This window comes from Thermobia domestica, chromosome 7, assembly GCF_964235325.1.
Source record: "Thermobia domestica chromosome 7, izTheDome1.hap1.1, whole genome shotgun sequence".
Lineage (NCBI taxonomy): Eukaryota > Metazoa > Arthropoda > Insecta > Zygentoma > Lepismatidae > Thermobia > Thermobia domestica.
This window is the reverse complement of record NC_137460.1, coordinates 268,224,930-268,297,018: the sequence shown is the minus strand read 5'-3', so window position 1 is coordinate 268,297,018 and position 72,089 is coordinate 268,224,930. Positions and strand designations below refer to the sequence as shown.

The window sequence follows — 72,089 nt, the reverse complement described above, 5'->3', positions numbered from 1 at the left end:
ACTAGGTTTGTTTACAGCTAAAAAGAACAAAGGAAGGAAACAAAAGCCTGAGTAAGTACAATAGTTAACTATAAAATTAATTAAATATTCCTTTAATTACCGATTACTTTAGTATAACTCTCTTTAAGCTTAATAAATCACTAACATGTTAACGTGACTTCTGGTTGCAACTCTTCCTATTTTAACCCGTTAGTTAAGAAGAAAGAATGGGCGAATCTGAATTTTGAGAATTCTTTGAACATTGGCGCTTATAAACTTTTTCTACATTTCAAGGTGCACAAAGTAAATGTTGTGTTTATTTATTTCTTTTTAGACGGTCCCTTCCTCGGAGGAGAATCACTATAACATACAGTAAATCTCATAACTTCATAACATGTTTGCTTAGAAACCGTTTTCAGCGCGAATATCGTCTTCGTGTAGTCTAAAAGACTGTTAGCCATTTTTGCTAGAATATTTTCACATAAAGCTTTTTGCTTAACGTCCTGCGATTATCCACCAAGGTGATGATGAGATAGGTGATAATGGTTGCAAAAAGAAAGTGGGGTGGAACGGAAGAATCTTAAGAGTAATCACGCACACAGTGTTTGCCCACCAAAAGCTCACTTGACAGTAGCTGGAATCGACCCATGGACCCAAGGCGTCAGAGGTGAGAACTCTACCGGGTCCAAGATTTGTTTCGTGAAACACTGTGAAGGGAGGGAATCAATTTGTAAAAATAGTCGAGTAGCACAGAGAGTTAAGGCACCAAATGTGATGGGGCGGAAATTATTATCAGTCAACTTTACTTAGTTTTACTATGCATGCAAATTTACTAGCTTATCTGACCTACTTGTAAGCGCGTAACATTCCAGTTTTTGACGTTTCAAATCTGAAAATATTATGTTGATAGGTTTTCGTGATAAATACTTTCAATATAGAAAAGTAATTCACGTGAAATATATTTACGACGTTAGACGGTCCGTTACTTACAACTCATGGTTTATAAAAGGTATAAATAATACAATGTATATATGTACTGTATGCTGTACACTTATAACATGAAAAAAAGTTTGCAATTTTATTAATAGAGGCCATGATGGGTTAGTGGTAAGGCCTTTACCTCTGGCACATGGGGTCCTTGGTTCGATCCCAACTCGCGCCAAGTGAGCTTTGTGGTGGACAAATGTCGTGTGCATGTTTTTTCTCGGGGTTCTCCCGTTTCCACCCACTTTCTTCATTCCACCATTTCACTCATCTCTCATCATCACTGTCTCCTTTAGCCTAGCCAGCATAAACGTGGGATGTAAAACTTAGAGATTTCATTTCATTTCATTTTTGAAGTAGTGACTTCGACTTTATTCAGCGGGGGTGGGGGCGGTGGCTCAGTGGTAGAGTGTTCACCTCCGGTGCTTGGGGACCCTGGTTCGATCTCAGCTCGCGTCGAGTGGACTTTGTGGTGGACAAACACTGTGCTCTTGGTTTCTCTCGGGGGTTAAAAAACAACAGAGAAAACAAGTAATATATCAGTGTCTGCTATCAGTTGCTTGACGTAAAAAGCATTTTTTTTTTATTTCCATTGCCCAATAGTAAAATTGCCCGTAGGGGTTACTAACTGGTGGATCCTTTTCATTGGTAGCATTAGCGGGCGGGTTGTCATTATTTTTGTAATACCCAGAATTCAGTAGCATAGAAGCGACTTAGCTTCGTCTTGGCTTGACATTTGATGTGCAAAATTAGTATAAGAAGGAGAGTGGAAGCGTTTTTGATCGTGGTCACTCACCTAGGATTTCAAGTAAGTTGGTTTTCCTGCACTAGAAGATCTACTATTTTACATTTCAATTAGTTTTGTTTTACTTTCACCTCAGTGCTGCGAGATTCCGTAAGCTCGTTTGCTTTTATTTACGTAAATGTATGAAGGTATGTTTATAGAAGTAGCAGTTTGTGTAGACTACGTTAATCTTTCTTTTCTTTTCTTTTTTTTAAAGTTTAATGTCCCACGATTATGCACTGGGGCTGAGGGAGACTGATTATGAAATGAATGATTATGTTGGAATAACGAAAGTGGGAGGAAACGAGAGAACTCTGTGAAAAAAAGGGCCATGGTGTTTGTTCATCACAAAGCACTTGGGAACAGTGTAGACCTATTTATTCCGTTAAGCCCCAATAGCTCTTCAACTTTGACAGTAATTACGGGGAAGGTTCTAGAATGCTGGTGCGCATATATAAGTAAAGAGAGTTGGTACCCAGGATGGTTACTTTCTTCATCAAAGCTCAATATTCAATTCACATAGTAATGCCAAGTGAGCGATAGCGAGTCAAGATTAGTTAGTAGTCAGGGTGATTATTTTATTACGATTGAGTGGTTCTATTAAAAAGGAAAAAAAAACTGGCATAATTACGTATAAATATATTTTGGTTAGGTTTGCTTAATTTTCGTTCACTGGTAAGAGTGCACTTTGAGCAGAACAAGTGATTTTGGGTATCTTTTAGTTTCTCCCCCAATCCTGCAAATATAAGATCTCCAGTGTTACTTACTAAGGGAAATATAACTGAGCGAGTGACAGCAAGCGAACGGGGTTAGACACCCCGCAGGGCTCGGTTTAGTATTGGTTCCTATGAATGTTCTGTTTAAAGTGCATTTTTACCGGTTCACTTACATAGTAGGTCTGGACCGACGAAGTTTATGGTACTTAACCTTGGAACAAGGATTGAACAGGGAGTAATTCCTCACGTCAGAAGTGACCACACTACCACTGAGCCACCGTGGTCCGAGCTCTCATTTCATAACTTAAATATCATACAATATTGACTGTTGGATTAAGTCATTTGAAATCTTGGAGCATTTTGAAATTACTCAAAGGTGTATATAGGTTGCATAAAATATTTTTTCTTTACGTAAGTAATCGAAAAAAATGTCCTATGTTGGTTGAGGAACGTATCTTCACATAGAGTAGTATAACATGGTCATGTCCGTAGCTAGGATGTAGGCCAGGAGAGAGGGCTTGAGAACCCTTTTTGACCATCTTCAGGCCTTCTTGAAACTTTCAGCTTATTGGTATGTATATATGAAAGTAAAATGAGCTCAAATTAGCTTCCACAAAAAATTAACTCATTCCCTTGCCTTAGTAGTTTGAAATATTAGAAATTAGTAATATAATTTTGAATAGTTAGTGATATGCGATGGTTCTAGCTTATGACGAACTGGTTCCTTGAAATCTCTGGTTAGTTCATATTTGGTCTAGAAAACATAATTTTCAAAATTAAAACATGTTTTCATCGTTTTGGATACATAAATTTGGAATTTAGGTATACATTCCTCCCCTCCCATCTGCGTTAACTTGATATGGAGAGTTGGCGTGTTTGCTATTTGTATTTGTCTTGGCACTTGATTTGGTTACTAAACCATAGTTGAAAGCCATGGGTATGCACGCAAGCCGCCACGAGAGTCTGCAACGGACGTTAAAGCAAATGCCTGACATGGGTTCGAATGCCAGGCAGTTTAATTTCACCTTTCACAGTGAGACTATTGTAGGATTGGACTGGGTTTATATTCTGTGCTTGGTAAAAACGTAAAACAACTGAATTTTAACTTGGACAGATGCTATAGATGTTATGAGACAGAGCATGTTATATATCGATAAGTAATAGTAAAGATATAATGTGGTTACTAACAGCAACGTGAAGACCACATAGTAGTTGGTAACTGTATTTTCATTGTTTTACGAGTGGTGGTTCACGGTATGATAACCAGATTTGATCAATCAAGTACTTGTATTACATTTTATTACGTTACAAGCACTGGCGGATCTAGCCCGGGGCCGGGGGCGCTAGGCCCCCCAGTTTTTTGAGTGACAGATATAATTTAAGGTATTATTAATATTTCTTTCAAAGTTTATAGTAAACTCATGATATACCTACCATAGTCTGGGTTCTGCCCCCCCCCAGTTTTTACCTTCTAGATCAGACTCTGGTTACAAGCGGGACGTAAAACTGAAAGATGTTTTACTTTGTTTCCATGCGTTTTCTTTATAGCTGTGCCCAACCTGGGCTAATGCGCCTGCCTGCATTCCCTAATGTCACGAAGATAATTGGGTCTACTTCTTTAGTTGGTATAGTTTAAGGGCACCGTCATAAAAATCGTTCCGTGATATTGGTGTGTACCAGTGGCGTATTTACGATTTTGTTTCGGGAGGGGCTTTGTTAACTTTCGGGGGGGGGCTTTGCCTGGAAATGTGAAAATTCTGCAAGATATTTCATTTACTTTACTAAGTAAGATTTCGGGGAGGGCTTAAGCCCGGAAGCCACCCCCCTAAATACGCCACTGGTGTGCACAGTTCACGATTTCAGATAAACTGCGTTAAATAGCATACTATATACCCTGTTGGCATTTAGAATAAGATTCCTTCTCAATTCTTTACACTAATTTGATTTCTACTATACATTAAATATATTGTTACTTTGTATTTTAGTAGTCTTCCCCACTGGTCTAGTGATTTCCGTGTGGCCTTGCTAAACGTGGCCCCTCGTCCGATTCTCGGTGGGAGAGTGGAAACAAATTACTTCCATAAACGCGTTCACTTCTATTAATTGTCAGTCTCTTTTGGCCTAAGGTCGTAGCTGTGCGACATGAAAAAAGAAAAATAATTTTTAATTCCCTAGTTTTGGTTTTGTGTAGGTCTACTTGCTGGAGTTAAGACCTTCAACGGAACAGTAAGTTATAGAATTTATAACTAGTTTAATCAGTCGGAAATTATTCCGGTTCCTTGAGATTCATTCGGTTATTAGTTTTTCTTCATAGTATTGTTTCACTATTTCTAGAAGGAATTAGGTATTAACAAAGCAACTAATACGCAAAAACTCGCTATGCTAGGCTTTGATTCACTTGAATTATTTCTCCTATTCCGTTTGTGTTTTGATCCCCAGTTGCGCACATTCTAGTGTTTTGTTTTGAGGCCAGGCCCGTAAGTAGAGGGGGAGGCTAGTGGGCAACTGCCCCCTAAACTTTTCATGGCCCCTCCAGACCTCAATACAGAAAACACAATTTAGATATTTGTAAGAGAAGTTTTGATGACTTGCCCCCCTAATATATTCATGGTCCCTCTAAACATATGTGGCTGGTTTCGGGCCTGCTTGAGACTACGTTTACCCTGTTGTATCCAGGTGGGAAGTGCAGTAACTCGAAGGGTTCAAATGAAGCTTCTTACGAGAGGGTGACTTTTCTAGATATACAATCAAAGCTATTTATATCTCAGTGATGCAATACGAGGGTTGCACTGAAAGTTTCGGGAAAATGATAGAACGCAAGAACATGAAAGTGCATTTTTTTATTGCTTTTGAAAGTACTCCCCATGAATAGCAGTGCATTTTCATGCGATAGAACCAAATCTTGAAACAGGTATGCCACTCCGAGGTTGGTATCTGTAAAACCTGCAGTTTGTATGTCTCGATGGCTTCTTCTGGAGGTGCAAAAGCGCTTCCCACGCAACATGTTCTTTATTGTTGGGAACAAAAAGAAATCACTGGGAACTAAATCAGGGAAATAAGCCGGATGTCATGACTTCGCTTTCCTGGTCCAGAAAATCATTTGTGGCAGCTGCTGTGTGCGAGCTCGTATAGTCGTGTGCAGAATGATACGACGGTTGAACTGTTTGCTCACATTCCGTACTTCTGATAGACATATGGTTGTGTACAATTCTGCATTGACTGTTCTGCAATTCTCCAATGGTACAGTTGCAACATGACCTGATTTACCAAAAACTTATGCAATCGTTTGTTTGGAGGCACAGTGTGCATGAACAACTTTGATTGGTTTAGGTTCTCGCGGAACACCCACACAGCAGATTGTCGCTTTGTTTCCGGTTCGTACGTATATATCCAAGTTTCATTACCTGCTCCAATGTTAAACACCGAATTAGATGATCCAGACTTGAACAGTTTCGTTATAACTTTGCACCACTTTACACGGGCGTCTTTTGTGCGCGACTTAAATTGTGTGGGATCCAACGAGTGCAAAGTTTTTTTACACGTAAATAATAGTGCAATATTATTTGTATTTGGCTCATTACAATGCCTAAGATTTCCTGAATTTCGCGATAAGTCACATGCCAATCAGTGTTCATAATTTCACGAACAGCAGCAACGTTTTTGGGCACAATGACTGTCGATGGACTACCTGCACAATCTCCATCAGTCAGGCTGAGCTGACCACACGTGAATTCCTGAAACCACCTGTAAATTGTCTGAGATGGGGCGTCATCAGGAAAAGTAACAGTTATCTGATGAACACATTGTTGTTGTGTTAACCCTTGCCGAATATCGTAATAAATCATAATACGAAAATGCTCTCTCATCAGGTCAATTTTTGTTCACGATCACCTCACTTCAAACTAGTGCCCTGCAACGACAAAGATTGAGAGTTATAGAGTTTTATACGGTTTATCTTTAGAGTGAACACTATTAAATTACTTGGAGAGGGGAAATCTTCCTCATCCTCCCGTTCATTCGAATCTTCTGGAAGATCATGTGGTGCGTATTCCACGTTAAAGATCTAGAACCAAGTCTCAGATAGCCTCGGACCTGAATTGGATGCTAAACTTTGAACCAACCACGCTTGTGTAATGACTTGTGGTTTATTAATTGCGAAAGATTGGTAATGTAATGTAATTATAATGTACAATATATGTATTTTCTGTTAAATCATGGGTCGCGCTGGCTCAGTGGTAGAGCGCTCACCTCTGGTGCTTGGGGTCCCGGGTTCGATCCCAGCCCCCGCCAAGTGAACTTTGTGGTGGACAAACACCGTGTGCGTCGGTTTTCTCGGGGTTGTTCCGTTTCCTCACACTTTCTTCATTCCACCATTTCATTCATTACTCATCATCACAGTCTCTTTTAGCCTAACCGGCATAACCGTGGAACGTAGAACTCAAAGATTTCATTTCATTTTTTCTGTTAAATCAGTTTTTTATCTTAACGTCCCAGGATTATGCACTTTAGACTAACGGTGACGGATGATTAATGAAAGTGAGTGATTGTGAAAGTGATCGAAGCAGGGATCACGTGCAACATAACATGTGCTACCCATTAGGTCATCTGGGAAGGTTGCGTTTTCTCTGCGATGGCGCTAGTATAATTCATTCCCTTATATTTCATCTAAGGTTAAGAGCATAGTTTTCTCTTTTTTATGCCACAAAGTAGTAGAAGAATTTTCTGAATTTATTATTCAGTTTAGCGTCCGTTCTAGCAGCAAGGCTATATGAAATATGGACCTACAGTTTTAACGTGAAATCTGAATCACATTTGTTCACACCAGAAAACGAACCCCGATCTCCCTCGCCAACAGTATTCTGAGTTTTTAATATTTACGTATTATTTTAGTTTTAAAAGGCAGATTAAAAATACTTTTTTGAATATTGAGATAATGGAGTATAAAGTATGTTTTGTAGGAGATCGTTGAAATGAAATCGTAATCAGTGACGCCATGCTAGAAATTTTAGTAGGTATACACTCTACCCTGAGTGTGAGATCTATTACGTTTCTGAATGTGAGGGATTACGTAATTAAGATGCAACAATCTTGTGTATTTGTTATTTATTTTTCGACTTTGAGATTTTTTCTTTCAGTTTTTAATTTTGATTTTCGTTCCAAAATCTAATTTGTCACCGTGTCCTATTCCCACAACCGATTACAAGTTTTGCTTACTTAAGGTAATGGTTCGCAACCTTCTTGACTAAACTCCAACGACATCACGGTATACTTGTTTTTAGGTTAATTTCCGATAAGTCAAGTCTCCCCAAACCAAGGTAGGCCTACTAAGTGAACTAAACCAAACGAAACTTGAACTAACCTAACCTATTCGTAATTCATTGTCAGAAACACGGCACGGAGTTAACGGAATAAAGGCATATTTTGTATTAATAATATAGACTATATTAGTGAAGACCTATAAGTTTCTATAAAGTACCGACTATGTAGTACTAAAATCTTGAGTGCTGATGCTTCTGGAGGCGTTAACTGGTAATATCTCCAAATAGATTTTAACTAACTAAATGCTTCGTGATGTCTAAAATTTCGGGACACACTAGTTAAAACCACTGACTTAACGAACTATGCCAATTAAGGGAGTTGACATGTACAGTAGACTCCTGAGTATCCGGCTCACGACTATTCGACTTCGGTACTATCCAGCCTAGTTTTCTTGTATCGTAATTAAATGAGGAAGGCAAGGCGTTGCATTGGCAACATTGCCAAGGCATTGGAAGCAGGCGTTTGCTACGATCCTCCTACGTGTCATGTGCAAAATAAAAGTTGACAGGAAAAGAGCAGCGTTCTGCTCCTTGTTCTTGTTTCGTCAATGTGCAATGGACATCAATACAGTACGCTTCCGTTATTCCTGCTTATAACTGTACGGTACTGTATACGTCAATTGTTCTTGAGGTATGCTTAATGTAGGCTGTACTCCGGCCTATCCGGCTTTTTTGTTATCCGGCCTGCCCTTCCGCCACATTAGCCCGGATATTCTAGAGTCTACTGTATTCCGTTTGCAATACGTGTGTAGATGAAGCTGAGGGGGGGCATGCGAGATATGACTATAAAAATTTTCTCAGCATAAAGCACCACTTAATGTCTTAAATCTTAATAATTAGTAACCTCTCACTAATAGTAGGTATGTTGGGATGAGGATTAGCTTAGTTACTCTTCGATCATTGTAGGGAGCAAAGGCAGAAAATTAGCTCGTGGAGTTTGCGCCTACGGCACAGGAGTGTGCACTTTCCGAAATCTTAATGGATGAGTCAAGTAATTTCGTCACTTCCACTCTCAACCTAATTGCATGGATATAAAATTCACATTTTTGGTTCCGAACAATGCCTACGCTAGATAAAGCTTAGGTCGATGTATGTTTCACTTTTCATGTAACTAAGATTCTCCCTTATCTTTAATTGCTCTTTGAATTTTCCTTTTCAACAACTTAATCATATATTCCGATCCTTTCTGATTATAATATTTATAAATCAAATGAAATACACCTATTTGTAAGTCCTATATTAGCCCACGACTTCGAAACCCAGCGAAAACAAATGAACAGCGAATATTGGTGGTTCGGTAAGGGAATATGAATTGCTAATTACATTAAGATTGTACATGATCTACAGTAAATCAGTGCCATTACTTGTTTTAGCACTACAATATATATATATATATATATATATATATATATATATATATATATATATATATATATATATATATATATATATATATATATATATATATAGTATAAAATGGTTTCTACGTACACTGCAAAGTAGTAATTACTCTTAACTATTTTAATGATGGTATCATACAAAATTTAAGATATAATGTACAAAATGTAACTAAATTTAACCTTGTGTGTGTAATTTACATTATTGCTATTTCTTTTACTTTTATGTTTAGCCTATATATAAAGATCTGTCCACTTCAGATGCATTGTAATAGTGTTAAATGAATGTAAAAAAGGAAGAAAATACAATACCATGCTTCTTGCTTAACTTGCCCATTGTTGCGCCCTAAAGTGAAAATATACATGTTGTAATTCACGCTCAATTTCATTCCAACATATCTAATTTATAGTTAGCCAGGCGATTCGCCTGTCAAGCTTACCAGTACCCTGTTTGAAAATAGAAATTTTCTTATAGGAGTATTAAGGCGTTCGAAAAGTGACAGAACTCGTTGGTGCGTGGGAAGAATGGCTGGATCCAGAGATTGTGTGCGTCAATGAAAAGTTGAGCCACCACCCATCGTGACCCATTGTCATTAACTCTGCCTCATAATCCACAGTCTCGTCTCCATTGACTTTACTAAGATTACACTTGTAATAAAACAAAACTTTGAAATTCACTGATCGAAGTTTGAATTTCTACGAGTTTGAGTTTGGTCAATCGTTGAAGTATCGTTCTGTTATAATACCGATGGACCTGACCTTTGATATAAAATTGTCAAGTGTTGGTCATACGGTGAATTTCAATTTATCATATACAATTATTTCTTTGTTGAATTAGATACTTTTCAGTGAAAAATAGAATGAAAGTTGAGTCTTAAATCAAGGTAAAGTAGACCAACGTAAAGGAAAATACGAAACAGAGTAAAATTTTCCATATAATTAAGCATGCCGTACAAATTTAAAATTTCCATGTAATTAAGCTTAAAGTAAATATTTTGTCTTGTTTTCTTAATTTTATGGTTAGATTGCCTAGTTTCTGAACGGTCAATATTATAAACGTAAGCTTCAGCAATTATTATAATAGAAAGCAATGGATATAGATTGCGGAGCGCTGCAGTTCTTGTTTTTCAATAATTGTTTCTCTATTTCTCAACTAATATCGATCGTTTTCAATTATTTTTACATATCAACCAAGGGGCCGCGGTGGCTCAGTGGTAGAGCGTTCACCTCTGGTGCTTGGGGTCCCGGGTTCGATCCCAGCCCCCGCCCAGTGAACTTTGTGGTGGACAAACACCGTGTGCGTGGGTTTTCTCGGGGTTCTGCCGTTTCCTCCCACTTTCTTCATTCCACCATTTCATTCATTTCTCATAATCACCGTCTCCTTTAGCCTAACCGGCATAACCGTGGGACGTAAAACTTACACACAAACATAGTCAACGTCTTGCGAATGAAGTCAGAAAAATAAACACACTGCTGAACAAGACTGCACTTATTTAATATAAAAACACATTTACACGTGACGTTTCGATCTTCTAGCCAAGATCCTCATCAGACATACACTCCATCAGAGTGTATGTCTGATGAGGATCTTGGCTAGAAGATCGAAACGTCACGTGTAAATGTGTTTTTATATTAAATAAGTGCAGTCTTGTTCAGCAGTGTGTTTATTTTTCTGACGTAAAACTTAAAATTTCATTTTCACATATCAACCAACTACCAGTTTCCCACATATAGTAGCCGATCCCCATTAAAGATAATTTCAAAAGATGCTAGGACACGCTCTGTTTAATAGTTAATATACTGAATTTCAGCTCTCAGTAAGTTTAACGGCTCCTGAGATGTTCAATTTGTATATAATTCATATATTACAGGTGATTAAAAATATATTTATTCCAACAGTCAGTTCTTCTAAAATTACACAGCTTGTCTCGAATGCCAAGTAGCAAGTCCTAGTGCCATTATTACAATTACAAATATCCAAACGTGGCTGAAGTTCCTTTTCACTTATACTCATCTCAGGTAATAAATAGAAACTAATGAAAAAGGAAGAAAATGGTGGGTCACTGTGGGTGGTGGGTCACAGTGGGTCACGTCCTGATGACCCACGACCTACTAATGTACTCACAAATCTTCACCCACTTGACCGACGCACTAACCCACTCCATCTATGGCTCGATCCAGCTTCGTGTAAAGATGGCGTTTAATAGACCATTTCCGTTGTTCAAAATGGACTGTAAATCACTATGCGGATATACATCTGAGGCTTTGAAACCTCACATAGCACTATCTACTGGTTTAATGGTTATTGCGCGCGCGTATGTACACTTGGTGACAGCTTTGATTCTCGCTGGCAGAGTATACATAAAATGGTGATTCGGGTTCTATCACTCCTAGGTTCATGTCTCATATACCCTTGCTACTGAAGAAGATACTAAACTTCAACAAGTGAAGTGTCCTTCTCAAAGGGACCAATTAGGTTTACTTCGAAACATCGAACCATATTATGTGTTTTCGACTTTACTATTGATAGAACTATTTTGTATAATATACAGGATGTATCAAAAGTTTACCATTCTTTTTAAAATCTATAAGGATATAATTTCATTGAATGTGGAATGGGCGATACACATTAAGTCCAGGGGGACACTTTTAGAAGTATGTCATGCGGACGGCTATGCCGATTTCAAAAGTGTTATTATTAACAATAGGTGGATAATGTGATACAGTACATGACCATGAGTTAGAATTGTGTATGGAGTGTCAAGTATGCAATCAAATTTCACAACTTAATTTGGTGAAAAGTTATTGGCATTTGAAAGGTATGTTTACCTGTTCCACATGTCTACGCTGAGCAATTGCTGGGACACGAAGCAGGATATCGAGTATAATTTGCGATACATTGTTCTAGATGACAGATTGCAAATATCTACAGCATAAACCATAGACTTAACATATCCCCAAAGGTAGAAATCAAATGGCGTTAGGTATGGTAATTGGGCAGGCCATTCAACTGGCCTACGTTGACCAATTCATGTTCTAGGGAATTCAAGTAGCGAATATAAGATGGCGATCGTCTGCATGATATACAGGGCGAGACATAATCCGGTAACACCCTGTAGCACACGAACGGTTGGCGTTCACACTTGGTTCATGGTATACGTTGTTCGGGTGGGTAATGGACCATATTGCATGACATGGTTGCCCTGGTGGCCATCTTGTAAGCCGCCATCTTGGATCCAATTTTGGATTTTTAAATGGGAAGGGGGCATGTGGGGTATCATTTGATACGAGCTCGATCTCAGGAAAACAGTGGTGTAGTTTATTTTCACCTACCGTTCTTGAAGTTATTGCGTCACAAAGGGGAAAATTTGGCATTACAACATGTGTTCTATGTGCTGTCCTTCTTGAGCAAGGCACTGCAAGACGCATCTGCCAATCCTCATCGACTCGCAACAGCATGTCCGGGTCGACGGTTTCACAACATTGCAGAAGTCGCTGCATCACATAGTGGATATCACGGATGGGTTCTTGATAAACCAGGTTCTTCAGATGTCCCCAAAGGAAGTCTAGCGGCGCAAGATCTGGAGATCGTGGTGACCACTCTATCGGCTCCCGTCGCCCTATCCAATGTCCTGAAAATTATCTATCGAGCAATTGGCGTGAACATAACGCATAGCGAGGTGTAGCCCCGTCTTGTTGGGAAAAGGACGAGAAATCAATCCTCCTTCAAGAGAGCAGGGAAAACATCACTCTCGAGCAGATCACGATATTTCTCACTAGTCAGGGTGTCGTGGATGAAGTACAGTCCAGTAATGCGCGTCCCCCAGATTCCAGATCACACAATAGCCTTTTCCCCACCAATCTCTTTGCTGTCTTGGTGCCAATCTGGGCCACTCTAGTATCCATGCTTTTGTTTATTGACCTCTCCTTGAACGAAAAATAATGCATCACTGAAAAGAACACGTTGTGGGAACATGGGGTCCTCATCATACCTTTCTGTGGCCCATTCAGCAAGCGGCATCCGTCTGTCTGGATCCCTCTGTTAACCGCTGCTGGAGTTGTTGCTTGTATGGGTGCCACTTGTTGACACGCAGCACCCGTAGCACTGATCACTGATTCCTGTTATGGATGCCACACGACGATCCTTGTCGATCACAGAGCCCGTCTCATGGAACTTAAACAACTTGAATACTGTTACGTATGAGATGTTCTCCCCTTTCGGTGGGATGCATTAAACTCAGTCACATTCACCCTGGCAGATCGTCCACAACTCTTATCCACGATCTCGATTCGTTCTGGAATTGTTAGCGACATCCTCCATCACCTGGAACAACAGATAAAAACATGCTGTAATGCCAAATTTTCATCCTTTGTGATGCAATAACTTCTTAACCAATAACGGTAAGTGAAAATGGACTGCACCACTGTTTCGCTGAGATTGAGATTGTCAATACCCATGTCCCCTTTCCCATTTAAAAATCCAGTTGGATCCAAGATAGCGGCTTTCAAGATGGCCGCCAGGGCAACATGTCGTCCACCCGAACAATACCATGAATCAAGTGTGAACGCCAAGTCGTTCGTGTGCTAATACTTATACCTCACCCTGTACTCTCAAGTGTCTCACTGGGTCTAGAGTGTATCGCCCAACTCGCATTCAATAAACCTTCAACCGTGTAGGTTAGTGGTAGAGTGCTTCTGATACACCCTGTATATACTTTTAAAATGTATAGATGGATTTCCCTAATTCCATAGTTACACCCCTATTCCCCTATATACACTTTTACTGAACTCCTTATTTTATGACATATTTGATGTCACTATTACTGTAGTATAATGTAGTTCGTTTAAATTTACCATTTAATACAAGCAGATTCTGAGTTACGGGATTTTCGATGCAACTTTGTCTGTAACTAATGAATTCTATTTGATGCAATTTAATATTTAATACAAATTCTTTTATCTTCATGATTAACTTAGTGGGTTTGTATTATACTGCAACTGATTGTTATAATCCCATTATTGCTTGAGAAGAAAGAGATGGACAAATCTTCCTGTGGAGAAATAAAAGCTCTATTGGAAAGCTGGGGATTACAATCGTTACTTTCCACGTTTCAAGGTACGCAAATTAGATATTTTGTGTTTATTAATTAATATCATTATGTATTACTAATGTGTTTAAAATCAATCTCTCGTCTCATGATTTTGTACACAACGAAAATTAGCACAGAATATTAGGAAACATAGCTATGTCATTTGGGTAAGGAATACCATTGTAGAACTAACTTCCTGCTGGTAAGACAAAGTGGGTGCAGAATAATAATACAGCTACCAATATAAAAGTTGTTCATACACCTTTGCACAAAATCGAATGTTATTACTTTCGAACATTGTGCTTTACATGCGACAGTCCATTCCTGGGAGTTTTAGTACAGAACTGCCTTACCATCCTAGCTAAGAAAGTGGGGAAATTCTGTATGAAATTCGTTTCGTATATTCTAGAAAACTGATAGCTACTTCTACCAGAATATTTGCCCGAGAATATTATGTTTTTAACAATTTGTAGGGAGTTTAATATCCTGCGATTAGGATCGATGTTAAAGAATGAATGGTGAGATGGATAATAGGGGAATAATGGACAGGAAACGGGAGTTACCTCAAGGAAAACAACGCAGCCTTTCTTTGACCACTATAAAGGCTTATTTATAATTCACTAGCTTATCTTACCTATTTAGTGGTAGTGCTTTCACCTCTGTTGCGAGTGATTCTGGTTCTATCCCACGTCATGAGTTTGTTGTGGACAATATTGTCCGTGGAGTTCCTCGAAGTTTTCATTAATTGTGAACTTCAGCCTACATAGAATAGCAGTACGTAAAACAATTTTCTTTTTGTTTCCATGAATTTTCTCTAGTTATAAAATAAGTTCATAGATCTGTATGCTGCTTCCATGCTTTCGTGCTCAGCCGCCTACACTTCGAACATGTGGACAAAGCAAGCCTAATTTGTAATTGGGATGGTTTTGGAGGGATGTGAAATAAGTAGTTCCATGATATGTGTGAATTTCATTAGTGTAAATAATTAGTAAATAGACTAGCAGTTACTTTAAGTAAATGTACTGTCCTGTGTATTCTTAAGTTGTTTTGGGTGCCGCGGGAGCTGTAGTAGAGCGCTCTCTGGCGCTTAGATTCCTGGCTTGATCCCAGCTCACGTCAAGTGTGCTTTGTGTTGGACAAACATCATTTGAGTAGGTTTTCTCAGTTTCCTCCCACTTTCTGTTTCACTATTACATTTGTTGTCAGCGTCAGTCTTCTTTAGCCTACCTGGTATAACTGTGAGACATAAAACTGATAATCTTACGTTTTATTGGTCTCTTTCGTGAACTTGCTCTTGTTAAGATATTAACATTGATTAGTTATGGTGTTAATAAATGATAGTTGAAGCAGTCTGAAATCCCAATGGTTCTTTGTGTTCTATTATTTTGAGTGGTGTTTCTTTATAACTTTGTTCCAGATGTCTCGAAGAAATATACAACTAACAAATCAGAAACGGCCAGAAAACTCCTTGCCCACCTTTACTTAATATATTTGTATTATTTCTTGTGCTACACTGAAAAATTGATCTTCAGATAGCGCATACTTACAGTACGGCTGGTTTCGATTGGTATTGTAGAGTTAACCCGCTTGTGTATAACTTCCTCATCACTACACGATTAGTGCCCGCGCCTTAGCTGTAGAGGACCTGAGTTCAATTGTCGGTGGAAGGTCTTATGGTTAGGATCTGACGTTAAGCAGTTAAGTTCATCTCATATGCCCTATGTGCTGAAAGGGATGCTAAACTGCAAACTAACCTACCTTGTGTAATGAGATTTTTTTTATTGCGGTTGATTATTGACGTAATATTAATGTATGATACGTGTTTTCTGTGGTGGTGGCGTAAGCATAAACCACTCACGTACACCTCATTTGTCATTGCTTCAGAGCATTTTCAGTGCGCATGTGTAGCATGAGGGTTTTCCGGATTTATGTAGAGTATTGTGAGTTTTTGATTTTTGTTTCATTTTTAACGTGTAAATTAGAAATAGAGATGGTACCTCATATATTTGTTTTAAGTTTGTTGAAAGTGTGGTGTGAAGAATTTCAGGATTCCCATGTTACGTCATAGAGCGTTAGTTTCGTTTACTCCGACTTGGATTAACCTTTTTTCTACCTTTCCGCTTTTAATATTTGGCTATTTACTTTCTGAAATAAAATGCATCATTGTATTCTATTAACATAAATGTTCATACATTTTACTTTAAGGACTACGCCAATGAAGGAAGCTAAACAATCAAATCGTTGCATGCAGACACCCTAATAAAAGTGATACGCTTTATATGAGTTCCGGGACAATTGTTGTGCACAAAACGCTGTATTCGTAGGAATGTCAAATAGTAAATTTGGGGCATGGTGACTCAATAGTACTCTCTTGGAAAGGTTTCTGGTTTAATTCTTTGCCATGCAAGTTTGTGATGGATACAAACAGTATCAGTGGCTTTTCTCAAGATCTTGTTTCCTTCCACATTGCTTCCACAACCTATTCCATTATCGCTTACTTTCATTATCTGTAAATTTTAGCCCAAAGCACATAAATGTGGAACGTGAAACTACATTCCATTTCTGAAGTATATCTGCGCCGAAAAGTTTGTCGCATATAAAACAATTCTGAAGGTGCTTCTGTCGTCCTAAGTAAAATCTGTACGGATGAGTGGTGAGTCAAATACAAGAACACATTATCAATTTGTTGTCAGCTTTGTGCAAAAGATAGGATGCATGTATTTATTGGTTTTAGGGGGGTTATCCTGAATGTTCGACAAATATGGAAAGAAGAAACTGAAAAAAATATAATAAAAAGAAAAGGCGCAAAAGTAAGGGAAAGATATTAACTTAACATTATTTACTCCACATAATCCGAATTGAAACGTGGGGCTAGCTTAGAAACGTGGCACTTTTAGGACAGATGGCGATGTATCTCTACAGATAATGCATGCTTTACGTAATTCGGCAAAAACAATCCACTAATGTGTGCTATGTGGTAATTACAATTTAGTGTTGCATCTAATTTGCGTTAGAGCAGGAAGAAAAATAGTGTTTTACGTCCCGCAGTTCTGTCGCGTAATCTAAAGGAGACAGCAAGAAAGACTATAATGGTGGTATGACGAAACATCTTGAAGGAAACTGGAGAACCCTGCAAAAAGCCCCACACACGCAGTTTATCCACCAAAATTCCTATTTGGCGCGATCTTAAATAGAATCAGAAACCCTACGCTCCAAAGACAAATCCTCTATCATCTAGCCACCCCGACTTTCGAGGGAAAAGCGAACAGAAGGCACTAGTGGGAGTGCGTTCGAGGGAAGCAGGCTCGTTAGTGAAGGTGACTCTGCGCATAAAGTAATATTTCTTTCTTTTAACGTTTGCTAACTCGATTATTTTGTTCATGCTTGAAAGTGGTGTTAATGTCGGCGTAAGGATACCACCTTAAGTTTTCAATGCAAATTAACCCCCGGCGAAGTGCATGGAAAAATTAAAGTAGTAAAAATTTAAGCTAAAAGACAATGACTGATCCTCTCGCCTGCAAAGTCCTAGCCAGGTTTTAGAATATTTAAAACAATGTAACTGGTTGTCATAATTTATAGCAAATTGTCTGTTCACTGAGCCACCCCCCGTTCTGGTCTAGTGGCCAGTGCGTTTCCCTTTAGTGTACGTGGGCAACGTAGAATCGATTTTTGTTGGGAAAGCAAATAATTTGATTTCACTATAATTCACTTCTTGATCATTCACTACTTTGACTTTACAATTAATCATCCGCCTCCTTTAGTCTAAAGAGCACAATCTTGGAACGTTATACTAAAAACTAATTTTCTGCTCATTGGTACCTTGCTTCCAGTTTTCTATTCTTCAATTATATTGGTTATTTTTGTGATTAAATGAACAGGATTAATTTTGCTGCTTGTGAGTATATTACTAAATATGTTATGCACTATTAACTTGTAGGTAATATCTAAAGATAAATTAAAAATTGTTTTGAACTTGCAGGAAACAAACTGAATGTTCAAAAAAGTGAAATAGCGATAACAGTATAGAAAGAAGATAATATGATATATATATAATATCGGGTGTTCTAATAAATATATATATATATATATAATGTGTGTGTGTACTTTAGTTGGTTTTGATTGTATGCATGACTAAATATAAATTTCATTTCATTTTTCTAAAATAGAAAATCTCGTTGATGTATCCGCTTTGCGGCTGTTAACAGAAAGTGATTTGAATCAGTTGATACCCCTTGTTGGATTGAGAGCTAAGTTTCGGGAGAAGTGGAAGGCATGGGTTAATCCATCGAATGCTACTGATAACTCTTCGGTGGAAAGTGTATGTATTTTGAATAAGTGATTGAAAAACGTTAGCAATTTTACTTGAAGAGGACCTAACACATTAAATAACATAATTTCTTAACAACCATTTAGACTTAGTTTAAGCTTTCTCAAACGTTTGCATAGTGGAGCCATTCAAATAGTTTAACAACCGGATCTATGATCAGTATACTAAATTGACGTAATATTATTACTATATAATGATCATTTCAGTGATACTAACAATAGTAATTAGGATTAAATCTTATACCATCTTTAGATTTATATTTTGTATATTGTAAAGTGCGTTGCAAAACGACACCATCCCTACAAGATATCGTCATATTATGTGATCATAAAGGAAACTGAAAATGGGAGGTATAATAAATGACACTTTTGTATTTGTTACACGAAAACAGGTATTGGCCTGTTAGATACGTATAGGCGACAGGGCGAAACGAAAATGAATAATAGCCCAAGAGAAATGTTGCAAAATGATACGAACGCAGACATGTTTAGCATATCACGTAGCTAGGTCGCTGCTACGGAAAATAGAGGGCGTTGGACGAGAAGGCGAGAGCAAACGAGTGATAGAAGTTAAGGTAGTGAGTGTACTACGACGAGGACGCCTGTGTGAGGTGGCGAGTAAGAAGCGTAATGGGCCGTAACAAAGTATTGTCTGAGTGTGAAAAGGGGCAAATAGTGGCATATAAAGAAGGTATGTTAATGAAATTGCATGTCGAAGTGGACGGACTGCTTGTGTCGTGAACAATTTTCTTAAACTTGGGATGCGGTATGGAGTAAGGAACTCATCAGGAAGGCCGCATACACTAACTCCACAACAGGAAAGACAGGTTGTTCGAAAGCTAAGTTGTGGTGGAATCTCTTAGACAGTTGGCAAGAGACCATAACATTCATGTACATAAATCTGCCTTATCAAGAGCTGTGAAATGCTGCAATCATCTCTGATATAAGAAACATAAGCGTCAGTCACGACCCACGGCGCATCACAAGGAGCAACTGGTGGTCTGGACCAAAACACATGAGACTTGAAAGCAGAATTGGCGTCGTGTCATCTTCAGTGACAAAAATAAATGCAATTTGGGTTGTTCCGATGGCTGACTGTACTATTGCGGAAGGAGGAACAAATGTTCTCTAAGCGACAGTACGGATGATTCTGTAATATGGGAGGACTTTGGTTATTATGGCACAACAAACTTCGCATATTCTAAAATTCTGACATCAACCACGTATCAAACAGTACTTGCAGACAATTTGTTGCCATTTGTCGCGCGAATTGCTGGTCCCGAGTGGATCTTCCAACAGGACAATGCTACTGTCCACGTTGCTGGAACCACCAGGGATTGATTTCGGGAAAAAGACGTGATTGTCCTTGCTTGGCCTTCCAATTCCACAGACATAAAAGCGATGGATAACCTATAGGGAATGTTGTGTCGCTCAGTATACGCCAACGGCACCCAGTACAACAATGTTCGCGAATTGCAGGATGCCATCATCGCTGCATGGAATCAAATTGATGTAACGCTGCAGCAAACGCTGGTAGACAGCATGTTTGATCGGGTGTTCAAGATGGTGTTACGCAGTTGCTCATAGAACTGGCATTTGCATTGCGTTCGTTTCATTTTGCTATAGTCATTATCGTATTTTGGCTGTTTTTATTTCAGTTTGCCTAGCCGTGAAATGAGTGAACTATCTGTATATATATTTTCCTTGTCCATCTCTATATATCATATATTCCATCCATGACATAAGTTTTCTAAAGTTATATAACATGTTTGGATCTTCTGCATAATTTTGCAACATACCTTACATTTGTATAATTTCCTTAAACGGAATCTAGATTAGTTTCATATACGTCATTTACACTTTGCTCTGGCTGGACAGTTATAAACATCCCTATTATCCATCATCAGTAGTATTGTCCACACTGCCATGCAAGATAATAAAAGAAAAATAAAGATCGTCATTTGACTGCTATTTTCATCAATGAAAGCCGTTAGGAAATAGTTTTGTCCTGTTTTTCTGTTCACACTAATGATGTAACGACAGGAGCGCATGTGGTTCGGATTCCATGTTAAGATGTAGGTCCACATCTCATATAGCCTCGCTGCTGAAAGAGACGCTAAACTGGAAACAAAATCAAATTTAACTAAATCATACAAATTAATGGATAAGTAATCAGAGGCGATAGGTAACTGGGGCAGTCACAGCAGCTTTACGGATCTCAGAAATAAAGGAGGCGCGGTGGTTCAGTGGTAGAGCGTTCACCTTCGGTGCTTGGGGTCCGTTGTTTGATCCCAGGTCGCGCCGTGTGGGCTTTGTTGTGGACAAACATCGTGCTCGTGGGTTTTCTCGGGATTCTCCAGTTTCCTCCCAATTTCTTCATTCCACCATTTCACTCATCTCTCATCAGTCTTCTTTAGTCCAACCGGCATACGCGTGGGACGTAAAACTTAGATTTCATTTCATTTTCGGAAATAAAGGGAAACTTTAATTCTAGACGACACTAACAGGTTTCTCATCTGGTTACTGGCCCACTTCAGGCAGCGTATTGTGAACTGAGACCCACGTCTAGGGGTTTTGTATAGGTAATGTTAGGTTGCTTGTATGATGTTAAGATCAGAGCTGAACTGGTGTGTAACTGAAGTATAATCAATAATAAATGAAATATTTTCATTAACGTAGATCTTTTATTGAACATGGAAATGTTTAATTTCCTTAAGGTTTCTGTTCATTCCTATAATGATGGAGACTGCTTAGTGGATATATCTGATGCTGTTCTAAGAGCGACAGGAGCTAAAAGTGCAACAGACAACGACCTTGTAGAAAGACGACAAATTGAAGATAGATACGAAGCAGAAGGACATAACGAGGATGTAAATAAAGCCCTCTCCAATTTAGACGGAAGTCAATCCCAGATATATGGAAATTGTTGGAAGCCTTTTGACCCTTCATATGTAAGTATCAATACCATAGATATTTCCTTTACTATTTTGTTTATTGTTGCTATATTTATCTTAGGATTGGATAAAAAAATCTAAGTTACAAGTTTCAAAAGTAGATGGATATTGGGATACACATTTTAATTCATACTTTTACTAATTGTAATTAAATTCTTTATGCTTTTCATTTATATATATGTAAGTTTATGGTTTGTCCCTCCACATTCTTCACTCATTATGTTCACTTTAGTTACACTATCCTATCAAAGGTTTGTCTTTGTATACTATTATTTACCCTCACTCTACATTTACAAATTACACTTACCAATGCCGAGCATTTAACTTCTTTTAGTTATTTTTTAAATGTACAGTTTTCATATCTAGGACTTTTTCTGGGACTTGCTTCCTCCCTTCATATACATATTTTTGATATCTGGGGTTTGTTTCAGGTAACGTAATAAGTTTACAAGTGAATGTTACGACTCATAGTTCATTTCATACACACTTCTCCTTAATGGCATCACTCAATTGGTGCCACATATGACCACGATCAGTAGAAAATTTGAGAGTAGCAACCATGTAACTTAACAGTGCACCATCTTGCCATGTTCTGTCTTCTTAAAATACAAAAAGAACAAAGGGGAAGGATGTAAAGATTCCTTCTGTGCAAATGTTGCTTCACCATTTGAAGGGAAAAAACGATACTTAATCAATATAATAATAATAATAATAATAATAATAATAATAATAATAATAATAATAATAATAATAATAATAATTGTGTTGTTAGAAAGGTGTCTGTGGTCCTTCAGATTAGGAAGGAACAGGACGACCTTCCTGTGCTCATACTGTATATGAAGAAATAAACATATTGTCTATTTAATCTCAAATACATTGTTTCCTTAAGGACATCCAGTGAGTGCACACTGAAAATGTTTTCGGATCTTTTGTTTCAGGTCTTTAATGTTCTGAACGAAACACTTGATGGAAGGGCAATAATAAATTCATCAACACACAACAATGGATTGTTGCGCGGAAGTCAGCGAAAAGAAGTAGGACGGCTTTTGATTAAGCACATCCTCTTTGAAAACCCATACAGAAAAATCCAGATGTCTGACTTCACAACCTTGGCAAAGCAAATTGTAGACCTATTTCCTAAGGAAGCTGCATCTCTTTATTATACAGCGTCGCTACCTGCAACACGATATCAGACGAAGAGAAATGCTAGCGGAATATTATACGAAGCTTACATTACACGGAGAAGGAAACTTCGGGAGTTAAAAGATCCCACCTCACCTCAGAGTTGTCCATCCAGGCGTTCTACGTCTTCGAATTTATCTTCAGTACTAACAGTAGAGGAAGAAAATGAAGGTATATAGGTCTTACATTTACTAGCTTTCGTTTCATGCTAGTATGTAGTTTAGATAGTATGTAAAGTAATTTCAGTTACATGAAAGCAAGCATATAATGACACTTAATAATTAGTTCTGGAAAGGGCTCATACAGAGCTTGTAGTTTAAAAGGACATGGGTTTTGGGTACTAGATTTACATATTAATACTCTTTATTTTCTGTCAACGAATACATACTGAACGAAATGACGAAGCTATTCTCTTCCCATGGTAACAAGACATTAGAAACGCGAACATATTCTAAATGTTATTAAATTGCATGCAGTGAGTACTTAATGATATTACACCAATCATTAAAATATTAAAGAATAAATGACTTCCATGATAAATCATAGAACGTGCAAACCAGGTATAGTTGGAGCTTTTTGGTTTTATTTCAGTTTAGCGTACCGTTCAGCAGCGGGGCTATATGAGACTTGGACCTACAGTTTAAAGTAGGATCCGAACCGCATGAACTTCCGCCAGAAATCGAACCCGGATATCCACGCCAGCGGCACATACGCACACTTCTTACCCACAGGTACTAAACAGTATTACTGGTTTTTATACCGTGAAGCCTACTCAGGTGAATTATTGCATAAACTACTTTTACTGACGTATCTAAACTAATGACGTACGATAAAATTAGTTTTAAAACTTCGTATTATCTACGGATAGGTGCTGATTGCCACGGGTGCTGACTGCCACAGCCAATTATTGGTGTTGACTGCCACGACTGTCGCTGATTGCAAATATGAAGGTGCTGACTGCCACGACGGCGTGCTGACTGCCACGAGCCTGGGAGAAGTTGTATCTGAAAAGAGAGGAATTAATCCCTCATACTAAATTTATGATTATTAATTAATTTAGTAGGGATTAATTTAGTAATCATCACAGCAAATCTATGTGGCATCCTATAAGTTACAAAGTTGCTCACTAAGTGGAACGGCATATACTTGGATGTTTATAAAGGCATTGTCTTTTCTGTTATATGTACAATTTGCACATTTCATTGTTTATATTAATTGTTTTATTGTATTATTTAATGGATATGATGGTCTGAAGCCAGCTGACAAGGGAAGTTTGGGAGAAGCACTCGCCTGCAGAGAAATATGCATGTCATTTGAAGGACCAATTCATGCTGATTACAACAGGTAATAAAACTCCTGTACGTTGAGAACTGTTCGAGATATTCAGCTTGGTAATTTATATGAGAAAATGAGTGGATTCACGTTTCAATGCGTTAAGTATTCTCACCCATGGCGAAGCCTGATGGTTTGAACTTGCTATTGCTTGATCACTGGGGTCCATTCGCAGACAAATTGTCCATTACAAGTTGCATGACGGATGGCAAAGACCTAATGGTTGAGAAGATACCGAAGAACTGCACACGATTTGTGCAAACATTTGATGTGTTTTGATTCCGATCAATCAAAGATTATGGCAGGAGATTTGTACATAGTATGATTCTTCTTCATCTGGACGTTATAATGTACCAACGAAACAATAAAATAAAGTTCGTGTCCATACGAATCACTTCCGATCACTGCGATACATTTGATTGTTTCAGTTTGCGTTCTACAAGGCAGGTTACGAACAAATTATAGGCCTATAACTTTTGAATCACTTGTCGAATTTGCTTTTTGCTTTGGTTCTGCGAACTGTTCTCTTGACGGATGCAAAACAATTGCACATAAAAAATGTTCATGGTGCAAGGGAGTATTTTGCCTGCGTCATTTCTTCATAAAACAGAAGAACAACAGTGATCAATTTTTATCTCTAACCTATGATTATTGTGAACAATGTAATGACTAATTGTATCTAACAAACCCGTTAGTTATTGCGAAACACTTTTCTTTCTGTTACTTCCGACAGCTTTCAATTCGCATGTCAATATTCGTTACTAATTATGTTGTACTTAACGCGTATAAATGCGTATATCCTCATTTTCTCATATAAACTTCCAAGTTGAATATCTCGAACCGTTCTCAACTTTACACGAATTTTATTAGCTTGTTATAATCAGCATGAATTGGGGCTTCAAATGGCATGCTTAGTTTCTCTGCAGGTGAGTGCTTTCTCCTGAACTTCCCTTGTGAGGGACAGCTAGCAGTGCTTTTTTGATGAAACTTTCAAGAGAAGCTCGAAACAATTTGCTCAGCTGTACACAGTTCATGCTGACATAGGGAGTTCAAATGAGAATACATAAATCGTACCAATTTTGTACGCACCGCTCCCTGACAAAACTGAAAGTACACTCATGTTCAAAATTATTGTCGCATATCTATAACTGTCTTCTTGTAAGAATATAATTTGATAATTTTGCACAGTACTTTTAATATTTATATATGTGTATAATCAGGAAATTTATATTTGTGATAAATTTCATAGGAAAATAATTATAAATGCGAAAATCATAATGAGTAAAATAAAATGTAACTAAATGGACAAGAAAATTTTATTTTCGTTTTATTGTTCTTATTTACTGCTCTTTTGACATGAAATTTACCACATACTTGCCTTTGCCGATTATACACATACTAACATTATAAGAAAAACCGGGCGAATTCGTTATCAAATTATATTACTAGAACAACATATTTATAATCATGTGACAATAATTTTGGACATGAGTGTACATACAGAGACCTGTTTACCTTTGTTAGGTGTTGGTCTGAACAACACGATCCTAAGGATCATCTAGTTTCTTTCATGCTTCTTGGCGTCCGGTAATGTTACGTCTAGCAACTTTCTCTCAGGCTCGTGGCAGTCAGCACCTTGATATTGGTAATAAGCGCCAGTCGTGGCAATCAACACCAATAATTGGCTGTGGCAGTCAGCACCCGTGGCAGTCAGCACCCCACCTTATCTACAGGTGTAGGCAAATATGCTTTATTAAAATTCAACTCTAATCAGTGATTGATAAACTTGTAATAGCAATGTCAGGCGGATTTGGCATCTAACTTTGTATGTCACTCTATCTGAAAATATGATTAGATATGGATCACTCGATCAATAAATAGTTACTGGATTTCGCTTTACACTTTTGACTAATCACTACTAATCAATTACAGGAAAAACAATATTTTTCGAAAGTAAGAAATGGTGTTTTGAGCATAACAGCACACAAAATAAACACTGTGTTAATGACTAAAATCATTTTTATAATTTAAATGACAGGATTTAGAATGTAGTTAGTAGTATCGATTACTTCTTCACTTGTGCTATAGGTTTTTCCCTGTTCAATTTTTAGAGGTACAACATAATATGCCGCTGGGCTTGCGGCATACCTGATAGAAGACATGTTAGCTTCAGTACTTTTTTGTAAACTAGATATAACTGATATAAACGTCTGCTTAATTAGTAGTACTACGATGTTTAATGAGGTTTTTCGGATGTTGAGAGAATTCGTTCAGCTCAGTTTTTGACTGCAATCTTCAAAAGTGAAATATTTTTTTACGTTCCACAGTTGTCATAGGCTGAGAGAGACTGTACTAATATGAATGAATGAAATGGGGAAGTGAAGAAAGTGGTAGGAAGCTGGAGAACTCTTCAGTGTTTGTTTAACACAAAGCCCACTAGGTGCGAACTTGGTTGAACTTGGGACTCACGGACAGAAGATGAATGCTCTACCCCTGAGCCACTGCGGCCTCTTCAGTTTTCGAGCTACAGTATACAGGGTGTTTACTGATACTTGCAATACTAGAAAGCAACTGGAAATTTATATCGATAACGAAAATACTGAAAATATATTGAAAATTGTGTAATATTGGAAAATAAATTCCTTTTGAGACGCTTCAAGATGGCAACCCCTTCATCTGGGTGTAGGTAGTGATAGAGATAACTGGTAACCTAATCAGAAACCTAGCTAGTTCGAGAAAGCTATTTCGAAGTTATTTTATATACAGTTTACATTCATGTAATATTTTTGCAGTATCAAGACAGTAGCACATCTAAATGTGACCATTAAACACGTTACTCTCTGATATTTGTAATTAGTTGGTCTTGACACTGTTTCTGTACAAATGTAATGAGACTGTAAAAATATGTAATACGGTGAACTAGCTGAGAAAAGAGTTTGCTGTGGGGAGTGGAGGGCCAACACGCCAAAAAAGTGGATTGAAAGGCATTCTGAGTGAAAAAAGGTCCAGAAAACTCTTCTGGTTATTGTTTTAGTCCACTAGTTTGATTTTCTATTACAGACTGCTTGTGTAACATTTTACAGGCCATTCAATACCATAGCATACAGTCGTATGTGGCACTCACTTTGTTTTGGTTCACCATAGTTCTCTGAACATTTTTCGGTCAGAATACTGGAAATATTTGAAATACCAAAGTCAACTCCAGTAGACCGTACAGTTCCTTATCTTTATATTTTAGTCATTTATACTGTGTATTTTCTTTTCTAGATAAGCCGATTGTAGATGAAAAAGTTCAGTGGCTTCAGAACAGTATCGATCCATGGGCACTAGTTGAAATAAATTGGAACGACACAGTCCTCAATCGCATGCGAGAAGTCAAAGATGGTGCAGGAACTGTCGTGGACTATTTTAACAAATATCCTGCCCTAAAACAACCTCAAGGATTTCAGTTAGTAAGTGTTGTACGTTTTTATATATGAGAAATTAATCGATATTGGGCGTCCCCAACTCTCACAAGGAAGGATCACGCAGTGGCTCCGCTGAGATCCGAACGAGACAATTGCGTTTGCATTTGATATGTTATATCTAGATGAACCCCAAAGTTATACGTGCCACCGGGCGGAATGTCGTGAGTTACAACATATTTTGTAATATAAAAAGCTACAAACCTGGAAGAATAGTTTGAACCGAGTCATTTGTTCGGAAACTTTTGGGTAAATGGAAAACTCGGACAATACGTATCCCATCATTTTCAAGGACACATTTTTTCTGATAAAAATGTTTGCCCCGAGGTCCTCGCAGGGTCCCAGACGGGGTCCAACTCAAAATTTTCAAATGGCAAGGGGGATTAAGTTGCACATCGTTTGACAGCTGTTGTAAAATGAAAGAAAATGCAGGAAGTCTCGACTCTCTACGACAATCCTGTGCAAAATGGCGGAGGGTCAAAGTATAAACAAAAACTTAATTGAAAAGTCCATGGTCACCCCTATAAATTCGAAACGGTGAGACAAATGTGAAAATAAAAAAGGGAGTTGGCATTATTTTCAAAGTACAACCATTTAAGTTAAAACGTCTTGTCCCAGGGTCCCCACAGGATCCCAGGTGTGGTCCAACTAAAAGGTTTCAAATGGCAAGACGGGTTAAGTAGCTCATCGTTTGCAAGATCTTGTTCAATGAAAGTAGATGGAGCAAGTCTCGACTTTCTACGACAATCCTGTCCAAAATTGCGGCGGGTCAAAATGTCAACAAAAGTTTAATTGAAAAACTATGGCCACCTTGAATCCAAGATGGCCACTTAAAACCTATGTCATTCATAACAGTACAAATTTAAATCTCTTTTTTTCTCTATTATGTATTTAGAAACAATAGGAAGACTAAAGAATAATTGAATTTGTATTCACTTCAACTATTATTTCATTCGGTAACAACACATATGTTTTGTTCTTAATGCACGTTCGTCACGGTTCTCTCGACATCATTCACTTGAATATAACGAATATGCAATGAACACACAACTCTGACTTCTTACTCATACTGCTAAACAAAAGTTGAATACCTTCGGATATTTTTCTAATTTTGTCATACGTAGTTCACGCATAAAGGACTTGCTGCACCAATAGGTTGGGGGCTCTATTGTAACGTATTTGTGATGGTAACGTTTGTATGTCATTCGTTGGTTTGATCGCAATACTCAAGCAATGTCAAATATACAAAAAAAAAATCATTTGCAAGATTGGCGAGTAGTACCAAACCATGTGTAAGTCATTTCATTACATCGAGCTGCGTCAAACTTTGTTGGTTTGGTCACAGTATTCCAAGAAATAACATATTTATATAGAAACTCATTTTTCACGCTGGCAGCCATATTGGATTACAGATTATACTTTTTGATATTTTGTGGATATCTACTATTAACCATAAACGTAACTACCACATTTCGCTTCTCCAACAAAAGTGGTGTGAGCTGGACATACGTTCGATACATAGTGCGGTATTTTGAACTCAAGAAGTCGCGTTTTTGAACATTTCGTATATTTTCGTCACATACTAATGAACATCCATGCCAAATTTGGTTTTCCTAGCTTCAGCAGTTTGGTATGCTTATCCTTTTGATATAGGTTTTAAGCAACCATCTTGGATTCAAGGTGGCCACAGATTTTCAATTAAGCTTTTGTTTACGTTTTGACCTTCCGCATTTTGGACAGGGTTATCGTAGAAAGTCGAGACGCGCTCTGTGCTACCTCTCTTGCCATTTGAAACTTTTTAGTTGGACCCCATCAGGAACCATGTGGGGGCCCTGGGACAAGACGTTTTAACTTAAATCGTTGTACTTTGAAAATAATGCCAACTCCCTTTTTTATTTTCACATTTGTCTCACCGTTTCGAATTTATAGGGGTGACCACGGCCTTTTTAATTAAGTTTTTGTTTACACTTTGACCCGTCGCCATTTTTCACAGGGTTGTCGTAGAGAGTCGAGATTTGCTTCATTTTCTTACATTTTACGACAGCTTTCAAACGATGTGCAACTTAACCCCCCTTGCCATTTGAAAATTGAGTTGGACCCCGTCTGGGACCCTGCTGGGGATCCTGAGACAGTTTTTTACCCCAAAAAGTTTGTCGTTAAAAACAATGGGATACGTGTTGGCCGAGGTTTCCACTTACCCAACCGTTTCCGAACGAATGACTCGGTTCAAACTATTCTGCCAGTTTTTTAGTTCTTACATTACAAAATATGTTGTAACTCACGATATTCCGCCCGGTGGCACGTATAACTTTGGGATTCATCTAGTTATAACATATCAAATGCAAACACAATTGTCTCGTTTGGATCTCAGCGGAGCCACTGCGTGACCCTTCCTTGTCAGTATTTTAAGATGTTTATCAAAATACGATGATTATACGATTCTAAATTCATCTAGGGCAGTGTTCAGCAACTAGTGTGTCGCGGCACACGAATGTGCCTTGTCAAGGTGAAAGCTGTCACGTAAACGTTTACCTATTGTAAGACATTATTGAACTTTTTATCCCTGTTACTGTCAACCTTTCATATCCTAATTCCACTGCCTTCATTGACACGAGCTGGTACATTGTCTGCCAACAGTAGAACCCCTTGTGTGACCAATCCACGAGGTTTCTTCAATTCCTCCCGTGACTTAGTCAGGAGATGGGAATAATAGGTAATAGTTAGTCCCTGTCGTAGGTAATCTCGTGATGACCCCTTCAGTCTCAGAAAACTAAAAGCATCACTTTGGCGGCCGACTTCTGTGTTCTTGCCTTTTTAAGGGTTGGAAGGAGGGGTGTTTCCATTGTTTGCTCATTTCCTTTGCTTCTGGATCATAAAGATAAACCTAGCTATCATCCATTGTTATTAGTCTGCCTAGAAGGTCCTTTTCATCCACTCCCAGCGATGCAACATTTCTTTGCAGCGTCGTCACGACCTCTCTTCTGGAATGATATGAGCAGTCGTGGCACCCATCGTATTGACACTTTCTGAAGATGCAGCTGGTCGTGAATATTATTTCAGGTAGACCCATAATCCATATCTATGCACACAGAACATTTTCAATGGTTATCCTCCTGTCTTCTATTATCTCAACTTTCTCCATCAAGGCGGCATCATTCATGAAAGTTTGTCTTCCAGATCTAGAGACATCCGCGGTGGTCATTTGTAAGTTTGGAATTGGTTTCCACTTGGATGCTTTCTTAGGATGGGGTTTCATCCTCATTGACTTAATCTCTTCATGAATCTACTTTCGTGATTTCCCCTGCAGATGGAGAAATTTAATGACCCTTCAAGGTCGCCAATCATCGCAATGCTTCAAGGTCGCCAATCATCGCACATTCAATGATTTATCTGGAAAAAGTTGTAACTAGTCCATGTTCATGGTTCACATACGTGGACCTAACTATAAAATGCATGTCCAAGGGAGGTTGTAGTTCGTCATTCTAGGGGATTGTACGAACTTGTTGATGCTTCCTCGTATACTTACTTGTACAGTATTGAATTTCCTGTAATTTTTTTTTTCGAAAGTTGTTGGATTAAAACAACTTGCATGACTGTAATACTATGTCTTTCGCAAATTGTTCAGGAAGCTAGTGATAAGGTAGTCAAATTATCATAGAGGTCAAGAACCCATGTACAATATCCGAAACGTTGTTAATGCTTCCTGCAAAGATATTATGAAAATAACCTCCCTCAGCTATTAGTGAAATTTGAAACATTCTTCTCTCCTGAAATTACTTCGAGTTAATTGCCAATTCCATTGTATTTGTGAGAGTTGGAGTTTTCGACGTAGCCTGAAATTAAAGCGTCAAAAATTGAGACTTCAATCATTCAATGAAGAAATGACTTGCATTATCAACTATTCCTCCACGAACCAGTTAAACAGACACAAATGTCACATTGGAGGTATAACTAGAATTATTTATTAACTTATTATGAGAAAAGTATATTTTCTTTATGTATTCTGAAGTATAACTTCATACACACAGAACTAAAATCCATGTACTTGTCATAATATATTTTAATACATTTTAATTGACATAAATTATTTATAAATGTGACTCAATTTGTTTAATAATAATAATAATAATAATAATAATAATAATAATAATAATAATAATATTTAATAACGTGCTTAGAACTAAAATCAATAATACAACTCTTAGTCGTGTAATTCAATGATACGAATATAAACCTATAGAATACAATAAAAACCATAAAACGATAGAAAATATTATGCTAATTACATATGAAATAAGTGAATTAAACCATAGTCAGTGCATTAAGTCATTGCAAATCAAGGTAAATAAAAGTTTTAAGATGTACAATGATTGTAATGCTTTACAGGTCTTGAGATTAAAACTTGTTTTGTTGCTTGGTTAGGTGGCTCAGTTAGGTGCATGGGTTCTTCGTTTGATCCCCGGGTAAGTTTGTGGCGAACAACATTGCACCTGTGGATAGATTTCTTACGTATTAATTTTTTGCAAAATATTACCTTCAGTCTCATATTAATTAACATAATAAACAAAAATATCTGTGAAATAGCTGCAAAAATTAATCGTAAGACTGTCCAACTGGTACGTGTATGTATCGCTGCTGGTTGAACATATGTATGTACATATTTATTTTTTGCTCCATTGGTGTTTTAATGTTTACAATTTTCTTTTCAGCTGTTACACGATTTTTCGTACCTCTATCCAGAGAAGAACAACTGTTTCTTCAGTACTATAGTGGTAGAACGAGATAGAATCATCAATATCGCTGAAGAACGCATAAAGACTTCCAGGGATCCAGAATTAAAGCATCAAATTTCAAATTACATAGGACAAATTAGAGGTAATGCAAATTCAATTTTAATTTGAATTTCAGAGTATAACTTTTGAAAATTGCGTTTCGAACATAGACAATCATGTTACCTGGACGCACTCTGTCCTAACACTACGTATTTCTAATATAGCTTAAGTGGGTCATATCACAAGTAGGTAGTATTTTTTATTATTATTATTATTTTTTTTTTGTTCAAAGGCTTCCATGAAAGGCTCCATAAGTACGAAATATATTTGTATCTGGGTACTTTACAAGAGTTTAAAAATTATTCCTCTCTTAGACGGAGTGGGTAAGGTACTGTTAGGCCCACAGCGGTATAAACTAGTTTTCCAACTAGACCAGTAACTATCATTCTTTGAAAAGGAATGAAGTTTCATTTTAAATTTAAACAAAATGCGAAAGTTATTATTCCCTATCATGTACACTTATTATGTTTCTGCTGCATATTTGTATGGCATTTGTTTAATCGTTCTGTTATATTACAGAACGTGTATTAAATTCGTTGTCACTTTATTTCTATTCTAAGGAAGGCTTTGGATGCCAGATGAAATTTCGTTGATTGAAGGAATACTGTTGATATTGGCTCCGACGTTATGCACAGAGGCTAAAGGAGACTGTACTAATGGTGGTGAACAAAATGGTGAAATTGTTTGAGAAGTCGAGAAAACCCACGCACACTGTGTTTGTTCACCACAAAGCTAAATTTATTTGGCGAGAGCCTCTCCGTTGATCTAATGACTAGTGTGTGCGTCTTTAATGCACGTGGTCTCGAGTTCAATTCCCAGTGAGAGAGCACAAAAAAGTTTAGTTTAACATTCACTTTCGTTTACCGCCGTTCTGTCTTTTACCCTAATGAGCATTACCGTGGAACATTAAACAAAAATGTAAATAAAACATTTATATATGAAAACTTACGATCATGATCAGCAGAGTAGAAAATAAGGACAATTTTATATATATTTAGAAAGTACTAACTTGGATATTGAATGGATTTTTGAAGCTAAAACTAGGACTGAAATGTGTTCATAATGAGCTGAAATGTGTTCATTTGCATGTGCTGAATTCGTAATGCAATCAAAAGACTGAAAACTGAAACAGAAAACGTAGTGAACATTCACTTTTACAAGTAATAAAATAGCTTAGTTTCACACACATGTTCATAGACTAAGTACAGTAGAGCGTCGATTATCCGAACGTCGGTCAACCGAACGACCGCTTAAGAGTCTTCATCCCGGCGAAATTAAAATACCGCTAATTTTACAGTAATTATGTGATATCTTCAAATAGATAAAAGATAATCGAAATGTGGAACAAGAGCGCCCTAGACAATATTATTTTACATGAGAAGCCGTTATCACGACTCACTTATTTACTTTCGATTTCGAGCCATTTTGAAAATCGGCATTTATTTTCGCGTTTCTAAACAGATGAAAACGGAAAGCCACTAGGTGACTTGTGATAACGGTACGTCACGCAAAATGATATTGTCTAGGGCGCTCTTGTTCCATATTTCAATTATCTTTTATCTATTTGAAGATATCACATAATTACTGTAAAATTAGTGGTATTTTAATTTCGCCGGGATGAAGACTTTTAACCGAACTGTGTACTCGCTCGCACCTGTTACTCTCCCACCCTACCGTCCATCATCCCCCTCACTCCCAAACCAAGTTTCCCACAGTAGTCGCCGCTCTGAGTCACCGCTGGCGGAACATTGCTTCTAATGGGGCCTTCATAAGGCGCTGCTGACCGGCCAAGCCGCCAGTCGCTGTGTTTCAACAATCAGCACACTTCTTTTTGGCAAATAAACATGTACAGTTTGATTATCTGAACAAACCAGTTTTCCGAACACCCATGTCCCCCAATTATTTCGGATAATCGACGCTCTACTGTAATATTGTCAAATAATACTAGGATTTAGTTCGACCTAAACAATACACTGGTATATATTTTGAAGCTAGTTGTTAATTAAGTGTTAAGATATCTCATTGGAACTCTTGGCTTGAAATCATTGAATAATAAAACCACATTAGTCATAGTAGGTAAAAAAATAGAGAAAATGTTTCGACATCCAACAATAATAGCATGTAATTTTTCTTTACTATGACTGGTGTTACCAGTAAATATCAGCTGGTCGCTTATCTTCATATTTCTGAAATTATTATTCGCATCATTCAATAGTGATTTTACTTAATTATCTTTCAATTAGTTCCCTCTTAGTTATCACCAATGTTTGTCAGTTACCGGTAACTGAAATACTCAGAAGTGTCGATTATAATTTAGCTCTAGTTTACTTTCACACTGAACGACCCGATTATAACTACTGTTGTTCTTTTCAGATCAAGATCCTGACTCAAGGAGTCTAGTGGCCCTTTTGTTAATTCCTTACATAATTGGAATTCCGCCCTGCAGACGGAAGAGAGGATTGACAACATGGAAACCATCGCGCTCAGAAATAAGAGATGGATTCATAACTCAAGTTGCATCAGGAGATGACGTACAGGTGTGCGTTGAATCCCGAAGGAACAAACTCCAACGTCTTGGACGGTCTTTCCAGTCCCTTGTGTTATTTGTTGGTGACAGTCTTACGGAAGTCAAGGGAGTGTATGTTGTAGTGGATCACACATATTATTCCATGCACAGTGTAATCCAAGCTGTAGATGTTGCTTTCAAAATTTTTCAATCCGTTGGTGCTCAATACCCAGAAGAAGCATCAGATATTTGGCTCGTCATACAGAGAGGATTTTACAACATAGAAACAAAATTCGATCGTATAAATCAAGCAGTGAGGAACTTACTAGCGGATCTTTGCCTCTTAACTATTACATAAAATGTATACGTGCTACGGATGTGCGAAGAAATTCCCTGTAGTATCTAACTTAATAAAGCACATGAGAATTTACTGCAGGAAGTTAACTACTGGTACGAGGGATTTCCGTTGCGGCGAAAGAAGGTGCTTTCGCCTGTTTTCATCGGGAGTTACTCTTAAAAGACACTTAGTTAGAGTGCATTCAACATGTACTTCGTCCCCATCAGTCATTGATTCCCAATCAAACCTAAATAGTGTACTTTCTGATACGCCTTCTACACACACGCAATATTTTGTTCATGAAATAACCAAAGAAAACGCTATAGCACAATTTGTATCATCACTGCATGCAATGCCACTTATTCCTCGTTCTGCAATTCAAATCATTGTGGAAAACTTGAATAATTTTTTACATGCTTCAAAAAATATTCTTGAAACCCACATTTATAATATGGTTGGTAGAGATAATGTTCCAAGACACATTCAAGAATGCTTCGAAAAAGTGTTGTCATCACATGCTGCATGTGTAACCGATCTTCGTTCAGAATATAAACGTCTTCAATTCTTTGAACGTTTAGAAACGTACATTGCTCCCATAGAAATTACAATTGGGCAACGTATGGAGTCCAAACGTTCAGGAGATGGTGTCGGTTTTGTATCTATACCTTGTACAATGCAGCTCATACCTATCAATGCTGTTTTTCAAAAAATTTTTTCAATTAATAAAGTCTTATTTGAAACCTTACAATATTTAAAGTATTTAGAAAATGATGCGATCTGTTTAGAAAACATTGTGCAGGCGAAAATTTGGAAAGATGCGCTGAACACAAGTGAAGGAAATTGCCTTCACCTTCCCATGATACTGTATTTCGACGATTTTGAGATTAGGAATCCTCTTGGTAGTCATGCTACTATTCATAAATTAGGTGCAGTTTATTTGTCGTTGCCCTGTCTCCCCACTCACTACGCTTCCCTTTTGAAACACATTTTCCTTCTCGCATTGTTCCATTCATCTGACAGAAACAAATTTGGAAACAACATGGTTTTCCAAAAAATAATTGAAATACTCAATGAATTAAATCATACGGGTGTATCAGTGCCCACCGATGTTTTCAGTGGAGCTATTAAGTTTCATGTTGTGTGTTTATGTGGCGATAATTTAGCCTTAAATGGCATATTGGGTTTTGTGGAGAACTTTGTGGCAAATTATTACTGTAGAATCTGTACTTGTAGCAAACAGCAGATGCAAAGTATGTTGTATGAAAATAAAACGTCATTGAGGAACATGGAAAATTATGAGCAAAATTTACTCTTAAATGATACGTCGAGAACAGGTATAAAGGAGAAATGTGTTTTCCTTAATTTAAATGGATTTAAACTTTTTGATAATGTAGGAGTAGATATTTTACATGACTACTTAGAAGGTTGTTGTCGTTACGTAATGAATTTTATTATTACTTATTTAGTTCAAGAGACGAAACTAGTTCCATTGAATATTGTACAAGCTCGATTGTTTAATTTTGATTACGGTCCGGATTCTTCGTCCAAGCCTGTGAATGCATTAACAGTGGAAGGATCCAACTTGAAACTTAGAACGTCTGCTTCTGAAATGGTTACCTTAGTTAGGTATTTTGGTTTACTTTTTGGCTATTATGTTCCAAGAAAAAATGAAATGTGGAATTTGTATACAGCGTTACGAAGAATTTTGGATAGGTTGTTAAATAAGAGGGTTTATAATGATACGTCTGAGCAACTGACATATTTAATAGCAGATCTTAATGAGACATATTGCAACCTTACTAAAAGTTCGCTAAAACCAAAATTCCATTTTCTTTTACACTATCCTAGTATGCTTCTTAACTTTGGACCTTTGACCCAAGTGTGGACAATGAGGTTTGAGGCCAAACATAAAATTTCTAAAATTGCTGCCAGGGCGTCTTCGAGCCGTGTGAACATATGCAAAACAATTGCATTGAAAAACCAACTAATGTTGAACGACATGATTTTAAAAAATAAACCTGTGTGCTCTTTCATTTGTGGAAAAAAGCAAAAAGTGGGAAGTATCATCACTAGTCTGCTGAAACAAAAGTTTCTTCTGACATCGAATCCTGTGATATATTCTGTAACCTGGGTAAGAATTAAAGGTGTTAAATTAGACGTTTCTTCTGTTGTTACTGTTGATCTGTGCACTGAAAACTACCTATATTTGCCCAAATAACGGATATATGGGTTACTGACGATGAAAGAATATTTTTATTATGTTCTTTGTTCGAAACTAATGATTTTGACCTACACTTCTTTGCATATAAAGTTTCAAAAAAGAATGAATCTGTTTGGCTTCGTTATAGTGATCTGATGATGTACATACCAAACACACTTACAGTTATGTCCGATCATAGTCTCTATGTAACTGTTAGATCGCCTATAAACTAGTTTACATACTATAATGAACAAAAAGAATAAAGTTACCGTTCATTTTTAACTAACTAATAGGAAAGATGGTACTTGGAATAGACCGCACTTAAGAAGGAATCCAAAATACTATATTTGGAAAACTATTGAAAAAAGAAATAAGAAGGTAGTGAAACATATCTACTTGTAGAAGTTATAGGGCACATATGTAAGGAAAGTGACTTACCTTGTGTCTGCATATTACTTTAGTTGAATATTTTCTTCCTCTGGATATATAGTCAGCACCATTTTTATTACGGTTACCGAATTCTTACTTTAACATCTATTAAGTTTTGCATTATTTAGAGAACAATTGGTGCAAATTATTCAGTGATTTAATTTAGTTTTTTGATTCCTTTTAATCATTGTCCCTGTATTTGTCGTCTATTAAAAAAAACTTTCTTCACAGTACGGATTATTGTGGAAATAAAAAATTTCGTTAATTTGTTCTTTACCTGGTTATCTTTTTTGGAAACACTAATTCTTTCTGCAGGTATAATACTTGAATTTTAGGACAAGGATATTTGAAAATGTATTTTGGCTTGTGTAGTTTGTCAATGTATAAGTTATTTTTGTTTTGTTGGCACCAGATGTGAATTATTTTCGAATTCCAAGTAGGGGCAATGTGTTCAGATCTAATTTTTGAAGTAATATAAATGTCTCCAGGAAATGAGATTTTGTTAGATTCTTTGTGAAATTGGTAATAATCTTAACGGTAAAGTTGTGTAAACTGGGAAGATTTGTAACAAAATGTATAATAAAATATAAATATATAATAAAGAATTATGGTTTGCTTTCTGAACAAATCAACATCCAGAATTATCCTTTATCCAAGCCATGAGAAAGGGGTACTTTGCACATCGCTGTACTTTGTATTAGTTGTTCCGTGTTCGTTTCATAACTTTGTAACTTTTCTACTGCTGTCATTATCGCAGGTCAGTAGTAGCGTTTAAGGACTTCACTCATGCAGCCTGATGACTAACGTACGTTCTTTTATGCATGGTACTTGGCATTAAACAATTGCGGAAAGCGACACAACATGAGATGCAATTGTCTGAATCATAGGCAGTATCCAACAACGAACAATGCTGAGTATGCATGAGTTTTCTATTTATCATTTGGCTGAATTCAAGGTTGCATTTACTGCTGAAATCTGTACTTTATTTCGTACTTTGAAGATACAGTTTGATGTAAGTTTTAAATTCTTGCGTATATATGCTGAACACCTGTATCTTACACGTAACTTTAAGAATCATCACTCTTTCTTTAAGGATGTATGAGAACGTTACTGTTCTCCATTAAAAATGCAACACTAAGAAGACATCGTTGGAAGTTCAAATTTACAGTGTGTGGAGCATGGAAGGTTAAATAGTTCATTACTATAAGTGCCACAAAGAAGTACCAGTTACGTCATCTAGTGACAGTAAGTGAAAACCAGTCAGTCATATTTAAATGGTAAGCGAAAGGTGGTATGGCGTGAGTGATTACAGAGCGTAGGTATGGGATACTAGAATGGAGTCGATTATGAAGAGACTGGATATTTTCTTTCCAAAAGAATCCTGCTTCTGTATGCAGTATCACAATGGCCGCATTCACATCTCTCGCCCGTGACACTAAGCTGGATGACGCCTGTATTTTGCTTCGCCACGTTGGACAGGCGCACAGTGTTAAGGTGTGGAATATCATTATGTGACTGTTTATGACTCCTACGCATTGTCGGACATTTGACCAGTCAACTGTATATTAACAAGGTGTTGGATTCTATTGTAGTCCCTTTATTTCAGGTCCTTCCGGATATTTCATTTCTGCAGAAAAACGCCCTACACTACCTCACTGGATATACTACACTTGCTATGCTTTCTTGTTCAGCGCGATCCTCCCACCTCTCGTCGCTTAAACATGTCAGATCGATGATTCCATAATGCTTCTCATACCTGCCAACTTCTCTAGCTACAGTTGGAGTTGTGGCATCGGATCGAAGATGCATAGCTTACCATACCACAAGAGAAACTATTCTCGATGCCTTGCCGTGTTGCAGCCGTTCTGGCTATCAATGTTGGGCTCCGGTTCTGCTCCGCTGTCACCACGTTGTCATACAGCGGTAAATTTAAGCATATTCTAAACTTACTATTATTTATCGGAATGGGAACTTTGGCACAGCTACCCTGTATCTTTCTTGGTGTTGCATTTTTTAATGGCGAGCACTGTGTAGGAATCATGTGAGCAAATACGTTTTAGGCTCTCATATTTTTAAATATATCTATATTTAAAAAATAACTTATCTATTAATTAAAATGTACAGAGAAGTTGTTTCTGAAAAATCCTATTCAGGCCTCTTGTGGTAATAACTTCTGTATTTTGGAAGATATTATTATGGAAAAGAATGAGGTAAAGTCGTCTCTATATAGTACAAGCAATGGATAACAGCAGCTTAATAAATGATTGTACGTAAATCTTGTTTGAGTTTGAATAAAGGATTGTACATTGTTGTGAATTTTGCATTATTATTGAAGTGGTGCAACTAACTTACTGCAAAACGTATGATAAATTTTTACAGTAATATGGTCACGTATTGATTTACTCTGTATGAAAACTAAAATAGTTTAACATGGTTAACCTCCTTTGTGCAAATATTTCTAAAATTAACGCTTGTCACTTTTCAACACGGCTTCGCAGTAGCTTTCCAACGAATTAGCAGGAAGTCCATACTTATAGGACACCCTGTAGGTAAGTACATTTCTCTGGTCTGTTTCACTGCTCCAAACTAAGATTTGAAAAGTGTTGTTAATTTTATTATTGTTAGCACAAAGATCAACCATATTTTAAGCTATTTTTGTTTTCATACAGAGTAAAACAGTAGGTGACATTACAGTAAGAATACAAAGTGCATTTTTGCAGTATGTTGCAGCACTTCAATAATGGTGCAATATATGTACAATCTAGATCCTGCATATGCCCAATCCATATATTACAACAGGCTAATACGTATGCGATATAAGTAAATTCCGTATAGTTCATATGGACAATCTGTAAGCTACATACACCCAATCCATACATTACATATGGCCAACCTGTGCACGACGTACGTATCATCTATATGCTGCATGCAGACAGTCTGTAAGCTACATATGTGCACTCTGTATGGTGCATACGGATATTCTGTACGCTGTATCTGGACAAGCTGTGTGACATAAGGAAAATCTGTATAATACATACGTACAATACGTATACTGTATCTAGTCGTACGTACGGTGCATAAGTACAATATAGATGCTGTCTTGGGGTTGAACGCAAGAAACATACGTATAATCTATATACTGCATACGTCCAATCCGTATATTACAAAAAGGCAATACGTATGCGACATACGTAAAATCCGTATACTTCAGACAAACAACCTATAAGCTACATACACCCAATCCATACATTACATATGGCCAACCTGTACGCGACGTACGTATCATCTATATGCTGCATGCAGACAGTCTGTAAGCTACATATGTGCACTCTGTATGGTGCATACGGATATTCTGTACGCTGTATCTGGACAAGCAGTGTGACATAAGGAAAATCTGTATAATACATACGTACAATACGTATACTGTATCTAGTCGTACGTACGGTGCATAAGTACAATATAGATGCTGTCTTGGGGTTGAACGCAAGAAACATACGTATAATCTATATACTGCATACGTCCAATCCGTATATTACAAAAAGGCAATACGTATGCGACATACGTAAAATCCGTATACTTCAGACAAACAACCTATAAGCTCCATACACCCAATCCATACATTACATATGGCCAACCTGTACGCGACGTACGTATCATCTATATGCTGCATGCAGACAGTCTGTAAGCTACATATGTGCACTCTGTATGGTGCATACGGATATTCTGTATGCTGTATCTGGACAAGCTGTGTGCGACATAAGGAAAATCTGTATAATACATACGTACAATACTTACACTGTATCTAGTCGTACGTACGGTGCATAAGTACAATATAGATGCTGTCTCGGGGTTGAACGCAAGAAACATACGTACATAGCGTATAATACATATTACTTGAAATTATGCTCTGTCCTGAGAGTCAGCGTGTGTCATCATTATTAACTAATATGCTGTATATGGTCCTGACGTCACAAAGCTAGATATCACCTCCGTATATACTTGTTACTGCAGATGACGTCACACGAATGACGTCATTGCACTTATGCAGACAGTGCGTATAATACATGCTTTCTCAGCTATACGTTTGCTGCAGGATGTTATTTACGGTTGTACGTTAAGTCCAGAAACTACAGGAATTACGAATGTAACCTACGTTTTTAAGTATGCCACCTACATTTTTTTTTCTCCGCGTACCATTGATTTATTATGCCTTATTCATACTATAGTGTTTATTTTTATCTTTCTCTTATTTCCGAGGGTAAAATGGCTGGTACGCGCTGTATCTTACTTTAAATGAATAATTAAAATGAATCGTAATAATAGTCTAGATGCAGCGTCGATTATTAAACTATTTCTAAAGAGAAGGTGCTATCTTCAGTTTTATCGTATTTTGTGCACCATTTCCTGAAAATATTCTAATTAATATACTATGAAGCACATGAGTAGGGTGGTGGCACTTGGGGGAGTTTTTTTCACCTACTGTGCATGCGCAAACTGTTCCGGTTCATTTTCTGACCCCTATTCCGACTCAAGTTCCAGTACCTATTCCGGTTCCTCCGGAGCAGACTGCGCGCAACGAGTAGCCTTTTACGCCTCTGAACACCACAGAACCACCCATGAGCAGAAACATTACAGTTCGAAATACACCCAACAGCAAGCCTATGAACATAGCGGAACAATCATGACACTGCCGGTAGTGTTTCTCAACCATTATAACATCAGGGGTGTTTTCGTTCTCTTTTACGAGCACTTTTTTGATGTGAAAAAAAGACTATAGCAACATAGTACAGCAGAGATTTAAAATAACAACAGGATTTAACAATATAACGTAAGTCTTGTTTGTCACACACAAGGGATGTAGCCAGCAGGTTTAGGTAGGAGGGACCCGTCGTTTCTCAGGGGGGCAGCTACAAAGCCAAAAGAAATTATGTTGCAGCTAGTGTTTTTGGGGCCTGAAAAAAAGGAAAATTTTGGTTTCCTTCCGGGAAACTAAAAAACACTGCTTTCTAGCTTATTATTGTTATTATTATTATTATTATTACTATTATTATTATTATTATTCGCTTTTTCTCCATAAATTATATTCCAGGTAGTTTATATTATGTTTAACCAATAATTACTGTCCCTGACCAAACTTAGCTTTGTGCATAACTATTTTAGTTTAAGCCCTTGTACACAGGCCCTCAATCTACATAAAGCTGATTTTCTTTGTAATTTCACTTATTTTCTTTAAGATTTCCTGACAAATATATTTATTTATTATTCGTGACTAAAAGAAAAAAACATAATTATTTTATTAAGATCTATGTCTCATTTCCTGTTCTAGGGGCCGTCCACATATTACTTAGCGCTATTTTTGACCAATTATTACCCCCTCCCTCCTGCTTGTCACATTTCGTAATGCAAGGCCGAACCCCTCCCCTTTGTTAAGTAAGACTTTTTGATTTTTCTTTTTTCATTATTTTGATTATTTTAGGGGTTATTACAATAAAAAAACTATTTTTAATGGTAGAACTTTTTATTACAAAATTCTTATATTATTGTGAATATATTTGTAGTGTTTTTCGCCAACAAATCAAAATATTAGAAAATGGAAGACTCGTAATAATATTTTATCAACATAAGGTTGTTTAATTAACCAATCATAATTCTTCAATACTACTGTCGTTTCACAAGGAGATCGCACACATCATTTTAGGTCACTGGTGATTGGCAAGGAGAAAGTACTCCGGAAGATGCAGTTAAAACAGGATTTAAAGAAATAACATCGACCTGTTCTTCCGAGATCCAGGATACTTCGTGCATTTGAAGTTCGCCAGTGTCAACGATGCTAAATTCTGTTCCTCCTCGACCATAGATTCGAAGTGGCTGAACACGTAAAGGAGCAGGACATCTCGTTTGTGAACTAGCTTTCGAGCATCTTCTTTGGACTTCGGATTTCAGTTTACCACTTTACAAATTCTTTTTTTCCTAAATCAGTTCGAGAGTGCGAATAAACTCGATTTCTTCAGAAATATTCAAATCCAAAAATAATAATAAAAAAGTAGTACGGCATTAATATCCGACGAATTGGGTTTTTAATACCCTTAGATCTGCAAATCGTGCATCGCTCTGTCGCGGAAAATATTATTTCACGAAAAAATGTTTCTTCTGTTTCACATGCGAAACTTCTTCGAAGAAAAGAGTGGGTAATGATTGGAATCAGAAGTTTTAAATAATATTATCAGAAATAAAGACACAAGCGGGAACGTGAAGGAATTTTAAAGCGGTGGTTATGATCACTAACAACTAACTCCAAAAACGCGTGTGGCGTGAATGCAATGCTGCGATAGCCACAAAACGGAGTTTTATTGTATTGTAATACACACAGAGTTCTTCACCACTCATGCTGGTGTCTAGTGCGTCTTCGAATCCCTTCTGTATGATTCTATTTATATAGGCTATAGTTCGCAACTTTTCAAAATAATGGAAATATTTATCTATCTATATATCTATATATACAGGGTGAACGGTAACTACGTGGACGAACTTGGACGGGTGATAGTACATCTTTAAAAAAGCAAAAAAAAAAATCCTAGTGAGCATAGGGGGAAATCCCGTCCCATTTAGGAATGACAGAGTGTTGAAAGCGTGGGAACATGAAATAAAGAGGCCAACAGCTTAGAAACAACACATCGTAGAGAGTGCGATTAAAAATGTCACTTAGAAAGTCGTACCTACTCTATTGAAAAATTCATATTTGAAAACGCAGCTACGTGTGCGCACGGGATTAACAACCTGTGACACTTCTTTCCTTTACAGCATGTCCGGGAATCCCTCCGTTAACTTGAGGAATCCCGTGCGCATGCATAGCTATTAGTACCATTGTTTATGGTAGTATTTATAGTACCTTGTTGAAACGTTTGTCTTCAAAGTTTATTTGTCTTCAAATATGAATCGCGGTAAATTGTGTAATCTGCTGTAAAAGAATAAATAAAAAATAAACCATACTGTTTTCCGATTCGTATAAGGAGGAGATACCATACTAGTTTTCGATTGGTATGGTAAAAGAGTATTGTTCCATACGATTTTACCGTAAATTATTAATTATATGTAAACTTTGTTATTTTTAAGTGACTGAAGAGAGGTAATCTTACAATAATGTTTTGAAAGCTGGTCATTTGGGGGGGCCAGGAAATCATTTGGGGGGGGGCCGGGCCCCGATGCCCCCCGCGGCTACACCCCTGTCACACACACACACACACACACACACACACACACGCACACACACTTGATTGCTCATGAGCAGTAAAATTAAATTTCTAATTTATTAGACATTACACGCATGCACAGAAAAATTACAGTTCCAACTCCCACTTCCAGTTCCGATTAAACACAACACCACCACCAGCAACAGACCATAGACTGCAACATACGACTATGAACACACATTCCAACTCCTATTGAACATAGTAGAGCAGTGGTTCGCTTCCCGTTTGCGTGGGTTTGCAGGCACACATATTATGATCTCTCTCTCTCTTACCACACACACACACTTGCTTTACGGAGCACTTGGTAGCGCATGAGCAATGCAGTGTCAGTCACGGTTCCGTAGCAGACTACCCAACGAGAACCCTTTTACGACTCTTCCCTATTTTAGCGATTGCGTAAACTGTTCCGACTCAAGTTCCAGTACCATTACCGGCTTCAGAGCAGACTACGAAACGAGTAGGCTGTTACGATCCCTGTTCTGAACCGTTATAAAAGACTATGACAGATTTTTCACTAACTAAATAACATAGTACACACACTTGTTTACACATGCGCAGTTCCAATTTATTAGAAGTTACAGTTAAAGACCCCCACTTTCGTTTCCTATTGAACACAGCAGCAGCAGCAGCAGCAGACTACAGACTATAAAGGCTACAACATAGGACTATAAGCACATATTCCAACAAATATTGAACATAGTAGAGCAGCGGTTCGCACAGGGGCGTCATTTCAGACTTTGCTTGGGGGGGCAAGAACACCACCGACATAAGACTTTCACGTTTTGTACTAGTATATTAGTAGGCAATCTATTAAAGTATATGTATTCCTGAAACTCTTGGGGGGGGCAATTGCCCCCTCCTGTCCCCCCTAAATGACGCCCCTGGGTTCGCACTCCGCTTAAGTGTGGTTTCCTTTCCAACTCTCTCACACACACATTTGGTTTACGGAGCAATTTGTGGCGCATGAGCAAGCTGTTCCAGTTCCTGCTCCAGTTCTGGTTCCGGTTCCTGTTCTCTAACTCAAGTTCCAGTATCAGAACTCCTTCCCCCGGAGCAGACTACAAAAGAAGTAGGCTGCTTCGACACCTTTTTTTGAACCATTATAAGAGACAGTGGCCTATTTTTCATTCACTACAAACACACACACACACACATGCACACATTGTTTACGGAGCATTTTGTGGCGCATGAGCAAACTGTTCAAATTCAAGATGGAGTAAACGTTCCAGTTTCGAATACACAACACAGAAAAAGTTGCACCCGACTACGAACAGCAGATTACGCAAGAAAGGCTACGGCACAACAGCAACAGACTACGCAACATATATTCCAGAAAGGCCATGGCCACAGTCAGAATGAAGAAGTGGCGCCGGAATAACATACAAAGTCAATTCTTTTTACTCGTTCACTCTTCTACGACAGAAACAGTGAAGCAGAGATTAAAACACACAAACACATGGTTCACGGAGCACTTGTATGCGAATGCACAACAAAATTACAGTTCCAATTTAGTAGAAATAACACGCATACGCAGAAACATTACAGTTCCAATTCGATAACACACAGGAGCAGCACGAGTATGATATTGGCTGCGTTGTTTTTGCAGCCCTTTGTGAGTATGACGTACAGTGTTGATATTATCTTATAGTTTATGTAGGGTACAGCCTTTTATAACAATTATAACCAATTTGGTTAAAACTCGGTATATACAGCTTTCAGAAGTAAACAAATTTACATAAAACTCGGTATGTAGAGGTTTTCGAACATGCTGATTACGAAAATCAAATTTATTATTACCTTGGTCTCACAGTTATGTGGGATACGCCCTTTCTATTACAATTTTAGCCGATTTCGATGAAACTCGGTATATAGGGGTTTTCAAACATGCAGATTACGAATTGATATTTTTTTTACCTAGGTCTTGTAGTTTATGTGGAATACGCCCTTTCTCTGACAGTTTTAACCGATTTGGATGAATCTCGGTATATATAGGAATTTTGAACATTCTAATTACGAATACCATATTAGTTTTTACGTAGGTCTTATAGTTAATGTGGGATACGCCCTTTTTATGATAGTTTTAACCGATTTGGATGAAACTCGGCAAATAGGGGTTTTCGAACTGGCTGTGAACGAATATCATATTTGCTTTTGGCTAGGTCTTACAGTTTATGGGTGATAAACGTTTTTATGACAATTTTAGTTTTTGTAGAATTTTATGACCACTTTCAATTCCTACCCGTATTGGTGTGAAAAATGTCTGTGGCAACATAGCAGAGCAGATGCGGTTGTTCGGTGGTTTGCTCTCACCTCGCGTGTGGTGGATAAACCTTCTATTTAGTTTATTCGGCATAATCGCGGGTCTTTAATCTTTATCTCTCTGGGTTGCACACACACACACACACACACACACACACACACGGAGTGATTGTCAATCTATGTGGAGCTCCAATTTCAGTTACAGTGCCAGTTTTGGTTACAATTACCCACCAGCAAACTGCGAACATATTTAAGATAACAAAAATTATAACAGACTATTACTTAAAGCTACTAGTACACTTTTTAAACGGTAGGTAACATTGCAGACCATATGTAACCGTATGCTAATAAAACAAAATGACTTGTTTTTACACCTTTGAACCCTTATGCATCATAGCAAAATTACAACATAGAGGTAGCCATTTTTATAAGGCAGTGGCATATTTTTGCAGTTCCTATTTAACATACCAGTGGCCACAAACTGTTATCAGGTAGAGTCGGTTTCCTGCTGCAACAGGAGAACTGCAATTTGTATTCTGCACGTAAAGACTGAGGACACTCATAATTTCGATTTAGTCAATTTCGTAGAGTTAAACAAGATGATATGATTCTTATGCGTAGTTTTTAAGGTGCTGCGCGGAGCATACACTCATTCTGCTGTTTAAGACTATCGTATTTGGAACTACTGCAATGTCTCCGACGACATACAGGATCGATACGAAGACTATTTCAATAGAACTCTTCCTGTTTTTTCTATCACTGTATTTTCTAGCATTACCACAAAACTCTAAAGCCAGTCCTCCTGTCACGGGGCAAAGCTAATACACACGTAGAAACAAAATAGCATATGCCATACTCTCCGGACATTGCAGCTTTCACATTCCTTGGAAACGCTAGTTCAAATACTTTCTTCGCGATGGAATTCATGGCCTTCCAGAACGCTGACACAAGGTCTTCGATGCTGATGAGAACCATTTTCGATGGCTTAGGTCATGTTCTAACTGGTCAACTTGAGGTGAAACAAAGGTCAAATATTTCATTGCATATATGTCGAGCTTCGTATATTTAGTGAACCGTTCCACATATTTAAAATGTAATTTTAGTTTAAATACTAGGTCACTTCATACATTATGTATACATGACTTCAAAAGTGCATTACCACCTGCAATTCTCCTTTTCCTGCAATAGCAGGCAACCCAAAACAGCTCGGCGGTTGGGTTGATTGCGATTCGAAAGGCGTTGAACCAAACCTCAATTTTGTAACAAATATATCAGTGTGGCAAACTGCAAATAAGAGAATAAAATAAATTGTTAAAAATGACAATTTTATTATCGTGACAGAGTTGGATGGCATCAAAAGTTACAAAATGATCTTACTTAAGCAGTTCAAACAAGATGAATGGCAAGAAACAGATATCAGAGTAAAGCATTTCTCTCCTCTCCACCCAAAAAAGAATCTCATAAAAAAGAAAAGTTACTTAACGTAAGTTTTAATATAAAAGCCCCACCCTAAATTGTGAAAAATGACACCCGAAATCCAAGAACCACTTAACCAAAGTCAATGAAATTCTGCGCAGATATTGCAGAAGTAAAACGAGGAAATACGAGTTTCATATTTTCCTGGAAAAAAGGGTTGGGTGGGACACGAACCCGTACAAACCTTTGACCACGAAAAATCAATTGTGCTAGTAACGATATGTCAGATATGTGAAAAGGACATGAATAATTGCAACATAACTTGGTTTATGGTTAATACGGAAAAAGTAGACGAATACTGGCTTTTTAAGTTCTGCGGAAAAACGGTTTTAAGGGTTAAAAGTCCCACCAAAAAATTTTGAAAATTGACTCTCAAAAGAGAAGAACATATGAACCGGAATTAATGAAACTGTGCACAAATATTGTAAATATAAAATGGAGGAATACGGGTTTCGTATTTTCCTCGAAAAAGGGATGGGTGCGGCACAGACCCCCCTGACATTAATCACGAAAAAACAAATGTGCTAGTAACGATATCTCAGATGTGTGTAAAGGACATGAAGAATTGCAACATAACTTAAATTTTGAAAGTTGACGCCCGAAAGTCAAAAGCAAGTGAACCGAAGTGAATGAAATTTGCCCAGAAATAGTAGGCGTAAAATGGGGGAATACTGGGTTTCGTATTTTCCTGGAAAAACCGCTGAGTTGGGTACCGACCCCTCCAAACCATTGATCATAAAAATAAAAGTGGTACTAACAGTATGCCCGCCAAAGCTTTGATCACGATATATTAAAAATGCTAGTAACAGTGTGTCAGATATGTGTAAACGACATGAAGAATTGCAACATTAATTTTTGTATGGACAACACGGAAAAAGTAAACGAATACGGGCTTTTTATGTTCTGCGGAAAAACGGTTTTTGGAGGCAAAAGACACACCCAAAATTCTGAGAGTTGATTCTCAAAAGAAAAGAACGAATGAACCGGAGTTAGTGAAATTGTGTACACATATTGTAGATATAAAATGAAGGAACACGGATTTCGTATTTTCCTGGAGAAAAGTCGGGTGCGGCACGAACCTTTTTATTGTTTGATCAGGAAACATCAAAATTGTTAGTAACAGTAAATCAGATATGTGCAAACGACATGAAGAATTGCAACATTACTGTGTGTATGGACAATACGCAAAAAGTAAACGAAACAGGGTTTTTATGTTCTGCGGGAAAACGGTTTTAGGGGGCAAAACCTCCCAAACACAATTTTGAAAGTTGACTCCCGAAAGGCAAAAAGAAGTGAACCAAAGTGAATGAAATTGTATGCAGATGTTGTAGACATAAAATGAGTGAATACGAGTTCGTATTTTCCTGGAGAAAAGGGTTGGGTGCGGCACGAACCCCTTTATCCTTTGGTCAGAAACATCAAAAGTGTTAGTAACATAAGTCAGATATGTGCAAACGACATGAAGAATTGCAACATAACTTTGTGTATGGACAATACGCAAAAAGTAAACAAAACGGTTTTTTTATGTTCTGAGGGAAAACGGTTTTTCGGGGCAAAACCTCCCAAACACAATTTTGAAATTTGACTACTGAAAGGCAAAAAGAAGTGAACCAAAGTGAATGAAATTGTACGCAGATATTGTAGACATAAAATGAGTGAATACGTGTTTGGTATTTTCCAGAAAGGAAAGAAAACTGTTGAGTTAACCGAGGCTTTGAGCAGTGGGAGGATTGGACTGAAGCGAATGAAATTGTATGCAGATATTGGATATGTAAAATTGGCCTTGAGTGGTTCACAAGTGTCGTGTCTCCATTTGATTTCTTCAAATTTGGCAGATCAAGTAACAGCAAGCGCAAACAGTATAGCGTATATTTCAGACGGCACTTTTAACCCTTACAATGTTTTTCCGCATAAACAAAAACACGTGTCGATTTATTCCCAGTTTGATGTTGATCTGCCAAATTTTAAACAAAACGGGTAGGGACACTTGAGAAGCACGAGAGTCCTTATTTTACGTAGGGTTTATATTATATCTACACACAATTTGATTTCCTTGGGTCCACTTCTTCCTTAGCTATTACGGTAATTTTTCATTTTTTTTCGGATGAGGCCTAAGCTCCAACAATGTTTTTCTGCAAAAATTAAAACACGTTTCATATATTGTTTTGCAAATAGTCCCTTTACGAAGCTTCGGTGCAATTCTCCTTATTCTTTAGGAACTTCTGACGTATGATTATTTGAACTTTTGATGTTCCGTAATCAACGGCTTAGAAGGTTTGTGCCTCACTCAACCGCTTTTTCTAGGAAAATACATTTTACGTCCACAATATCTGAGAACAATTTCATTCAATTCGGTGAACTTCTTCTTGTATTTTTGGAATTAACGTCAAAATTTGGGGTGCGGGCTTTTGCCCCCTAAAACTGTTTTTCCGCAGAAAATAAAAGAAAAACCGTATTCATTTTTTTTTTTGCGTATTGTCCCTACACGACGTTCCAATCCTTCATGTCCTTCAAGCAATTCTGACATACTGTTATTAGTAGTTTTAATATTTCACCATCAGAAGTTCTGGAGGTTCTGTCTCCCACCTAAACGATTTTCCTTTTTCAAGAAAAGAAGAAAAACGTATTCTCTGATTTTATGTCTTTAATATCTGTGCACCGTTTCATTCACTTCGGTTCAGTTTCTCTGGCCTTTCGAGCCTTAATTTTCTAAATTTTGGGTGGGGGCTTTTGCCCCTTAAAACCGTTTTTCAGCAAAAACTAAAAAAGTGTTCCTTTATTTATGGTATGTTGTTCATACACAAAGTTTCGTTGCAATTCTTTGTATCCCTTACACACATCTGACATATTGTTACGATCACTTTCAATATTTCGTGATGAAAGTTTTGGAGTGGTCCGCTCCCCACCTGCCCGTTTTTCCAGGAGAATACGAAACGCGCGTTCCCTCATTTTATGTCTGCATTCTGTGTATTCTGTGTTTATTGGTTTTTACCTTTCGGGCGTCTACTTTCAAAATTGTGGTTGGGGCTTTTGCCCCTTAAAACCGTTTTTCCCGCAGAAAATAAGAAACGCGTATTTGTTTATTTCATATGTAGTATCTATTTTCCAAATTTTATCCAAATCGGAGTGTCACACTTTGGAAATGTTACTTGTTAGTAATAATATTTCTTTAAAATTTTATGAACAAATAGAAGGAATTAAAGCAAAAAATTGGGATCAATTGGAATTTTCGGCTCCTACCAATATTGAAAGTAATGACAGCACAAGTATTTGGATGCAAGGTAGACATGAAATTTGAAATTGAGATTTAACTATATTTCTGTCATGATTTTAGTGCACACTGCAAAGTTCTTAAATGCTAATTCAGTCAGGATTTTACATCCAAATTAAGTTGCAACATAATAAGTCTTGTTAGAAAACCCTAATCGGCAATGCGAATTTAAGATTAGCCGATACTTTAGATAGCATGGGAGAAAGGTGAAGAGTTTAACATAAGTGTGTGGCCAAGTGGATTGCGAGGTGATCTAGTAAATTGCATGTCCTCTATTCGGCACAGTCCTCCTAAACCATTGCATTTAGTTTTAAAACAAAACAGTTTTATCATGAGTAACATTTAGGGATGTGCACGAGACGAATCGAGACAGTGATTTTCCTGACAAAACTCGAGTCAATACACAGCTCTTCCAATAGAGAAATATACATTTTTCGAGTCGAGACATCACTTTCACAGCACATTTTCGACACGAGACAGCCACAAATCTTGTCTCGTGCGCATCCCTAGTTACATTACCACACACTACAAGAGTGAAAATTTATATTATGATAGAGTATACTATGAGCTTTAATAGAAAAAGTGTAGACACTCGACAATTATTACGTAGTAAGATTTCAATAGATTCAGTGTTTGATCATGCCGTGTCTGAAGTTGTGAAATATGAATTGGTTTCAACAGGCGCGCATCAAAGGGGAACTTTATAGGTGCTACAGCCCCCCCCCGGAAGACATTCAGGTATACACTGCATAGAATGAGTTTCAATCCTACTTTATTGACACTGAGTAAAGTTGGAGACTATGGTTTTGTCCATCCCTTGATCATATCCTAGTTCTGCGGTATTAATATCCGCTCAAAACTTGCTGTTCTAGAAGCCTCAAGTTCATACGCGTTAAAATAGTATTTCTGCATTACGCACCTTTTAGAACGATGCTTCCATTATCAAATAGTGTATGTAGTTTTATTTAACACAGAACTGCATATGCCAGAGCAGTTGAAACTTTCTATCGATTTCCAGCTAAGCAGAGATAAGGTGAATCTGAAAAGGTAGGAGGACAGTAGGTAGCGGCAGGTACAAAGCCAAGGGGTGGGTCTGGCAAATTTTGTGAACATAAGTATCTTGCAAATTTTGTGAACATAAATATGTATGCGCAAATGTTGACAAATTGGTGAGGCATGTATCTTCTAGCATTTACCCAATCTAATTAGTTTATAACATTTATAAATTTAATGTGTTTTTTAATATCAGCAATAGAGTCAAGTTCAGCAAATCCACTTACATATAAATTTAAACTGTTACTATATAATTTACTATATAATTTTTTCACACATATTTAATTGATAGAACATATTGTAAATAAATATACGTTTATGCGTACTATCTAAATATAATAAATTGTTAATAAAGTACCGTTCAGAATATACATTTTAAAGAATACTCTGTGGACAACAGTAATAATATGCTGTGATATAAAAATTAATTCAACTTTGAAGTCTATTATATAAAAGAGAACGCACAAATCCTTTGTTAGCTCATCACGCTAATACGGCTGAACCAATTTCTTTCATTTTTGGGGGGTTATTAGGATTTGGACCCTAGATGGTTTTTATCATATCACTTTAATTTTTAATTACCGGTGTCTTGAGATAATTGACCATTCAAGTGTCCATAACGTACAAATCCTTTGTTAGTTCATCATAGGTATAAAAATAAACGTATTTATATGCAACCCGCATGACCGTGTCACTCGGCGGGTTAACATAAATGACAGGCGATATAATGTTAACATTTACTGCAAGCATATTTCACGGGTATTAAACACATGAGATATGGAGTTGTGCATTTAAATTTTCATTTCAACCCAGCGAAGCGGGTAATATATGCTAGTCATAATATAGTAATAGAATACAATGTTCTTTTTGTTTGAACATAAATTCCCGGATAAATTCCCATTTTGGGAATCTTCCCGGGAATTTACCCATCACTAGCCGTGACGGGTATCTGACCGCGCGCACCCCAAAGAAAGTATGGTTGTATAAGAATTTGAGATTACTTTTGAAGTGTTTTTATTTTGACTAGGGAATTAACATAGGTATAGGGAGTAAAGAGACAAATTTGAAGCATCAGTGCACTGTCATCTCTGAAAAGATTCGTATTCTCAGCTTTTCAATTTATTGTTTTATATGTTAAGTTAAACACCTCAACATGTATCACTGATATCGGAGATTGTTTTAGTTTTTAAGATCGTGTGTGTAACATGTCAAAACATTTATCGCCAGACATGATGTAGAGAGAAGTCAAAGATATACATCTGTAATATATGTATATGTGTATTATGAAGTAAATGTATGAATTACATAGTTAAAGGACACGTAAGAGAGCGAAAACAGATATAGAAATCTGAACTTTAAGAAACTTTCTAGAAAGGTGAAAATATAGCTAAAAATTGCAAAAGGTATCACGTAATTTATCTTTCTTTTCCTATATTCTTGTATACTTTTTTCACATCCAAACATCTGTATCCAGAATTACAAGATAAAAGTGAATGGAGAAACATTTCCATCTGAAGGATTAAATCAGAAAAAAATATTTTGACTCGCACTAGTTTCGAACTCACAACATTTGAATAAGTGAGTAAGCACTCTACCGTTTGAGCTAACAACTGCTGTTGCAACAGTCTCATTTCTACAACTACCGGTTGAAGAATCGTGTGTATTAACGAAGTTGGCCGAGATAATTGTTTCATATAGCTATAAGAAGAAGAAGAAGAAAAAGAAGAAGAACAGAATTTTAAAAGTTGCATTTGTTAAAGGTTTGTCTTGCGAAGTAAGACCTAATATGATATTTTAGAAAATGTAAATGTAAGCGTGGTTTATCCGTGCGTGCCGCTCAAACTCCGCAACTCACTACCATAGTCCCATAGGGGTTGTACGCGTATGGTACAGCAGCATTGCATCCTCCAATCATTAATAAAGTTTCGGTTTGAACCTATGCGTGTCCTAAGGGGAAGGAGGGGATTCAAAGAGAGAAAAGTGGTTTAGAAATTAAAGAAAATTAGAATATCTCACGAGGTGAGGTGATATAGAGTGTAGCGTTCCTTTCAGCTGCGAGTCTATATAAGACATAGTTCTACAACTTAACGTAGAACGCGAACTACACGACTGCGGCCGAGAATCGAAACCCGGCTATCCTGGTGAACCCAAGGACATGTAAAAACAATCGAAAATAAACGATATTAACGTCACAACCATAGTAGGGTGGATCGAAAAAACCTTTTTTTTTAAGTTTCCGAGTTGCTATATCGCGGAAAAGTTGTGGTTAGTGATGACTTGAAAAAAAAAAAGAAAGTGTCGAAATCGGTTAATATCTTCCGATCGCGCAAGCGTCTGAAAAATTTTAAAAAGCACGAAAAATTTAATGTTTTCGTACTTTTTATGAAAACAAAATACTCTCGTATTTTTAATGCTAAAGTGATAAAACGTTACAACTAGTAATATTTAATAAGAAAAACACATGTTATATGATTTTATGGAGTATCTTCCGATCCCGCACGTGTGAGAAACCTAACAAGATTCCTGTAATTGAGCGAAAATTCTTATATCTTCAGAGGGAGCATTGTTTAGGAAAAATTAGTGCTTTGGATCGGAAGGAGACATCAAAGTTGAAACGTAGACTTGAAAGAAGAAGCTATACTTTAAGTAGACATAACCCTGATTGTTTACTTGTGGAAGAGCCAAGTTGTTCAGCTGAAGTGTGTTTTGAAATTGAACCTGAATACAAACCAAATGACTCTGAGAAAAAGGAATCTTCATCTCCATGGCAGATGAGAATTAAACAAGGAGCTACAGCATTAACCTACGATCGATATGGAGTCAGTGACCGTGCAGGTTCTGCTATAGCACCTAGTATGCTAGAAGACTTTGGTATAATATCCAAAGCAGATACGTCTATGTTTATTGAAGGTGTAAAATTAAAAGGGAAAGGAGCAAAATTAGAAGTGACTTGCAAAACCACAGTGAAGATGATTTAGATAAACTGCGTGGTCTTTATTTTGATGGAAAAAAGGATGACACCTTGGTTATAGATAAGATTGAATCCAAACAATTTCGTCATACTATTAAGGATTACCATTACTCGCTCATCAAAGAACCTGGTTCTGCATACATTGGCCATGTGTCGCCGAGTTCTGGATCTGCTAAAGATATTGTATCTTGCCTTAATGAACAAGGAATTTCAGTGGAAGACTTGGATATCATCGGTTGTGATGGTACTAATACAAATACTGGCTGGAAAAATGATGTTATTCGTCATCTTGAGATCCATGTTGGGCGACCTCTGCAATGGCCTATTTGCCTACTCGATTTCAATGAATTACCTTTCCGTCATCTTTTTCAGCATTTGGATAGAGGAACAGTTGGCCCCACAACATTTTCTGGACCAATTGGAAATACTCTAAGCGGGTGTGAGAAACTGTCAGCGATAGATTTTCAATCAATAGATTGTGTAATTCCAGAATTGACAGAAATTCTTTGAGTAAATCCCAGATATATCTTTTAGATATACGTCAGGCGGTCAAAAGTGGCATATGTCCAAGTGATTTATCAATTCGTGATCCCAGACCACTTTCACATTCCAGATGGCTCACTTGTGCAAATAGAGTTCTCAGACTATACATATGTGAAGCGAATCCTTCAAATGAGTTAAAAACCATAGTGACTTTCATTTTGAAATCTTAGATGCCAGTTTGGTTTGAAATTAAAAACAGCAATACCTTCATAAGTGGACCTATTCATATATATAGAACAATTGAAACATCTCGATACTTGCCTGACAATTTGAAGCAAGTTGTTTTCCCCGTCATTGAAAGGAACTCGTTCTTTAACCACCCCGAAAATCTTTTAATAACCATGATTTTTGATGAGAGGAAGCACATTAGAGAACTAGGACTTAGAAAAGTGTTGAAAGCCAGGCAGTCTGATTCGAAAGGAATAAACATCAGAACCTTTCTTACTCCAACTGTGAATTTTGAAGCCTCAGATTAGATTGACATGATTGACTGGAGTGAAGTCAAGTATTCTTCTCCACCTCTTCTTCGAAAAGTTTCAAACGACGACATCAACTCTTTCATTCAACGAGGTGAAATACCAGATTGGGATATCAAGAAGTTCTCCTGCCATACGCAAGCCGTGGAGCGATGCGTGAAGCTAGTTACAGAAGTTTCGCTCAAACCTTGCGGATCCAAATCAAGAGATGGCTACATCAGAGCAACGTTGAAATCCACATTTTTGATGCCTGAGTTCAGAACAAAATCTGACTATAAAATCGCTTCAATTTTGTAAGTCTTTCAAAAAAGAAAAACAGATTTAAATATGTAAATATTGTAAATAGTACACACCTTTTATGGCTGGGTGGATTGGAAGAGTATGGGTGGAACTCGAAGTGCAGCCTCCTCCTCTGGGTTGTTTTTATATATAAATACAAGTGAAGAGCTGCACAATTGTGTTAGTCTTGGAAATTATATGTCATAATCTTGGAACTCTCTCATTAAAAAATAAACATTATAAAACATATTAGAACGCATGTTATTACATCAGCACTATAAGGCATTAAAAATATCGCAGTTTATAATCTTTGATTTTTTTTAAAATACGAACAACAGACATTTTTCTTAAACTTCATGGGCTTTGCGCGATCGGAAGATATTCTCTAAAATCATAAAACAACTGTTTTTATTATTAAGTAAGGCATGTTGTAACGTTTTATCACTATAGCGTAAAAAATACGAGAGTATTTTATTTTATAAAAGGTTACGAGAAAATTAAGTTTTTCATGTTTTTTTAAAATTTTTCAGACGCTTTGCGCTATCGGAAGATATTAATAAAGACCACGCAGTTTATCTAAATCATCTTCACTGTGGTTTTGCAAGTCACTTCTAATTTTGCTCCTTTCCCTTTTAATTTTACACCTTCAATAACCATAGACGTATCTGCTTTGGATATTATACCAAAGTCTTCTAGCATACTAGGTGCTATAGCAGAACCTGCACGGTCACTGACTCCATATCGATCGTAGGTTAATGCTGTAGCTCCTTGTTTAATTCTCATCTGCCATGGAGATGAAGATTCCTTTTTCTCAGAGTCATTTGGTTTGTATTCAGGTTCAATTTCAAAACACACTTCAGCTGAACAACTTGGCTCTTCCACAAGTAAACAATCAGGGTTATGTCTACTTAAAGTATAGCTTCTTCTTTCAAGTCTACGTTTCAACTTTGATGTCTCCTTCCGATCCAAAGCACTAATTTTTCCTAAACAATGCTCCCTCTGAAGATATAAGAATTTTCGCTCAATTACAGGAATCTTGTTAGGTTTCTCACACGTGCGGGATCGGAAGATACTCCATAAAATCATATAACATGTGTTTTTCTTATTAAATATTACTAGTTGTAACGTTTTATCACTTTAGCATTAAAAATACGAGAGTATTTTGTTTTCATAAAAAGTACGAAAACATTAAATTTTTCGTGCTTTTTAAAATTTTTCAGACGCTTGCGCGATCGGAAGATATTAACCGATTTCGACACTTTCTTTTTTTTTCAAGTCATCACTAACCACAACTTTTCCGCGATATAGCAACTCGGAAACTTAAAAAAAAGTTTTTTTCGATCCACCCTACTATGGTTGTGACGTTAATATCGTTTATTTTCGATTGTTTTTACATGTCCTTGGGTTCACCAGGATAGCCGGGTTTCGATTCTCGGCCGCAGTCGTGTAGTTCGCGTTCTACGTTAAGTTGTAGAACTATGTCTTATATAGACTCGCAGCTGAAAGGAACGCTACACTCTATATCACCTCACCTCGTGAGATATTCTAATTTTCTTTAATTTCTAAACCACTTTTCTCTCTTTGAATCCCCTCCTTCCCCTTAGGACACGCATAGGTTCAAACCGAAACTTTATTAATGATTGGAGGATGCAATGCTGCTGTACCATACGCGTACAACCCCTATGGGACTATGGTAGTGAGTTGCGGAGTTTGAGCGGCACACACGGATAAACCACGCTTACATTTACATTTTCTAAAATCTCATATTAGGTCTTACTTCGCAAGACAAACCTTTAACAAATGCAACTTTTAAAATTCTGTTCTTCTTCTTTTTCTTCTTCTTCTTCTTCTTCTTATAGCTATATGAAACAATTATCTCGGCCAACTTCGTTAATACACACGATTCTTCAACCGGTAGTTGTAGAAATGAGACTGTTGCAACAGCAGTTGTTAGCTCAAACGGTAGAGTGCTTACTCACTTATTCAAATGTTGTGAGTTCGAAACTAGTGCGAGTCAAAATATTTTTTTCTGATTTAATCCTTCAGATGGAAATGTTTCTCCATTCACTTTTATCTTGTAATTCTGGATACAGATGTTTGGATGTGAAAAAAGTATACAAGAATATAGGAAAAGAAAGATAAATTACGTGATACCTTTTGCAATTTTTAGCTATATTTTCACCTTTCTAGAAAGTTTCTTAAAGTTCAGATTTCTATATCTGTTTTCGCTCTCTTACGTGTCCTTTAACTATGTAATTCATACATTTACTTCATAATACACATATACATATATTACAGATGTATATCTTTGACTTCTCTCTACATCATGTCTGGCGATAAATGTTTTGACATGTTACACACACGATCTTAAAAACTAAAACAATCTCCGATATCAGTGATACATGTTGAGGTGTTTAACTTAACATATAAAACAATAAATTGAAAAGCTGAGAATACGAATCTTTTCAGAGATGACAGTGCACTGATGCTTCAAATTTCTCTCTTTACTCCCTATACCTATGTTAATTCCCTAGTCAAAATAAAAACACTTCAAAAGTAATCTCAAATTCTTATACAACCATACCTTCTTTGGGGTGCGCGCGGTCAGATACCCGTCACGGCTAGTGATGGGTAAATTCCCGGGAAGATTCCCAAAATGGGAATTTATCCGGGAATTTATGTTCAAACAAAAAGAACATTGTATTCTATTACTATATTATGATTTCAAAGTTGAATTAATTTTTATATCACAGCATATTATTACTGTTGTCCACAGAGGATTCTTTAAAATGTATATTCTGAACGGTACCATATTACTTTATTAACAATTTATTATATTTAGATAGTACGCATAAATGTATATTTATTTACAATATGTTCTATCAATTAAATATGTGTGAAAAAATTATATAGTAAATTATATAGTAACAGTTTAAATTTATATGTAAGTGGATTTGCTGAACTTGACTCTATTGCTGATATTAAAAAACACATTAAATTTATAAATGTTATAAACTAATTAGATTGGGTAAATGCTAGAAGATACATGCCTCACCAATTTGTCAACATTTGCGCATACATATTTATGTTCACAAAATTTGCAAGATACTTATGTTCACAAAATTTGCCAGACCCACCCCTTGGCTTTGTACCTGCCGCTACCTACTGTCCTCCTACCTTTTCAGATTCACCTTATCTCTGCTTAGCTGGAAATCGATAGAAAGTTTCAACTGCTCTGGCATATGCAGTTCTGTGTTAAATAAAACTACATACACTATTTGATAATGGAAGCATCGTTCTAAAAGGTGCGTAATGCAGAAATACTATTTTAACGCGTATGAACTTGAGGCTTCTAGAACAGCAAGTTTTGACCGGATATTAATACCGCAGAACTAGGATATGATCAAGGGATGGACAAAACCATAGTCTCCAACTTTACTCAGTGTCAATAAAGTAGGATTGAAACTCATTCTATGCAGTGTATACCTGAATGTCTTCCGGGGGGGGGGCTGTAGCACCTATAAAGTTCCCCTTTGATGCGCGCCTGTTGAAACCAATTCATATTTCACAACTTCAGACACGGCATGATCAAACACTGAATCTATTGAAATCTTACTACGTAATAATTGTCGAGTGTCTACACTTTTTCTATTAAAGCTCATAGTATACTCTATCATAATATAAATTTTCACTCTTGTAGTGTGTGGTAATGTAACTAGGGATGCGCACGAGACAAGATTTGTGGCTGTCTCGTGTCGAAAATGTGCTGTGAAAGTGATGTCTCGACTCGAAAAATGTATATTTCTCTATTGGAAGAGCTGTGTATTGACTCGAGTTTTGTCAGGAAAATCACTGTCTCGATTCGTCTCGTGCACATCCCTAAATGTAACTCATGATAAAACTGTTTTGTTTTAAAACTAAATGCAATGGTTTAGGAGGACTGTGCCGAATAGAGGACATGCAATTTACTAGATCACCTCGCAATCCACTTGGCCACACACTTATGTTAAACTCTTCACCTTTCTCCCATGCTATCTAAAGTATCGGCTAATCTTAAATTCGCATTGCCGATTAGGGTTTTCTAACAAGACTTATTATGTTGCAACTTAATTTGGATGTAAAATCCTGACTGAATTAGCATTTAAGAACTTTGCAGTGTGCACTAAAATCATGACAGAAATATAGTTAAATCTCAATTTCAAATTTCATGTCTACCTTGCATCCAAATACTTGTGCTGTCATTACTTTCAATATTGGTAGGAGCCGAAAATTCCAATTGATCCCAATTTTTTGCTTTAATTCCTTCTATTTGTTCATAAAATTTTAAAGAAATATTATTACTAACAAGTAACATTTCCAAAGTGTGACACTCCGATTTGGATAAAATTTGGAAAATAGATACTACATATGAAATAAACAAATACGCGTTTCTTATTTTCTGCGGGAAAAACGGTTTTAAGGGGCAAAAGCCCCAACCACAATTTTGAAAGTAGACGCCCGAAAGGTAAAAACCAATAAACACAGAATACACAGAATGCAGACATAAAATGAGGGAACGCGCGTTTCGTATTCTCCTGGAAAAACGGGCAGGTGGGGAGCGGACCACTCCAAAACTTTCATCACGAAATATTGAAAGTGATCGTAACAATATGTCAGATGTGTGTAAGGGATACAAAGATTTGCAACGAAACTTTGTGTATGAACAACATACCATAAATAAAGGAACAATTTTTGTTTTTTTGCTGAAAAACGGTTTTAAGGGGCAAAAGCCCCCACCCAAAATTTAGAAAATTAAGGCTCGAAAGGCCAGAGAAACAACCGAAGTGAATGAAACGGTGCACAGATATTAAAGACATAAAATCAGAGAATACGTTTTTCTTCTTTTCTTGAAAAAGGAAAATCGTTTAGGTGGGAGACAGAACCTCCAGAACTTCTGATGGTGAAATATTAAAACTACTAATAACAGTATGTCAGAATTGCTTGAAGGACATGAAGGATTGGAACGTCGTGTAGGGACAATACGCAAAAAAAAAATGAATACGGTTTTTCTTTTATTTTCTGCGGAAAAACAGTTTTAGGGGGCAAAAGCCCGCACCCCAAATTTTGACGTTAATTCCAAAAATACAAGAAGAAGTTCACCGAATTGAATGAAATTGTTCTCAGATATTGTGGACGTAAAATGTATTTTCCTAGAAAAAGCGGTTGAGTGAGGCACAAACCTTCTAAGCCGTTGATTACGGAACATCAAAAGTTCAAATAATCATACGTCAGAAGTTCCTAAAGAATAAGGAGAATTGCACCGAAGCTTCGTAAAGGGACTATTTGCAAAACAATATATGAAACGTGTTTTAATTTTTGCAGAAAAACATTGTTGGAGCTTAGGCCTCATCCGAAAAAAAATGAAAAATTACCGTAATAGCTAAGGAAGAAGTGGACCCAAGGAAATCAAATTGTGTGTAGATATAATATAAACCCTACGTAAAATAAGGACTCTCGTGCTTCTCAAGTGTCCCTACCCGTTTTGTTTAAAATTTGGCAGATCAACATCAAACTGGGAATAAATCGACACGTGTTTTTGTTTATGCGGAAAAACATTGTAAGGGTTAAAAGTGCCTTCTGAAATATACGCTATACTGTTTGCGCTTGCTGTTACTTGATCTGCCAAATTTGAAGAAATCAAATGGAGACACGACACTTGTGAACCACTCAAGGCCAATTTTACATATCCAATATCTGCATACAATTTCATTCGCTTCAGTCCAATCCTCCCACTGCTCAAAGCCTCGGTTAACTCAACAGTTTTCTTTCCTTTCTGGAAAATACCAAACACGTATTCACTCATTTTATGTCTACAATATCTGCGTACAATTTCATTCACTTTGGTTCACTTCTTTTTGCCTTTCACTAGTCAAATTTCAAAATTGTGTTTGGGAGGTTTTGCCCCGAAAAACCGTTTTCCCTCAGAACATAAAAAAACCGTTTTGTTTACTTTTTGCGTATTGTCCATACACAAAGTTATGTTGCAATTCTTCATGTCGTTTGCACATATCTGACTTATGTTACTAACACTTTTGATGTTTCTGACCAAAGGATAAAGGGGTTCGTGCCGCACCCAACCCTTTTCTCCAGGAAAATACGAACTCGTATTCACTCATTTTATGTCTACAACATCTGCATACAATTTCATTCACTTTGGTTCACTTCTTTTTGCCTTTCGGGAGTCAACTTTCAAAATTGTGTTTGGGAGGTTTTGCCCCCTAAAACCGTTTTCCCGCAGAACATAAAAACCCTGTTTCGTTTACTTTTTGCGTATTGTCCATACACACAGTAATGTTGCAATTCTTCATGTCGTTTGCACATATCTGATTTACTGTTACTAACAATTTTGATGTTTCCTGATCAAACAATAAAAAGGTTCGTGCCGCACCCGACTTTTCTCCAGGAAAATACGAAATCCGTGTTCCTTCATTTTATATCTACAATATGTGTACACAATTTCACTAACTCCGGTTCATTCGTTCTTTTCTTTTGAGAATCAACTCTCAGAATTTTGGGTGTGTCTTTTGCCTCCAAAAACCGTTTTTCCGCAGAACATAAAAAGCCCGTATTCGTTTACTTTTTCCGTGTTGTCCATACAAAAATTAATGTTGCAATTCTTCATGTCGTTTACACATATCTGACACACTGTTACTAGCATTTTTAATATATCGTGATCAAAGCTTTGGCGGGTTCCTTGCCCCACGCAACCCTCTTTTCCAGGAAAAAAAGTATTAACTCATTTTACGTCTCCAGTATTTGAGCAGAAATTCATTGACTTCGGTTTACTTCTTTTTGCATTTCGGGCGTCAATTTTAAAAATTTTGGGCGGGAGGTTTGCCCCCTAATACTGTTTTTCTACAGAACATAAAAGAACCTGTATTGCTTTATTTCTGACCTATTATCCATGCAAAAAGTTTCTATGCAATTCTTCATATCCTTTACATACATCTGACATACTGTTAGTACCACTTTTATTTTTATGATCAATGGTTTGGAGGGGTCGGTACCCAACTCAGCGGTTTTTCCAGGAAAATACGAAACCCAGTATTCCCCCATTTTACGCCTACTATTTCTGGGCAAATTTCATTCACTTCGGTTCACTTGCTTTTGACTTTCGGGCGTCAACTTTCAAAATTTAAGTTATGTTGCAATTCTTCATGTCCTTTACACACATCTGAGATATCGTTACTAGCACATTTGTTTTTTCGTGATTAATGTCAGGGGGGTCTGTGCCGCACCCATCCCTTTTTCGAGGAAAATACGAAACCCGTATTCCTCCATTTTACATTTACAATATTTGTGCACAGTTTCATTAATTCCGGTTCATATGTTCTTCTCTTTTGAGAGTCAATTTTCAAAATTTTTTGGTGGGACTTTTAACCCTTAAAACCGTTTTTCCGCAGAACTTAAAAAGCCAGTATTCGTCTACTTTTTCCGTATTAACCATAAACCAAGTTATGTTGCAATTATTCATGTCCTTTTCACATATCTGACATATCGTTACTAGCACAATTGATTTTTCGTGGTCAAAGGTTTGTACGGGTTCGTGTCCCACCCAACCCTTTTTTCCAGGAAAATATGAAACTCGTATTTCCTCGTTTTACTTCTGCAATATCTGCGCAGAATTTCATTGACTTTGGTTAAGTGGTTCTTGGATTTCGGGTGTCATTTTTCACAATTTAGGGTGGGGCTTTTATATTAAAACTTACGTTAAGTAACTTTTCTTTTTTATGAGATTCTTTTTTGGGTGGAGAGGAGAGAAATGCTTTACTCTGATATCTGTTTCTTGCCATTCATCTTGTTTGAACTGCTTAAGTAAGATCATTTTGTAACTTTTGATGCCATCCAACTCTGTCACGATAATAAAATTGTCATTTTTAACAATTTATTTTATTCTCTTATTTGCAGTTTGCCACACTGATATATTTGTTACAAAATTGAGGTTTGGTTCAACGCCTTTCGAATCGCAATCAACCCAACCGCCGAGCTGTTTTGGGTTGCCTGCTATTGCAGGAAAAGGAGAATTGCAGGTGGTAATGCACTTTTGAAGTCATGTATACATAATGTATGAAGTGACCTAGTATTTAAACTAAAATTACATTTTAAATATGTGGAACGGTTCACTAAATATACGAAGCTCGACATATATGCAATGAAATATTTGACCTTTGTTTCACCTCAAGTTGACCAGTTAGAACATGACCTAAGCCATCGAAAATGTTTCTCATCAGCATCGAAGACCTTGTGTCAGCGTTCTGGAAGGCCATGAATTCCATCGCGAAGAAAGTATTTGAACTAGCGTTTCCAAGGAATGTGAAAGCTGCAATGTCCGGAGAGTATGGCATATGCTATTTTGTTTCTACGTGTGTATTAGCTTTGCCCCGTGACAGGAGGACTGGCTTTAGAGTTTTGTGGTAATGCTAGAAAATACAGTGATAGAAAAAACAGGAAGAGTTCTATTGAAATAGTCTTCGTATCGATCCTGTATGTCGTCGGAGACATTGCAGTAGTTCCAAATACGATAGTCTTAAACAGCAGAATGAGTGTATGCTCCGCGCAGCACCTTAAAAACTACGCATAAGAATCATATCATCTTGTTTAACTCTACGAAATTGACTAAATCGAAATTATGAGTGTCCTCAGTCTTTACGTGCAGAATACAAATTGCAGTTCTCCTGTTGCAGCAGGAAACCGACTCTACCTGAAAACAGTTTGTGGCCACTGGTATGTTAAATAGGAATTGCAAAAATATGCCACTGCCTTATAAAAATGGCTACCTCTATGTTGCAATTTTGCTATGATGCATAAGAGTTCAAAGGTGTAAAAACAAGTCATTTTGTTTTATTAGCATACGGTTACATATGGTCTGCAATGTTACCTACCGTTTAAAAAGTGTACTAGTAGCTTTAAGTAATAGTCTGTTATAATTTTTGTTATCTTAAATATGTTCGCAGTTTGCTGGTGGGTAATTGGAACCAAAACTGGCACTGTAACTGAAATTGGAGCTCCACATAGATTGACAATCACTCCGTGTGTGTGTGTGTGTGTGTGCAACCCAGAGAGATAAAGATTAAAGGCCCGCGATTATGCCGAATAAACTAAATAGAAGGTTTATCCACCACACGCGAGGTGAGAGCAAACCACCGAACAACCGCATCTGCTCTGCTATGTTGCCACAGACATTTTTCACACCAATACGGGTAGGAATTGAAAGTGGTCATAAAATTCTACAAAAACTAAAATTGTCATAAAAACGTTTATCACCCATAAACTGTAAGACCTAGCCAAAAGCAAATATGATATTCGTTCACAGCCAGTTCGAAAACCCCTATTTGCCGAGTTTCATCCAAATCGGTTAAAACTATCATAAAAAGGGCGTATCCCACATTAACTATAAGACCTACGTAAAAACTAATATGGTATTCGTAATTAGAATGTTCAAAATTCCTATATATACCGAGATTCATCCAAATCGGTTAAAACTGTCAGAGAAAGGGCGTATTCCACATAAACTACAAGACCTAGGTAAAAAAAAAAATATCAATTCGTAATCTGCATGTTTGAAAACCCCTATATACCGAGTTTCATCGAAATCGGCTAAAATTGTAATAGAAAGGGCGTATCCCACATAACTGTGAGACCAAGGTAATAATAAATTTGATATTCGTAATCAGCATGTTCGAAAACCTCTACATACCGAGTTTTATGTAAATTTGTTTACTTCTGAAAGCTGTATATACCGAGTTTTAACCAAATTGGTTATAATTGTTATAAAAGGCTGTACCCTACATAAACTATAAGATAATATCAACACTGTACGTCATACTCACAAAGGGCTGCAAAAACAACGCAGCCAATATCATACTCGTGCTGCTCCTGTGTGTTATCGAATTGGAACTGTAATGTTTCTGCGTATGCGTGTTATTTCTACTAAATTGGAACTGTAATTTTGTTGTGCATTCGCATACAAGTGCTCCGTGAACCATGTGTTTGTGTGTTTTAATCTCTGCTTCACTGTTTCTGTCGTAGAAGAGTGAACGAGTAAAAAGAATTGACTTTGTATGTTATTCCGGCGCCACTTCTTCATTCTGACTGTGGCCATGGCCTTTCTGGAATATATGTTGCGTAGTCTGTTGCTGTTGTGCCGTAGCCTTTCTTGCGTAATCTGCTGTTCGTAGTCGGGTGCAACTTTTTCTGTGTTGTGTATTCGAAACCGGAACGTTTACTCCATCTTGAATTTGAACAGTTTGCTCATGCGCCACAAAATGCTCCGTAAACAATGTGTGCATGTGTGTGTGTGTGTGTTTGTAGTGAATGAAAAATAGGCCACTGTCTCTTATAATGGTTCAAAAAAAGGTGTCGAAGCAGCCTACTTCTTTTGTAGTCTGCTCCGGGGGAAGGAGTTCTGATACTGGAACTTGAGTTAGAGAACAGGAACCGGAACCAGAACTGGAGCAGGAACTGGAACAGCTTGCTCATGCGCCACAAATTGCTCCGTAAACCAAATGTGTGTGTGAGAGAGTTGGAAAGGAAACCACACTTAAGCGGAGTGCGAACCCAGGGGCGTCATTTAGGGGGGACAGGAGGGGCAATTGCCCCCCCCCCAAGAGTTTCAGGAATACATATACTTTAATAGATTGCCTACTAATATACTAGTACAAAACGTGAAAGTCTTATGTCGGTGGTGCTCTTGCCCCCCCAAGCAAAGTCTGAAATGACGCCCCTGTGCGAACCGCTGCTCTACTATGTTCAATATTTGTTCGAATATGTGCTTATAGTCCTATGTTGTAGCCTTTATAGTCTGTAGTCTGCTGCTGCTGCTGCTGCTGTGTTCAATAGGAAACGAAAGTGGGGGTCTTTAACTGTAACTTCTAATAAATTGGAACTGCGCATGTGTAAACAAGTGTGTGTACTATGCTATTTAGGGAATGAAAAATCTGTCATAGTCTTTTATAACGCTTCAAAACAGGGATCGTAACAGCCTACTCGTTTCGTAGTCTGCTCTGAAGCCGGTAATGTACTGGAACTTGAGTCGGAACAGTTTACGCAATCTCGTAAAAGGGTTCTCGTTGGGTAGTCTGCTACGGAACCGTGACTGACACTAATTATATTATTAGTAATTATATTGACTATATAGGTTGCTTGAAACTACAAATAGGATTCAGCTCGATTTGGCTCGACTTAACTCGAAACTGGATCTAAATTCGAGTCGAGTTGGAGGAAATTTTTCGAGTCGAGCTCAAAGATGTCTCTTTCAGGTCGAGTCGAGTTTCTAACAAAACTCGCTCGTGCCCATTCCTAAATGCTTGATTTCTTTCAAAGTTTATCCTATTACCTTTACGATGTTGTGTAAATGTCACTACCGATGCCACCTTGGATATTCAAAACAAAGTGCTACCAGTCTAAATGATGTTTAACTTCCTAGTAGACCAGTGTATACATTATATTCTAACAATAGAATCCAATTTTGACTTTGACAATTTTTAACTGCGTTACAAAGTGTTTATACTAAATCACTACTAAAAAGTATTCTTTATCTATATGGGAATTTAAAATAACCTCTTCTTGTTGCACAAATGTGTTGTATGCACTTATACTTTTATTGAAAAGATACATACAAATGTAACTTCCTTATTATTGTGACTGTGTTTCAAAGTATGAGTAATTTTTGGTTGATACATACTGGTTGGTAATATTTGGGCCTCAAATTCATTTTTAATTATTTTCATAACAGTCAGGGTACAGTAAGTGGCCAAAATATGAGTGCCAATATTATGCTAGTTTTATTAATCGATCAAATATGGTAGGAATTCGTCATTGTGGAAAGACACAATTTTTAAAAATTGACTAATAACATGAAATGTTAGTTGTCATTAATACCGACTGGTCCTGAGCGGAACAGTAAGGCATATTCCATATAGTTGCTAGGATATCCACTATAGAGTTCGTGTATTTCAGGAGTAAGTTGTTCCATTCTCCACTGATTGCAGTTTTCAGGTCCTGATGTGTCAAAGATGGAGAATTCCGTTGTGCAACCCGTTGTCCAAGTCTATTTGGTAGGTTCTCCCACATATTGAGGTCTTTCCAATTTTGGCAGCTCTGTGATAAGCACCAAGTCGGCGTATATTGGTTTTATTATTATTATTATTATTATTATTATTATTATTATTATTATTATTATTATAGTTTAGTTTCCACGTTATTATACAGTCACGAAAATAACAGAAAACCTTAGAGCATACTTATATTTTATCAAATAGATAAATATGATTTGCTTATTAGAAATACTTATTTTTATCTTACTAGTTATTACGGAAAAAGGATCGTACATTTCTAGCTTCATGTGCTGCGTGAAGTGTTCCTATATTTTGCTTTCGATAAGTGGTAACTCTACCCATTAGAGTAAATGAAAGTTTGCAAAAGAACGCTGAAATAGGTGATTGGCCAACGAAGGAGGAGCCTCAGTTTGTAAAAGCCTCACAACGTAGCGCAAATAAGTAACAGGTAATTATAACAGGTAGTTCCACTATCGCAAAATACTGTGAAACAGAATTTGTTTTGCTTTGACGCAAACGAAGTTCACGATGTCCATGACAATTCCAAGCGACCTTCACCTTTCCTTTACCTTTTGCACACGCCCAAGAAACCGATTTCTCTGTAGGCAACTGTTGATACCTGCAGCCCGTTCGCAAGCTGCTGTTGGAGGTGGAAAAAAGAATGCGCTGATAACTACACGTTTATTGCTGAAAGAGAAGGTAGGTTTCTGCTGTGTTGCCCAGTCGAAGATCATCTAAGTAGCGAGACACACTCTGTGCAAATTAACTACCGAATGTTTCTAAATTTATATAGTTCTCAGAAACTTGTATCATTGAAAGAAGATACTAAAGTATACAATTATCAATATATATTACTTTTTATTATAATACCTTTATTTTGCAATATTCTAGAGCTACCGCCGGTAGCTTTGGTAGTCCATAAAATGCGCCACTGGGAGTAGTAATGGCCTGACCCTGTTTAACTTTTGATTATCCAATTTGGGGCCCCATGTACCATACGTTTCGTTCTTAGTAATTTTTGGGTTGATAAACTCTATCAATATACATAGGGAATTAAATAGGAAACCCATCATTATTTCCTCAGTTGGGTTATTTCAAAAGATTACGATTATCACTTTTTCTTGTTTAAGAAGAACTTAAATTCACCTAACCTCCCATCTATCCCCATAGATTAAACAGAGAACATAATTTAAAAAGTGATAACTTAAGACATAAAACCTTTGTATTCTTCGTCTATTTATAAAGGTATTTAGGTTTGAATACTGCAAGGCTCTTGTAAGTTAGTCTCATTCTTGCCCGTGTCTTGCGGACTTGGTCTTGGAATTGTTTTTGCACACTTGATCTTGGTCTCGGTCTTGCATATAAATACTCGGTCGTGGTCTACAAACCAGGGAATTTTCACCCAAGTTAGCATTGTATCAGTCCCACACAGTCATACATAGGACTCACGCTTATATGACCTCAACCTCCAGACTGGAGGTAGAGGTCGATTCATAGTTGGTGTTCAGAGGTTGAGGTTGACGAAGATTGATTGATTGTTGGAGTTTGGAGGATGAATCGTAGTTGCAGTTCAGAGTTTGAAATCGAACCGAGTGTAGGTCAATGAGGAATTGGAGTTTGAAGGTTGAGATCGTAGTTTCCTGGAACTAGTGTTGTCAACGGTACGAGTGGCTGGGCTCACGGCTGTCACCTCCGAGTCGAGAAGTTAGCCGAGCCAACAGGTCACTCAACCGAGCCGGCTCGAGCCCTCGGCTCAGTTGGGGTAAACATAGCAGAGCCGATGGCTCACCTGAACTGACCAGAACTGAGCCGATGGCTCATCGCAAGCAAGCCGGGTCGAACCGTTGGCTCACCTGAGTCGAGCCGAACCGAGACGATAGCTCACCTGAGCCGAGCCGTACAAAGCCGATGGTTCATCGCAACATAGCCGGCTCGATGGCTCAGTTGAACCGAGCGGAGCCAAGCCGGGTGACATCACTAAACAGTACAGCTGCTGACTCAATTTTACCAGAAGATGAAAATGGAAATGAAGATAAAATATATTCATTTAATACGCATTATCTTGAAGAATAAAATCTTGAATTTAGAGCTTAGAAGCTAGCTTTCTAATTTAAAGTCAAAATATTCACAGCTCTATGTCAAAGAAACTTTTCAGGGATTACAGTGTAACTAGACAAAATTCATCTCAAAACGAGCATTAGCATTTTCGTCAAAGGAACTTCTACACACAATCAAAATAGCTCACGAATATTTTGTTGAGTGTAATGGAAAATTTATTTGCAAATGAAAGAACATCATTAGAAAATTAACAGATATCATAAAAAATGAATTTGTTAGCAAGTGTGATCCAGAGGTTTTAATATTTGATCCGATTTAGAACATACATTAGAATAAAAACAAGCAACTGAAAAGTTGTTCCTCCAAATGAACATTTTACAAGAAAATGAAGAAAGCGGTGAAGTGAGAGAATTAAAAGTTCAGTAAAGAAATTCTGAGTGACAAACGCAAGTGGATTAGGCCTAATGGGGATACCATTTAAGGAAAAAAAAGAAAAACGCACCACGAACAATACGTCTAGAGTATGGG

General features: G+C 37.2%; 1 protein-coding gene across 1 annotated transcript; it reads left to right on the top strand.

The window, feature by feature from the left end:
- The first annotated feature begins 14,193 nt into the window (after positions 1–14,193).
- LOC145690907 (uncharacterized) lies at positions 14,194–35,238 on the top strand. Its single transcript, XM_081766334.1, has 7 exons — positions 14,194–14,294; positions 18,435–18,586; positions 21,312–21,545; positions 22,487–22,901; positions 27,330–27,514; positions 32,236–32,401; positions 34,732–35,238. The coding sequence occupies exons 1-7, from the start codon at positions 14,216–14,218 to the stop codon at positions 35,220–35,222; spliced, it is 1,722 nt and encodes a 573-aa protein (XP_081622460.1). The 5' UTR covers positions 14,194–14,215; the 3' UTR covers positions 35,223–35,238.
- Positions 35,239–72,089: the final 36,851 nt, after the last annotated feature.

Coding starts and splice junctions, on each gene's coding strand:
- LOC145690907 (XM_081766334.1), top strand. CDS start 14,216: ATGGACAAATCTTCCTGTGGAGAAATAAAAGCTCTATTGGAAAGCTGG. Junction 18,587..21,311: donor ATAACTCTTCGGTGGAAAGT/GTATGTATTTTG, acceptor AATTTCCTTAAG/GTTTCTGTTCATTCCTATAA. Junction 27,515..32,235: donor AACCTCAAGGATTTCAGTTA/GTAAGTGTTGTA, acceptor TTTTCTTTTCAG/CTGTTACACGATTTTTCGTA.